Source organism: Lissotriton helveticus, chromosome 9, assembly GCF_964261635.1.
Source record: "Lissotriton helveticus chromosome 9, aLisHel1.1, whole genome shotgun sequence".
In the NCBI taxonomy this organism is placed as follows: Eukaryota; Metazoa; Chordata; class Amphibia; order Caudata; family Salamandridae; genus Lissotriton; species Lissotriton helveticus.
Genome location: NC_136070.1, coordinates 1,155,615,273 through 1,155,687,361, shown reverse-complemented (window position 1 = coordinate 1,155,687,361; position 72,089 = coordinate 1,155,615,273). Strand labels below are relative to the sequence as shown.

Genomic DNA, 72,089 nt, shown 5'->3' with positions numbered 1-72,089 from the left:
CTGCAGTAGTTAAGATGAGGATCCTTCCACAGATCTTTTATGTATTCCAAACAAATGCCCTTCCAGTTCCTCCTTAAATTCACAAGGAACTCCAGAGGTTGATTAACTTCGACAGATAGCAGGGTAAAGCCTCACGCATCCCTCGACAGCGCAATGAAGACTAGCGATCCCCATATGGCATCTTACTTCCAGGGTGCTCCAATTAGATTTATAGTAGAGAAAGAAACGGCTAAGCATTGGTGTTTTATAAACCGTATTAGAGCTGATGTACTGGTAGCTACCCTGGGTGGAGAAAAAGCAAAGGAGCTGGCTATACTCTTTGCCAGTGACCATAGTCACAATGGCAGTATGCAACTTTTGGCTGAGACTTGGCTTTATCCTTTCCCTCCCTGTTCACTGGCAATTACATGGGGCATCCCAGTAATCCTTCTCTGACCCCCCAATGCCAACTCAGATTAACAGTGGCTGAGATTAATTCAAGTAGTCCATCTACATTTTTTGTTGTATTCCTCAGTGTGATGCCCTAAGCACAACAGGAATGCCCAGACATGGGTCCCATGGTCACCTTGCCACTGTAAACAAGCTGCACCCTACAGGAGAGCCCTATTAGAGCAAAACTACTCTTGGGTTGAATGTGCTTCAATTAGAGAGGACCTAGCTTGACAGTTTGCGCTGGACTGGTCTTACTGGAGCAGGACCAAGCTTGATTTGCATATAGGTAGGTCTAATTGGAGGCAGCATTGTGGGTAAAAGAACGATGGACTGAGATGTGGTGCAGAGTAATTGCCATTGACTGATATTAATTCAAGTATCCCACCCATCACTTTAATGTTTACTTCATCACATCTCTCCTGGCCTGGTCTGTGTGCAGCCCAGCAGTAGATCTGGGATCTGGGAGTGTTAGGTCCTACCCACATACATCACAATGCCATGGAAAGGACCCTTTCTCTACCACTGTGCAAGTTAATATTGTGCATAGCCCCAGACCATGAAGAGTCAGGGACACGCCAGCATGGGAATGTAGTACTCAATATGTAAGGACACAGCCTTCATACAAGGGGCTCCTGTTATTATGTGGACCCAGATCATTATAAATTGAAAGTTACTCGCACTTGAAGAGGACAACCCTTTTTTGAAGTTGGGGGCTAAATAGGATGAAATGTTTCTGTGCACCAAAAAGAAAGTTAATGACATATTAGTCTCCATACAGCCCTTAATAAGGGTAGGATTTCTAACATCATAGTACGTCACTGGTAATCCTGCAGATCATTAAACAAAACACTACGGGCATATTCTCAAGGAGCTATTGCCGAGTTAACAGCACTTTATCACAGCCAAAGTTGCAATAAAATAATCACCCCATTCACAAGCAGGTGCTAACAGTCGACATCACCAGTTTACCTGCGATAGCAGGCGCAAAAAACATCGCTAAAGACAACCCCGGCAACTATCGCTAATGAGATGCAGAGTAGGTGTTCCAGTGCCCAAAGCGGCGACAACACCACTCCGCACCATTCTCAATGACCAGCCATATCGGCGATAAGAACACAAAATATGCGATAATGCACGTTAGCAGCTGTAAACTAACACCTGCTCTGACCTGGTGCAAAGTCGGACCACAGCCTGAACCACAAAAGGGAGCCCAACACAGAGCCACACCTGAAGAACAATAGATGCCATGGAGCCACCGATCATGCAGGCCAGACAGCCAAGAGGGCCACAACACTCACTGCCACAACCCCCAGGACCACACCACCTCCCCCAGGCCCCACCCTGGGCACACCCCACCACCCCCAGACCAAGACCCTGCACATCAATGGCCCGAAAACATGGAAAAAAGCACCTGACAGATGTCGCACCATTGCAGCAATCAACACACATGTCAGTACAGAAATCCTGAGTCATCCATGCACCAGTGAAAGACTAAACAAAATCTCACATACTAATTCATCTCCAAACAAATATTGTGAAGAGTCATGTCGGGGCATACAGCGAAAATCTGTGAGTCACAGCCTGCAAGACAATATCCAAGATAAGAAGGTGTGTCAGGCACTCATCAAAGGACAGGGAGAGAGAGAGAGAGAGAACGAAAGAGTGAGAAAGAGGGAGACTGAACAAAGAGTGCAATGCCAATCATGCCCTTGGCACATGCAAACATGCCAACAGCTGCGTGTGTCTTGAAATTTATGCACCCCAAATCACAGGCCTGGTATCAAAGTCAGCACGAAGGCCACATCACATCTCAGAAATGCAAGCAGTAGTTAGACTAAAATTAGGAATGAAAGCTCCTTTGTCTCTACACACAAGGCGGAAGGCCAACCGACCCTCCGACCTTGGTCTTGAATGCGGCTGACACACCCTGTGTGAAATACCAAACCAGCCTCTGATGACTACCACACCACGAACAGCGCAAATGAAAAACCAACATGCCCTCACCCCACACACACTTTTCCCTGCACGACCTACACCTGCAAGGGATACCCTTGACACATTGGTCAAAAACTACCCATACGTCCAAACCTTGCAAACACATACAACTCATTGCCCGTAGCTGCGGCATATCGTCCACCGAACAGCCACCGGTCGGAGGAGTTCCTGTGCTACGAGCCCAACAAACACAATGGCAGGCATTCCGGGACACATGCACAACCTCTGTCATGTGGAACTGTACCATGCACGAATGCTGCATCTGGTGGGATCTGTGCCAATGGCTGAGTTGAGAATCAGTTACCGTCTGGTTTCCGTCTTGCCTACATCACCTGCATCCAGCCCTGGTTCCACTGTTGATCATGCACATTCGAGTGCCCAATGGAGGTCTGCCTATCCAACGCAACGTTAGCTGAATTGGATTAGGACCTGACAGTGCGCCCCCAGTCGGCCCACAAACAGGAGTTTCACAGGGATACCTGTGCATGGGATGCACCGATCTTTGGCGTATGTGCTGGCAGTTGTGCATGGGATATTGCACAACTCCTCGTGTGCAGTGACCACATAGAAATGCTACCCTACTAGGCTGTGTTGAGGATTGGGGAAACGTCATGGACTGAGCACATCTGCCCGGACCAGTTAATGGATTGGGTCATCCTGGTGTTCCTTGAACTCGACATTGATGCACTATTGGAACACATTGCCCATGAAACTGCGCTGGCATTCATGAACGAGTAACTACATTCCTGCAGCCACATCGGATTGTCGCCCACAGCACAGGTCCCAACACCTTGTTGCATCACAGGGAATGCTCACATATCCCACCACAACAGTTGACATATCTGCCTTTGAATGCAAGTGCGTGGAACTACGCGTGTGTACACACACCTGTGCAAGGTGAGGAACTTCCATGGTCGGAGCAGCACAGCGTTGTTTAGCAACGTTCCCAAATCGGACATACTGCTGGGGGAGGAGTACACACATGGCAATGTAGCACAACATGTGACCTTGTCGGACCCATCCACCTGATCACAGTCAGCAGAGCAGACAGTTGGAGCAGTTCAGTGGCACAGCACTATGCAGACCCCATGGGCTGTGAGTCGTGTCCCCTCACACGGGGCAATGGGCACATGCAAAACATCCCGTCCAGCAAGGCAAGGTGGGCTGAGACCGTTGCCATCCGTAATGATTTGTGTACATTTTTGCACCGCCATGTCTTGCACCTCGACACGATCCCATGCTGCGTGCAAGTGTCTCAAGCATTTCCCTGCATGTTGTGGCATTTGCCTTGTCCGTACTGGCACATGCCAATAAAGTCTCCGCAACTTCACTACTGTCCAACTGTGATGAGTGTTGCTTGGATGTACGAATCGTGTGCCACAATCAGCATCGTCCCTACACAGGGAGGGACTGAGTGATGCATGTGCAATGGAGGTGGGTCTCTTTTGACTGCTCCACCTCTGTGGTCGAAACACTGTGTTTGGGATAGATGCTGGCAGGCCTGTGCATGTACGTGTCTACAGCAATGTGAGTATGGTATCCAACCTTTGACCATGTGGAGCAATGCTATGAATCAAAACAGAGTGTGTACACACAGATGTGTGTGAGTAGGTATGCGAAGTGAACTACTGGTGTCACGTGATGTAGGACACCACTTCTGGCCTGCTACCAATTTGGTCATTCCTACACACAGCCCTATTCAGTACATGGACTTGTGCCTACATTGGGTGGTTGCGAGATAGTCGTTAATGTGCAACGAGGCCACAGCTAGTACTCACCTTCACAGACATCCAACTGGCTATATGGCTCAGGGTACAACATGCGCATTGATGTCATTTACAAGGGTGTACCTTCTTGTGCCGTTATTGTCCATACATACATCCATTCTTTCACACTTGAGTGAACATAGTCATGACACATCTGTGTGATTTCAAATGTTTTATTCACATTCTGGTAAATTCCGGAGCTGGAGCTGTACATGGCCATGCCAAGCCCACATTACATGGAAGCCCAATGGTGGGCCAACCAGAGTCCTTTGGGGATTGAAAAGTGATTTGGGAGAGGGAGAATGCAGTCCGCAGCAGGATTGCTGTGTTATTGTCAACCTGTGAAGATATGCCAGGCCATGTCGGGGTCCAGGTGTATGTCGCAGAGTGTTCTGTGGGTCAGTGGAAGGTGTTGTCCCAGGGCATGATGCATAGGGCAGAACCAGGCAGGGACAGGTCATATTGTGGTGATGGATTCTACTACCTCCTTCCTCACATAGTGATTACCATCCACATATCAGTCCTCTGATACTTCCTCAGTGTCCGGCGTGTGTGGCTGGGTAATGGTTGCATCACTGGGTGCCACTGACACATTAGGGTGCGATGGTGGTAGGGCTGCATCACTGTGTGCCACTGACACATCAGGGGTCAGGGAGGTGTGTGTCGCAGTTCCCACTGCAGTTATCTGGGACAGGCTCAGTGGCAGCAATGGCAAGATGAGGAACTGCAAGGCATGGAAGATCCCAGTTGCATCTCGCTGGTGTTCAGCCTTGACAGCCTTACTTCCAGCCTGCATCTGCTCATCTCAACTCTGTGCTGTCCTCGCTGGTGCCTGTCTGACTAGGCAGTTCTTGTATCAGAGAGATGGCCCCAGTGATGTCAGCCAAGGATTGTTGTGGAGCATGGTGCGGAGAGTGTGTGTCTGTTAGGGATTGTAAGTGGTCCCTGACGGGACTCAGACACTCACGTATGGCATCAAGTTTGGCTGCCACGAGCTCGAAACCCACCCGCAGCTGATCTGCCAACTCCACCTGGCAACCCAACACACAGCGTTGGAATTCCATGTGTTGTTCGTGGGGGTCCTGGGAGACAGCTGTGGTGGTGTGTGTTTCTTGCTGTGTGGTCTGTGCAGGTGGGGGTGTCACCTCGAGGCAGCTGGGTTGCCCTGCTCCTGGAGGTGGGGTGTGGAGGCTGTTCATTATCCATTGGAATGTGTCTGAACAGATGTGCAGGTTGTCCTCTTCATCATCACTGATGGGATTTGTGGTCTGCTCTGCAGTAAGTGTTGTTTGTCCCCCTAAAATGTTTAGGGGAGATGCATGTTAACAGAGGTTCTAATGTATGTTGCTGCTTTGCAGATGTTTACATGCAGAGTGCATGACAACGCACATTATGACTGTTTTGGTGGAGCTGGCTATTTGATGGCAGACAGTGGGTCTTCCGAGTACATGACAGATGTCTGGTAGTACCCATTCTTTGTCATCACACAGTGTCAGGCAATGCCAGATGTGAGTGGCCAGTTACTATGCACAAGGGGAACCTGTTCTGTCCTCTGTCCTGTGGTGTTGCACTTTGTCCCACATTGCCCTCATTGGTGATGTTCTATGGTTGCTATGTGCGTGTGTGCTGCATTGTGGGGAGTCAACCCTGCACCTCTGATTTTGTGGATTCTTGTCCCTTTGAGGTGGTGTGCCTTTGAATTGTGTGCTTTTCGGGGGCTGGGATGTTTCCGACTTGGGTCATTTGTGCTCTTGGACAGATTTTGAGGCCTTGTGCTTCATTTGTCTGCTGCTTGTATTGGACGGCATGGGTTGTAGGTGCACGTGGATGTGTCAGAGTGTGACCTGCTCCTTTACGGATGTGATCCACACTGGGCCACCTCCATGTTGATGCGTGAACCATGTCATGTATTTAGGCTGCTGCCATGCTATCGGTCATACAGTGTCAGTTGCTTAGTCAGTGTGGCTCACACAGCCGCTGCTTTTCTGGATTTATCACATGTGCATGGATTGGTAGTGTCGTTGGTTATTCGGAGGGGGCCCAAATGTGCACATGGTGGTCGGGGGCCTACTTGATGTTTGTATGTGTGCTGCAGTGTGGCAAGGGTATCAGGCACATGTTCCACTGTCATTGTGCGTTTGCGGTGTACTACACATGATTGTGCATGTGTGCCATTGTGCCCATCTCCCCCCCGTCCCCCAGTCCCTGGTCGTCACTCACCCTGATGCTGTTGTGTCAGGGCATATCGTGCTGTGTCCAGGCCCCCGACTCCTGCCACCGTCTCCACACTGGTGACTGTGGCCACCATTTCCTCCAGCTCACTCAGCTCCTCCTGTGGCGCAGGACTCCCACCTCCAGTCGCCGTTGCTGCCTTCCTGTTGGCAGCGAGTTTCTGTTTGCTCTGCCTTTGCACATCATGCCAGCGCCTCTTGACCTCCTCCATTGACCTCCTCACCACTCCGACAGCATTGACGTTGGTGACGATGGTCCGCCATATTTCCGTTTATGTTGCCAGTGCAGCAGTGGAGGTGACAAACAGTTGTTGGTAGTGTCCTATCACCTCCGCGACGATGATCCGGTCTTCCTGCAGACTGAACCCGGTCTTCCTCTTCCTCTTCTCCTTGCCCTTCCCCGAACATGGGGGTTCCATGCTGCTTAACCTCTGCCCTGGGTCTGGTTGCATGCATGGTGCTATGCAGTTTGAATTGGTTTTGGCGTGGTTTTTTGTTTTGGCTTTTATAGTGCATTTTCCCGCATGACGTTTTGCTTTTGCAGGGCTGTCGCTGGTTTTGGTATCGCGCTTTGCGGCATCACAACTTTTTGGGCGTTCGTGTTTTGTATTTTTGGTTAGTCGTGTTGAATTTTGCACAGTCATTTGGCGAGTTACCATGCTGCTATCACATGGTGCCGTCGGGTTGGGAATTGGACGTTAAGACAGTGTTATTTTCTCGTGATAGACTGCAATATGCACAGTTGCATTAAGCTAAATTTGCGATGGTTATCACACGTTCTTGAGAATATGCCTCCTACATCTTCCCCTCATCACCGCAGCGCAGGCCCTAAGCAAAATCATATGTACCACACAAGAACCATTAGATTATGAAGTGCATTTATTATTTTCAGGTATGTAAACATTGAGATTTGAGTGAGCCCTTATATTATTCAATAAGGAAAAGTGGCACCTGTAACCTTCCTGGGAACCCAATACACAAACGCAGACCTCTCTGTGTTTACCTTTGTGCACTCTGCAGAGTGAGCATTATCTTAAGTGCACGGTGTTTGCCATTATTCAGTTCCTCCCAAGGTCACTTCCAAGACGTAGCTTTGAATTGACTTCATCCTAAATGAAGCTTACATAAATATTTGGGAATCAAATTTAGAACAATGTGAAGAATGTCTGGGAGAACGACTGTTTAAGAACTGAACCCTTAATTTGACACATGCGGCTGTCAGTGACATCTGACAAGACAATGCATCCTTTCCCATGCGGGACAATTCTTTTCTGAGGGAGACAAATTTGGCTGTTTAAGAAATCCAAATCTGGATCTAGACTGGTAAAAAGCCAAGAGTACATGTTTTAAATCGTTCATTGATTCATAAGAAAGCATCTGTGGATGGATAGCTTAAAAAATCAAGGATGTGGTTACACAAAATATATCTGTCTATCTCAGAGAGAAGTTAACCTTTTTTCATTTAATACGCTACAAAATCTGCCTTGTAAAATATAAAAACAAACTTGAGGGTCGTACTACCCGGTTCTAAAAAACGCGAAATTGAGAAATCTCATGTGCAGATGCTAGTGGCTAATAGGATTATTTGATACACTTAGAAGCTGATCTTTTTGTAGGTGTGCTGAATTGCTTCAAACTGTGCAGTTTTTTTCTCCTTTAAATTACAGGTTTACGTTGTGAGTGAGTAACATATTTCATCTTGGCGAGCTGTGTGTTGGAGGGAAATGCCTATGCTTATCCAGGGCATACACAACTATAATAATTATTAAAAGTATGAATATAACTGGCACAAAATGGCATACACGCTCACAGGGACTAACCAACTAGGTAAGAAGGGTGGTCCCCATTGGGCAGTTCCTTCGGCGGCGGCCATTTTGTGAAGCTCACACTGCTAAAACCACCAGACCGGTAAGAGGGCTCTGCTCACCTTCTCAATGTGCAGAGTATGATGTCCATGAAACTCATTGAAAACCAGTCACACAATCTGCACATAAGCACTTCATCTGCATGTAATTTCATAAAGAATGGTTCCTGCCTAGAAGCATAAGTTGATGTTACTCAGCACTTTTCCATTTGGGAGCCCTTGGTTCCCCGACCAAAATGGAAGCTGCACTAGAGAAATAGTGAGTTGCAATTACAGAGTGGGCCAGAGTGCAATTGAGGTCTTTGGTGGATCTGCCTAGAGAGTTATCCAACTTAAAAACATTGACATCTAAGTGGCGGACTGCACCCTGTATAACTGGGGTAGAGCTAAAGTCACTGCAAGGTTTGACAGAGATTGGTAGTACTTCAGTGAGAGGCAAACTACATAGAACTAAAGAGGGAATGTAGCACAGCCAATAACCGTTGATCAAACATATCAGGTACTGTGAGGGTGTGCTTGCAAGGTACCAGGGCAGAAGATGGAAACCCATGCTCTGCGAGAAATGTGAATCTGCCAGATGTTCACCAACACACAAATGCTGAAGATTAAAGAGTCTGGAAGGCATCTGACAAGCTGAGGTGAAACTCTAGTACTCAACAAGTCCTTAGCTCCCAGCATTGGTGAATCAGAACCCCTGGTCCAGTGCCTTGCACAAGTGCCTGCATCCCAACTTGATATCATCTTGTAGGGGTGCTAAGTCTACTTCCTTGAATAGATAGATTGAAAAGGAATAGCATTGCCTGCCCTCGGGATGTCTCATTCAGTGATTGAAGAACAGCTATGAGACAATAAGGCCTATTCTTAAGTAATGGTGCTCTGCTCCACAGCTGTAAAATTGTGACTTCTGCCTTGATATCCCATTTCTCATGTGGTTTTACTCACCTGGAGAAAAAAAACAAGAAGCAAAGGTAGATGCCAATTCCATTCTCAAGGCTTAAATTCCTCCATGGATGAGATTGTGCAGTAGGAAGGTCCTTGCCTAGTACCTTTGTAACTTGAAATAGAAGCTGAAGGCAGAAATTAAAGAAATTCTCTCAGAGGGCTAGTTTTCGTGGGCAGGATTTGACAATATGGTGTGGATCCTGAATACCAACTAGAGATTATTGTGGGACACTAAAATCTTAGACGGATATCGAGGGACAAAATATGGGAAGGTAGTATACATTTTCTATACCTAAGTCCACATCTATGTACCTTGATGATATAGATATAGCTAGGATAGTACATCTATAGTTCCCTATTTGCACTTGATATTTTGTCCCTCACAGTTTTGTCCTCAATATTCCTGTGCTCGATATTGTAGAGTACAATCCTGGCACCATAGTTAGCAGATAAAAGCACACCCACTAAGGTTGAGAAACAAATAGTGACAGGGTTAAAAAGGCAAATATTGAAGGCCTTGAGAAGCAGAACATTTTTACAATCCTTTTACCTCCAAAGTCTGGATGAAGAAGCAATGGGCGACAACACTGAATCCTATGTTCTTGATGTGTTATTGTCTGTAATTGGTAAGGATATGCTGTTGATAAAACTGGAATAGGGTGCGTCTAAGTGGCACAGATGCAATAGTATAAGAGTCTCCTGGCTCAGCAATTTGCATGTAAAATTTCGCAACTGTAAGATCAAAGAAGGTGCTCAAAGTGACCCAAAAGCATATAACTTCTTCTTATAAGGCTCTCACTTGCACATTTTCTTACTACATTTCAGCTGCACCTGTTTAGCACAGACAACAAATTGGCTACTCAAAATGTTCCTGGAGATGATATACGGTTGTGTTTGTCTTTCCACTTGATCTTTTTCAACCAAACACAATATGCATTGGTATCAAAGAGGATGCAGCAACAATATTGAGGCTGAAAATACCAGAAAAGGATGCATACATGCCCGGTTACTTAACAGGGTGGGGAGGTGAAGAAACACAAGGATTGTCCTTGAAGCAAATGTAACAAAACCTGAAACCAGCATGTGAGTTGAAAGTGGAAGAGCACAACAACACAACAGAAAACACCAGATTCTATTGAGAGTGGAAGATGTGGCCCTGCTGTTAGATCTCTCTTGACCTGCAGTTTTGTGGGAATAGCCTGTGAGCCTGCAGAGCAAGGTGAACAGACAGAGATCTCACATGCCCACCTGTGGATCTTGCATAGGATGAGACAGTGTGGAAACCACACAGACCTGTCAGAGGCTCCGATACAGTTATTTCAGGTGGGCTCTCCCTGGTTCTAAGAAGCCAAAGAGCTGCTGCTGTGGACTAAGCATGGGCGAATTTTGCAAATTCGCAATCCGCGAATTTGCGGATTTGCGAACTCGCGATCTGCAAAATTCGCGAATTTGTGCGAATTTGCGGATTTTTGGGGTTTTGCGTGTTTGCGGGGCTCTTGGCGTGTTCGCGGGGTGCTTTGCGTGTTCGCGGGGTTTTTTTTGTGCGAGACCGCGATGCGCCCTCTGGTTCATCACTGCCACCCTCTCATTTTTTTGTGCCCTTCTGCCCTCTGCCCCACTTGTTTTTGTGCCCTTCTGCCCTCTGCCCCACTCGTTGTTGTGCCCTTGTGCCCCTTGCCCCACTCGTTTTTGTGCCATTCTGCCCTTTGCCCCACTCGTTGTTGTGCCCTTGTGCCCCTTGCCCCACTCGTTTTTGTGCCATTCTGCCCTCTGCCCCACTCTTTGTTGTGCCCTTGTGCCCCTTGCCCCACTCGTTTTTGTGCCATTCTGCCCTCTGCCCCACTCGTTGTTGTGCCCTTGTGCCCCTTGCCCCACTCGTTTTTGTGCCATTCTGCCCTCTGCCCCACTCGTTGTTGTGCCCTTGTGCCCCGTGCCCCAATCGTTTTTGTGCTATTCTGCCCTTTGCCCCACTCGTTGTTGTGCCCTTGTGCCCCTTGCCCCACTCGTTTTTGTGCCATTCTGCCCTCTGCCCCACTCGTTGTTGTGTCCTTGTGCCCCTTGCCCCACTCGTTTTTGTGCCATTCTGCCCTTTGCCTCACTCGTTGTTGTGCCCTTGTGCCCCTTGCCCCACTCGTTTTAGTGCCATTCTGCCCTCTGCCCCACTCGTTGTTGTGCCCTTGCGCCCCTTGCCCCACTCGTTTTTGTGCCAATCTGCCCTCTGCCCCACTCGTTGTTGTGCCCTTGTGCCCCTTACCCCACTAATTTTTGTGCCATTCTGCCCTCTGCCCCACTCGTTGCTGTGCCCTTCTGCCCTCTGCCCCACTCTGTGACCTTCTGCCCTCTGCCCCACTACTGTTTTATTTTAGAATGGCGCCGACAAGCCGCCAGCGCCATTCTAAAATAGTTACTAAGTTAGCTTCATCAAGAAGCACTAATAGATAAAATAAAGCAGGTGCTCGAGCACCTGCATTTTATCTATTAGTGCTCCCTGTTGAAGCTAACTTAGTAACTATTTTATTTTAATTACTTTCGTGCGAATTTGCTGATTGCTCTTTTTTCTTGCATGTTTTTTGCTTCTTCGCGGGCCGCTTGCAGTGCACCGACTCCGAGGTTGCCCATGAGGTCATGTACGGGCGCGGCCATCTTGTTTGCGTGACGTGTTTCCGTTTCCGGCCGCTCGTTGCAAGTTCGCGTCGTATGCGGCGCGCGATTACGTATTCGTGGGCTTTTTTGCGTGCTCGCAGGGGAAATATCGCGCGAACTCACCCACGCGGTCCTCTATGGGCGCAGCCATCTTGTTTTTCATTCACTGCTATGGTTTTGGGCATGCTACCTTTCTATCCACCTTACATCTTTGCAATCCTATGTTTTTCTGAACTTTTTTTTCTTTTTTTTTGCTTATTATCTCTCTCTTCAATTTCCTACATCTATATTTTGTGGGTTTTTAAAACTTTTTGTTACTTTATTACCTACTTTATTTCTTTTGCTCTCTCTCTTATTTTTTTTCACACCTATTCTTCTTTCCTTCTTCTTGTGCCCAGGACCATGGCTAAGGGAGGCAACAAGGGCAAGGGGAAGGGCCAGATCAGATGCAATTGATGTTAATTTGTTTCCCCGACATAATTTTAGATTGAGTACAAAGAAATCAAATATTTCCCAAAAAACAATCATCCATCTTGTGTTTCTTTATTTCATGATCACCAGAAGCAACTCCCAGGGGCAAGGCGACGGCGGCAACAGAGACTCCGGTGGCAGAAGTTGGACACGAGCAGTCCCTTCCAGGCTCTTCTGCTGGCCCCAGTAAGTTGTCTTATTGTTATCTTAATACTTATACTTCCCTAACTTTAACAGCCCCTATTTATTATAAACTGGTTCCTAATAATTCTATGTTTTACAAAATAGTCTTGGATCTTCTTCTAATGTAGACTACTTTCTACATTCTTATCCTGCCTCTACCATCACTCTCTGTGCTACTACTATTTACAATTATGAGTCGGTCTGTGTAGGTAGCTAAGCTTACCCATTCGGCAAACGATGTGAAACAAAACTCTGATACATCAATAGCTCTAGGCACTGAGTGTAGTCCTCTGGGTTGCCCTTGCTGTCTATTCCAGTCTTCTTAATGTAAGTGCTTTGACAATTTGCAACAACAAAATGTAACTGTTTACACCAAGTAAAAGGTAGCAGTGTCCTTTTTGATTTGAGAGGAGCGCATCCCATACCGCTAGTGTTTCAGGGACTTTTCTGCACACAAAGAAGTATGGACAAGATGATAGGTGCAGTTCGTCTTTCGACATACCTCAATCCGAACAGAAGTTGAACCCCCAATCCCCTGACCGACTATCTAGAATGTCTGACCAATGATTTTAACGACCCAGAAGAACAGAAGAAGACTACCTCCGAGTCCCGGCCTATCTGAGTCACTGAAACATGACTGCCAAGTGCAGTAGTTCAAACCTTTCCGCTCACTCACTCGTAAACAAAAACCACACAGTGTTTGTTAGTTTTAAAGTTTTATTTTCAATTAAGAAATGAAAACACAGTACTGCTGGTGATGACTTACTAGTAGTTGGAGAATTGTCTGGCAGAAGGACAATGGAATCTTCTTTCTGTAATGAGAAAAATGGTGCCCGTTAAGCAAGCATTCATCAGTTGTCATAAGAACATGTGTAGCATTTAATGGAATAAGCATATAAAAGGTTAACACCCTCCCCAAAACCGTTACTTTTTTTCAATCCCAGTGAGACGAATCAGCTAGAACCTCGACAGCACCCGGTAGCCGGGTCGGAATTAGAACCGGCTGAGAGCACCTAGCCATTGTGGCAATAGCTTTGGAACCGCTGCCCGCGGGAGCCCTGATGAAGTCGCGGGCTACTAGCCCTGATGAAACACGTGTTGGCTGGGCGTGGTGGATAAAATCTGAATTGAAGAAAAACTTCTATCAAGACTACTTCCACATTGTTTGTCTGGTTGTGTTGTTTGATTACCAACAGCATTTACTCTGTAAAAGGCGACGTGTGCACACATACCTGCTGTATCAATTATGTTTGGATCTTGGTCCTAATTGGAGGTTTAGGTTCTTCCTCCTATCTGGGGCACCCTCATAATAGTGGTTAGAAATTATAAATAACATCACATACGGGAGGCGCCAGTTGTGGATCGACAATCAAAACAAACCTGGTCCGTTATCTTAAAAATGTTATACTGTGTTTGCTACTTGCTGGTGTTACTTATGCTGGTGTTACTGAGTGTCAACTTTCTGTTGAATTATTTTGCTTTATGTTAAAGACTATTGGCTACAGTATTTTTCTTTCTTTTTCATAGATCCTACTCCCAAAAAGCTCACCCGTAAGGAGATGGCTGTCCGGGCCAGGGCCCGTAAGCTGGAGGCTATTTGTGTCGAGTATCGACGGTTGTGGGCTCGGGAGCATGAGGAGGAAACTACAACAACCCCCACATCCTCCTCCACTGCCCCCGGGTCCACCAGCCACAAGCCTCCAGCCAAATGGAGCCGTGGCCCGACAGCCTCCCGCCGCCGCCGCACAGCAGCAAAAACAACAGCTGCCCCCCCAGAGCCTGGATGGAATGCCAGCGCCGCCTCTGAAAGCGAGTGGACTACCTGGAGCGCCAGGTCCGGGACCTCCGCAAAGAGCTGCGGAACGTGCAGCACCAGCTCTCTAAACGCCACCGGAGGAAGTGACTGCCCCCTATCCCTTTTTTAAAGACTGTTGGGGGGGTGTGAATTGGGTTTCTGGGAAAGGGTACTTTTTGATTTTTGGACATTGGTTTGGTTAGAGAGGGGGGTGAGTTGGGGTAATTCTATTTTTGTGACGACAACAACATCCATAATTTATATTTCTCAATAATTATATTTTTCATTCAAAAACACAGTATACGCGCTCATATTATTTTGTGTGGGGGTTGGCGGTGGTTACTGGACGTTTGGTTTTTCAAACTTACCAGCATGAATGAAACATCTTGTCCTAAATGTACCAAAATGCAAGTAAGCGAGTTAGTCAATTCAGTAGCCCTACTACTGTACTTTACTAGTAGTACTGTTAGTCTCTGCTCTCCTCCAAATGTAGTCCTAGCCCATTATTCTACTAACTCCCCAATATGCTTATCTTACCTGTGATTTGCGAATCACGGTTGGTGAATAAGGTTGGTTGTTGACTTGAATCCTCGACGGATGCAATATCATTGTTGTGCTGGTAGCAGTAGTGGTACACACTGGCAGTATCACCATATGAAAAAAAGAGGACATTAAACATTGAGTGGCCTGAGCGTAGCATTAGAAACAGTACAATAGATAGTACGGTACAGAACAGTGCCCTAAATTGTAGCCTAAGCAGTGCCAACGTAAGGTAAGCATTAAGCATTAGATTGTTCACGTCGTGTAGGAGGAGGATGTTCTTATTATCAATCCAGGATGGCGCACATGAACTTCTGGTTGCTTTGACCTTATCCTCCCCAGCAAGTGTGTGGAATTTATTGTTGTTGCCAGTCACACATCAATTAAATACCACACAGCCCGGGGGAAGAGGGTTAGGGTTTGAAAATTGGATGGGAATGGTTTTTTTTGGGGGGGAAAGTTTGGTAGAGAGGAAAAAAAACACAACATGGTCAGTAAAACAACAAATGAATAGAAACAAATCTTTGGATTTGAAGATATCGATAAACCTTTAAAGGGACATAAAGAAAGTGCACTACTGCATGCGAGAAGTTGTTTGGTAAATGGATGGTTAGCTTACTGAAAAGTAGTACTACTACTTACTGCAACTTACTAGTAACTACGAAGGAACAAGTTGGCAAACTTGGCAGTACAGAGCTGCAGTCATTACGCAATTTCACTTGCCTCTCTGCCCTCAGACAATAAACACTTAGAACATTAAAATTAGTGTTAAACATAGCAAAGACGTATCAAATAGCTGGAGGGATGAATTTGAAGCAGAGATCAAACAAACGCACAGAGTCACACTCGTAGAAGTAAGTTAAAGTTCACAAGAATATCATTGAAAAGATAAGGAGAATTTTGGATACTGTTACTGTTTTTTGTAGTGGTCCCGTTGAATTTGTGAAGTCGATGCATCCAGCCATTCCTCTTACTCGCGGTACTCCTTCATTCCATCGGATGCTCCGTCGATCAATCTTGGTGACCAGACACACTGTCCACTGCCTGCCTGATGCGGATTTGCGGATCGCTAATTGTACGCCTGAGTAGTACATCGATGGCACAGGGTAAAAGCCTGCCTGTAATTGATGATGGAAAAATACAACAGTAAGTGTTAAAGACACCTCGGAGAAAAAAATATGTAAGGCACGTCGTGTAGTGCAAAAATTATACTGTCACTTTCAGAGATGACAATCCCCAAAATCTAGAACACCCCCCATTACCCTCCCAAAAACGTGCAGAATACTGCTGCTACCTCACAGAGGCCTAATTTCAAATCGTGTCAAAACGCACTCAGAAAGTATGGCCAAAACCCCCCTTTCCCACCATGGATTATGTTCAAACGACTTGCAATCAAAATTAGACATTACAACAAGTTTTCCAAGACCCCACCCAGTCTTAAAAATCTATAACTCCCGCCCAAAGACATGCAATACAATACTGCTAACCCTAACGAGCCCTAAGTTAAGAATAGTGGCAAACGCTTTCTTTCACTAGGCAAAATCCACCCTTTCCCACCATGGATTTTCTTCAAACCACTAGTTGCAACCAAGATTACACATTCCCACGAGTGCTGTAAGACCCCAGAACCCAGTTGCAAAAATCTAGAACACCCCAAACACATGGAATACTGCTGCTAGTGCTAACCCTAACAAACCCTAAGTTACAAAAAATGCCACCATGGATTTTCTTCAAACAACTTGCAACCAAGATTACACATTCCCACGAGTGCTGTAAGACCCCAGAACCCAGTTGCAAAAATATAGAACACCCCAAAACACATGGAATACTGCTGCTAGTGCTAACCCTAACGAACCCTAAGTTACAAAAAATGCCAAAAGGCTTTTCAGCATGGATTTTGTCCAAAACTACTTTTATCCGGTATTAGACCTTACCAGCAATGCCCCAAGACCCGCCAACCCACCCGCAAAAAAAGCACAACACCCCCAAACAGGCAAAAAGCAAAAAAGGAAAATCTCATACTTACAATATTTTTCGGCCTTCTTTCAATTCTGTCCAAACGCGCTGTGCAGCTAGGCCATAACTCCGGTTTTCCACCATGGATTTCCTGAAAAACAAATGCAATCAAAATTAGACTGTGCCAGCAGTGCTCCCAGACCCCAAAACCCACACACAAACACCCGGAACCCCCCAAAGAGCACCTCAAAGACAAGCAAGTCAGCAAAAACGCAAAAAGGTTTTCGCCTCCGATTTGGTCCAAACCAGTTTTAACCGGTATTAGACCTTCCCAGCAATGGCCCCAGAGCCGTCAACCCAGGCGAAAACAAGTAGAAGACCCCCAAACAGCCAAAAAGCAAAAGTACAAAAATGGGCACTTTGTCATTTTCTGGGCAATTTCCAAAATCACTCCGCGTGCGCTCTGCAGCTAGACCCTAACTCCCCTCTGCCACCATGGATTTTCTTCAAACCTCTTGCTATCAAAACTATCTATACCCAGCAGTGCTCCCAGACCCCGAAACCCACCCACAAACACCAGGAAGCCCCCCAAACAGGCCCCCAAAAACGCTAAATTGACCGAAATGTCAGAAAAAGCTAAAACTTTTTCCCCATGGATTTGGTCCAAACCAGTTTTATCCGGTATTAGAGCTTCCCAGTAATGGCCCCAGAGCCGTCAACCCAGGCAAAAACAAGTAGAAGACCCCCAAACAGCCAAAAAGCAAAAGTACAAAAATGGGCACTTTGTCATTTTCTGGGCAATTTCCAAAATCACTCCGCGCACGCTCTGCAGCTAGGCCCTAACTCCTCTCTGCCACCATGGATTTTCTTCAAACCTCTTGCTATCAAAACTATCCATACCCAGCAGTGCTCCCAGACCCCGAAACCCACCCACAAACACCAGGAAGCCCCCCAAACAGGCCCCCGAAAACGCTAAATTGACCGAAATGTCAGAAAAAGCAAAAACGTTTTCCTCATGGATTTGGTCCAAACCAGTTTTATCCGGTATTAGAGCTTCCCAGCAATGGCCCCAGAGCTGTCAAACCAGGCAAAAACAAGTAGAAGACCCCCAAACAGCCAAAAAGCAAAAGTACAAAAATGGGCACTTTGTCATTTTCTGGGCAATTTCCAAAATCACTCCGTGCGCGCTCTGCAGCTAGACCCTAACTCCCCTCTGCCACCATGGATTTTCTTCAAACCTCTTGCTATCAAAACTATCTATACCCAGCAGTGCTCCCAGACCCCGAAACCCACCCACAAACACCAGGTAGCCCCCCAAACAGGCCCCCGAAAACGCTAAATTGACCGAAATGTCAGAAAAAGCAAAAACTTTTTCCTCATGGATTTGGTCCAAACCAGTTTTATCCGGTATTAGAGCTTCCCAGCAATGGCCCCAGAGCTGTCAAACCAGGCGAAAACAAGTAGAAGATCCCCAAACAGCCAAAAAGCAAAAGTACAAAAATGGGCACTTTGTCATTTTCTGGGCAATTTCCAAAATCACTCCGCGCGCGCTCTGCAGCTAGGCCCTAACTCCCCTCTGCCACCATGGATTTTCTTCAATCCTCTTGCTATCAAAACTATCTATACCCAGCAGTGCTCCCAGACCCCGAAACCCACCCACAAACACCAGGAAGCCCCCCAAACAGGACCCCGAAAATGCTAAATTGACCGAAATGTCAGAAAAAGCAAAACCTTTTTCCTCATGGATTTGGTCCAAACCAGTTTTATCGGGTATTAGAGCTTCCCAGCAATGGCCCCAGAGCCGTCAACCCAGGCGAAAACAAGTAGAAGACCCCCAAACAGCCAAAAAGCAAAAGTACAAAAATGGGCACTTTGTTATTTTCTGGGCAATTTCCAAAATCACTCCGCGCGTGCTCTGCAGCTAGGCCCTAACTCCCCTCTGCCACCATGGATTTTCTTCAAACCTCTTGCTATCAAAACTATCCATACCCAGCAGTGCTCCCAGACCCCAAAACCCACCCACAAACACCAGGAAGCCACCCAAACAGGCCCCTAAAAACGCTAAATTGACCGAAATGTCAGAAAAAGCAAAAACTTTTTCCTCATGGATTTGGTCCAAACCAGTTTTATCCGGTATTAGAGCTCCCCAGCAATGGCCCCAGAGCTGTCAAACCAGGCGAAAACAAGTAGAAGACCCCCAAACAGCCAAAAAGCAAAAGTACAAAAATGGGCACTTTGTCATTTTCTGGGCAATTTCCAAAATCACTCCGCGCACGCTCTGCAGCTAGACCCTAACTCCCCTCTGCCACCATGGATTTTCTTCAAACCTCTTGCTATCAAAACTATCCATACCCAGCAGTGCTCCCAGACCCCGAAACCCACCCACAAACACCAGGAAGCCCCCCAAACAGGCCCCCGAAAACGCTAAATTGACCAAAATGTCAGAAAAAGCTAAAACTTTTTCCTCATGGATTTGGTCCAAACCAGTTTTATCCGGTATTAGAGCTTCCCAGTAATGGCCCCAGAGCCGTCAACCCAGGCGAAAACAAGTAGAAGACCCCCAAACAGCCAAAAAGCAAAATTACAAAAATGGGCACTTTGTCATTTTCTGGGCAATTTCCAAAATCACTCCGCGCGCGCTCTGCAGCTAGGCCCTATCTCCCCTCTGCCACCATGGATTTTCTTCAAACCTCTTGCTATCAAAACTATCCATACCCAGCAGTGCTCCCAGACCCCGAAACCCACCCACAAACACCAGGAATTCCCCCAAACAGGCCCCCGAAAACGCTAAATTGACCGAAATGTCAGAAAAAGCAAAAACTTTTTCCTCATGGATTTGGTCCAAACCAGTTTTATCCGGTATTAGAGCTTCCCAGCAATGGCCCCAGAGCCGTCAAACCAGGCGAAAACAAGTAGAAGACCCCCAAACAGCCAAAAAGCAAAAGTACACAAATCGTCAGTTTGTCATTTTCTGGGCAATTTCCAAAATCACTCCGTGCGCGCTCTGCAGCTAGGCCCTAACTCCCCTCTGCCACCATGGATTTTCTTCAAACCTCTTGCTATCAAAACTATCTATACCCAGCAGTGCTCCCAGACCCCGAAACCCACCCACAAACACCAGGAAGCCCCCCAAACAGGCCCCCGAAAACGCTAAATTGACCGAAATGTCAGAAAAAGCAAAAACTTTTTCCTCATGGATTTGGTCCAAACCAGTTTTATCCGGTATTAGAGCTTCCCAGTAATGGCCCCAGAGCCGTCAACCCAGGCGAAAACAAGTAGAAGTCCCCCAAACAGCCAAAAAGCAAAAGTACAAAAATGGGCACTTTGTCATTTTTTGGGCAATTTCCAAAATCACTCCGCGCGCGCTCTGCAGCTAGGCCCTAACTCCCCTCTGCCACCATGGATTTTCTTCAAACCTCTTGCTATCAAAACTATCCATACCCAGCAGTGCTCCCAGACCCCGAAACCCACCCACAAACACCAGGAAGCCCCCCAAACAGGCCCCCGAAAATGCTAAATTGACCGAAATGTCAGAAAAAGCAAAAACTTTTTCCTCATGGATTTGGTCCAAACCAGTTTTATCCGGTATTAGAGCTTCCCAGCAATGGCCCCAGAGCCGTCAAACCAGGCGAAAACAAGTAGAAGACCCCCAAACAGCCAAAAAGCAAAAGTACACAAATCGTCAGTTTGTCATTGTCTGGGCAATTTCCAAAATCACTCCGTGCGCGCTCTGCAGCTAGGCCCTAACTCCCCTCTGCCACCATGGATTTTCTTCAAACCTCTTGCTATCAAAACTATCCATACCCAGCAGTACTCCCAGACCCCGAAACCCACCAACAAACACCAGGAAGCCCCCCAAACAGGCCCCCGAAAACGCTAAATTGACCGAAATGTCAGAAAAAGCAAAAACTTTTTCCTCATGGATTTGGTCCAAACAAGTTTTATCCGGTATTAGAGCTTCCCAGCAATGGCCCCAGAGCCGTCAACCCAGGCGAAAACAAGTAGAAGACCCCCAAACAGCCAAAAAGCAAAAGTACAAAATTGGGCACTTTGTCATTTTCTAGGCAATTTCCAAAATCACTCTGCGCGCGCTCTGCAGCTAGGCCCTAACTCCCCTCTGGCACCATGGATTTTCTTCAAACCTCTTGCTATCAAAACTATCCATACCCAGCAGTGCTCCCAGACCCCGAAACCCACCCACAAACACCAGGAAGCCCCCCAAACAGGCCCCCGAAAACGCTAAATTGACCGAAATGTCAGAAAAAGCAAAAACTTTTTCCTCATGGATTTGGTCCAAACCAGTTTTATACGGTATTAGAGCTTCCCAGCAATGCCCCAAGACCCGCCAACCCACCCGCAAAAAAGCACAACACCGCCAAACAGGCAAAAAGCACAAATGGAAAATCTCATACTTACAATACTTTTCGGCCTCCTGTCCAAACGCGCTGTGCAGCTAGGTCATACTCCCATTTTCCACCATGGATTTCCTGAAAAACAAATGCAATCAAAATTAGACTGTGCCAGCAGTGCTCCCAGACCACAAAACCCACCCACAAACACCCGGAACCCCCCCCAAACAGCACCTCAAAGACAAGCAAGTCAGCAAAAACGCAAAGAAAAATTCACCTCCGATTTTGTCCAAACCAATTTTTTTCCGGTATTAGACCTTCCCAGCAATGGCCTCAGAGCCGTCAACTCACCCGCAAAGAAGTAGAACACCCCCACAAGTGCAGAGTCTTTCTTTATTGGGCGTAATCCAGCCCTCTGCTTTGAGGGAAATAGGAGTCTGGAGGAGGAGGATAGAGGAGCATGTTCTTGTGAACTTGTGAACCTGAGGAATGCAGACTGCGGCACCTTGAAATCAATAAGCAAATAAGTGAAGACAGTTCTGCTGATGGATTTGTTTTTGTGATTGGGTGATTAATTGTTTTATTTATATTGACTTTGCAAAACAAAGAAAGACATACACACAAGAATAAAAGTGAATAAGGACGAAAAAGAAAGTTATTGATTCATTGGCTCATTTTCAGGGCTCGGTGTCAGGGAAGCAGAGTTCGTCCTCATACTCTGCGAATTCAGGTGGGAGTAGGTCACCTAACAGAGAAGAAATTCCCTCATCTAAGTTGGTGTCCTCCTCGTCTTCTTCCGGCGTGTATTCTCGTACTTTGTAATCTGGTGGTATGAGGTGCTGATTCATCTTTATCATTGTTAACCTCTCCACATTTTTTGGCGAGAGGCGGGTCCTTTTGCAAGTTACAATGCCACCAGCAGCACTGAAAACACGTTCAGAAGACACACTTGCGAGTGGGCAAGACAAGTAATTATAGCCAGGTTGGTGATCTCTGGCCACAATTCTCTTTTCCCATGCCAATATGCCAATGGATCATCATGAATATAGACCTCTGTTGGGTCATTCAGATAGTCCTGCACCATCGACTCAAGGTTCTGCAGGGTTCCTCCACTTTGCTTACTTTTTGCTGGGACCTTTTCAGAAGCAAACCCAAGCTCAGTTAGCCAATCGTCTTCTTCACACAATGTTGCTGTTGTGTCTGGTGCAGATGATCCGGTTGCTGGTGTCTTTAACGGCAGAGAGGTCACTCCTGCCACAGCCACAGGTGCAGAAGTGGATTCTTTGGACTCCGGATGGCCTGCTGATGCTGATGTACTGCCTTTTCCTTCAATTTCCTTCCGTTCTCTTTCAAACCTCATGGCTGACAGAGCTAGCCAACATTTGTACTTTGAAACTTCTGCGTCACCAAAAGCAAACAATGCTCTGCCTGCCAGTGCCTTTTTGTAGTGTGGATACAGAATAGTAGCACAAATGTAATGCTGTTCTGTGTGGATCTTTTGAAGACGTTCATGGCAAAGTAGGCGCTGTAATAATTTCTCCGCCAAATCTGCTTTTCTTCATCTTTTTGAAACTTAGAAGACACCGCCTTCAGTTGGTGCTCTAGCATGCGCAACAATGGGATAGCTTTTCCCAAACTACAGTCCTCCCTGCTGACTGCACGCGTGAAGACCTCAAAAGGACGAAGCATGTCTGTCAGGCTTTTAACTAGCTCCCATTGCTCCGCATGTAACCTCAGGTCCTTCACAGCTGTACCCAGTGTAAGGAAATACTGATCGAGTACCGTAAACTGCTCATACAGACGCTCAAGCATGTAGAAGGTTGAGTTCCAACGTGTTGCCACCTCCTGGATGAGTGATTTCACTGGCAGTCGACGTTCATGTAGCAGGCCCCTCAGATGCTTCCGGGCCTTAAAAGAATGGCTGAAATGTGTGCACATTCTTCGGCAGGTGGTCAGTAACTCGCACGCTGTACTTTCTTCACTCAAGAATTTTTTAACAACCAGGTTTATACAGTGCGCCAAACACGGCACTCTGAAATAGTTACCCTTATCCATGGCCTTAACTACATTGGCGCCATTATCCGTGGAAACATAACCAATCATGCGTTCTTTGGGGGACAGCCTTCGAAAGACCTTTGTGTTAAACTCCTGCAAAATGTTTTCTGCTGTATGACTTGACTCCATGCCAAACATGGCTAGTGTTGCATGTTTCCGAGCAGCTTTAAAAATGTTGTCCGTGTCAACACCTGCCCTTAGCTTTGCTGTAACTCTTGAAAAAGAGACCCAGTGGCCAGTGATGCACATGTAATCAGTGCCTGCGCCACTGGTCCACATGTCTGTTGGCAGATGTATAGTGTGAACAGCACTCTTCTTCAAAGCTGCCCCAATCGCCTCCAGCACATCTGCATGTAGTGCTGGAACCGCAACTCTGGCAAAATAGAACCGGCTAGGAACCTTCCATTTAGGGCAGAGCGTTGCCACTAATTCAAGAAAACCAACCCCTTCCACAAAAGAAAAAGGGAGAAGGTCCAGCGCTAGCATTTTAGCCAGCTTAGTGTTATACAGACGCACCATTGGGTGGTTGCGTTCAAATGGCGCATCTGAAAACAACATGCTTCTAATGGTGGGCTGGACCATTTTTTTACGGGAAGATGATGACTTCTTCGACCCAGTTACGCTCGGTGATGATGAACTTTTTCGCATTGGTGTCTCACTCTCTCCCACACTCTTAGTGTGGCGCACAGGGGGTGTGCTGCTGACAGGGGTACTGGGTGTAGGTGAAGAAATGTTTGACGCTTCTTCCTCCTCGTCATCATCAGATGAAACATCAACGGATACAGTTTGTTGACTTCCAATTCGAGCTTCCTTGATCTCCTTTAGGTGCGCAAGCCATTGGACAGTGTGCTGTCTCTTAAGATGACCTCTCTGGCCTCCGGTACCATAGTTGGTACCAAGCTTACCACGACTAACTGCAAGCTTACAAATGCTACAAATGGCTATGTTTTCCCTTTTTGGGCAAACACTAAAGAAGTCACAAACTGCGGACTTCAAATGTCTGTGGGGGGCGGAGGAGGCGATACTGCTGGTCATGCTGCTAATGGCAGATGAAGTGGAGGATGTGTGTTGCCGAACTTTACTACGTTGTGCACTTGCATCACCACTAATTGAGGTGGAGGTGGATGGAGGTCCCTTCTGGTGGGAAAATATGGAAGCGGTAGGTGGTGGTGTACTAGTTAACTGCATTTGTGGTGGTCCCGTTGTCACGTCGCCATCATCACACTCAGCAGCATTTCGGGATAGGGTAAAAATGTCTGTTTGCTGCATGCCCGCTGAGGCTGGAGTGACGCCTATGATGACTGCGTCGTCGTCAGGAGAGTCTTCATCAGCAGGAGTATACGCCACTTCTTCTTCAGCGTCATCATCACACTCCATAACTCTGAGACTTTCGGGGACCTTCCTTTTACGCTTAGCTACCTTTGTCAGATCATGGTGTGCCTCACTCTCAGACGGCAGTGGTGGTTCCCAATTTGGATCCATATCATCAGAAGGAAGGGGGCTTGAAGAAGATGTAGACACCATCCTTGATCTTTTCCTTGCTAGGGATGTGGAAGACAATGAATGATCAGGAGGAGTGGCTTCCTCAAATGATACCTCGGCTTGAATGACGATTTCCTGATGTGCCCCTACTTCGGGAGGAACAACTATTGTGGGCACTTGTGCCGCTCCATGCACCTCTGCTTGCGCATCTGCTTGCGCTGCCTCTCCTTCCACATGTACTTGGGCTTGTACTACTTGCACAGGTGGTTGTTGTTGTGGCTGTGTTTGTTGAACACTCGTCAGATGAGTTACAACAACCTGTGTTGATTGAGGGACATTGCTGCTACTTTCTTGCGATGAGCCAACATCACTGGTCGATGGTGATTGAACAACTATACTGGCAGCCTCTAAAGCACTCAAGGGCTTGGACCTAAGTTGGCGTGGTGGTGGTGGCACTGAGCCCAATGGAGCAGGGGTGCTGCTCCCGGCAGCTTGGTCCCCAGCAGACCCCGCTGCTGCTGCAGGCGTACTTATTTTTTCCCAAAAAATGTGGCGGTCGTCACACCAGTCTCCTTGGTAAGTGGCGCCACTTGCTTCTTCTGCTCCTTACTGGCAACTTTCTTGCTAGAGGAGCTACGGGGAACTTTTTTTGGGGCCATCTTCTTCAGAGGTCAGAACAGCAGGCCGCAGTTGCACAAGTTGCAGAGTTGTCTTGTTTGTGGCCACACGTGACGTCGTGTGACGTTATGCTGCACACACACCGCTGCAGGACTTCTTCCTGGCACTGGTGGTTCTCTTGTGCACCTAAAAGCAATGGAAGACAGAGGAACATCAGTTATACACCCCAAAAAGTCGAAAAAGATACAAAAATCAGCACAATCCCATGCCATCCATGCCCTCAATTATATTTAAATTCAAGAAGACACCCCACAGAAAGACTAGGCCCATGCACCACTCACTACCCCTGGGCATAATGGATGGAAGCTAGGCAAAATGGGTGCAGGCCTGACAACACTGCCTGCATTCAAAATGGCCCCTTGCACCCCAAGCACATGGCCAGGGCCTGCCTGTACCAGCACTCAAAATGGCCCCAACCCACATGGCCAGTCCCCATCAACAGTACACCCCAAAAAAATGAAAAACACACAAAAATCACCACAATCCAATGCCACCCATGCCCTCCATGATGTTTACATTAAAGAGACCCCAGAGACAGACTCAGTCCATGCACCACTCACTACCCCTGGGGAAAAGGCCTCAACAGCACACAAAAATCAGCACAATCCCATGCCATCCATGCCCTTAATGATGTTTAAATTCAACAAAACTGTTGTGTCATGCACCCATAACTAACCCTGGTCCTACAGGATACTGTGGCTACCCACAATATATTTTATTTAATGTTCTGAAAAAGTTCCAAAATTGTAGGTGCAGCAACTGTAATGCCCCAAACAAACTTACTTGTGAAAGTTGATTTCTAATCCAAAAGTGATCCAAAGAAAGTCAAAAAGGCCTCAAATCCAAATATCCAGCAGCATCCACAAAAAGTAATCCTTCCAGGTCAAGATCCAAATGAAAGTGACCAGCACATGAAGAAAGCACTGGGAGGAGCCTGCTGGACAGGAACAGGAAGTTGGAGATTGTGGGGCACTTCCTTCCTCCCACCCCCCCCGCCCCCCCAAAATGGACTCCTTGCAAAAAAAAATGCAGGCAAATGTCAACCTTAGGAGTTATTCTGATAAAAAATCATCATTTTCAGAAGGTTTATGCAGCTTGCTGGTGGATTTCTTGTGCAGAATCGCGAGATTGTTGCTGCTCGCCGCATCTACGTGTTCGCAATTGTTTACTCCCGCGATGCGTGATCACGAGCCTTTATGACGTACTCGCGTTGACAAACTCTCGCTGTGCAAGGTAGCGGGTGCGATGACGTAATCGCGGTCGACAAACTCCCGCGGGATCACGCAGCAAGATCCAAAATGGCGCAGCACACGCAAACATGGAGAAAAACAACTCTTCAAATGCTGAATGACGGTAAGTGAACGCTGCGTGCCGCAATATTGTATTTGTCAAGCGCGACCAAGCAAAAAAATCCGCTGCGTGCGAATTTGCACATTTTCGGTAAATTTGCGCGAATTTGCGGATCGCGAATTTGCCAAAAATCCGCAAATTCCGCGAGCGGAACGGATTTTATGCCCATGCTTACTGTGAACAAAGACCTCTCGGAGCCCCAGGAGATTTAAATTCCTTCGGGCTTTTGTTTTGATTAATTAGAACAATTTGCCCTCTAGGGGTGGAATGTTCTAATAACCTTAGAGCCCTCCTAGCATGGTCTGCCGGCTATTAAAGGTCATCTCCCTTGTTAATTTTGGAGCAGGCCTTAAATGGCTGGTAGAGCCCACTAGGTCGGGCTCTAAGGATATATTAGCACAGGCAAATTATAAACACAGCACAAAGAAATGTGTAACATCTTATAAAAACAATCCAACAGAATCATGTATTTGTGCCATTTACAACCTGAATATGTCCAGTCCTTTGAATCGTTGTATGGATAACATTTCTTGATATTGGAGTAACCGACCAACTTCTGTTAAGTTATGACTCCATAATGTTTTAATAACTATGTGCTCTAGTGTTGTAGGTATTGAGGGGTTATTCAGTAGTCGAGTTTCAGACAAACAGAACTCAGGGTGTCTGAACAGTTTGCCTAAGATCCTCCTTGCTCTGTTTGTGGAAGCTACTGAACTGAGGCCATCTTTGTGTAAGGCATGTCAGTCACAAAATAGGGCCGGAGGGGTAGATATTACCAATATAATGCATATCCTGATCAAGCTGCCAGATAATAGTATTCAAAGTCTGGAATGGAGAATGCACGTTTGAACTAAGGCAGTGTCAATATGCTCTATTTTTTTCACTCTTTCTTGCCTGCCCATATAAAAACATGTTTCAATAGTCGCAAATATTAAATGTGGTATCATAGTGGGGTTATCCATTAGCTAGCTATGAAAATGTAGTCAATATCACCTTTTTATTAGTGCTATTGGACCCACTAACAACAGTGTGAGATGGATCATTTAATCAACTTCATAGTACACTAATCAATTTCACTTCATCGTTGTTTCTAGTGGTTATTTCTTTGGATCTGTAAATTTGAATCCCCAGATAGCATGTGGATCTCTCTATTGCTCAATTGAAGAAGGTATTTCATTTCAATAGAAGTAGCACTTGTGGGTTATTGAGAGGATTGCATGTGTGAACCTTGATCTTTAATCAAGCAGTAGGTTATTTTTATCAGATGTTCTCTGCTTCAACCTGAAGTGTTTTACACTCTTGAGTTAGCTTCTTTATTTCTGTGTCATCCGGTACAGCCACATTGTACCTGTTAATAATGCATTTTGTTAGCTTCCTATTTGTCATGGGAGTGGAGTTCAACAACCATTTCAAACACACATCTTATCTTGGATTCCATCATTTTATCATGCTCTGCTTTATTGTTCACATTGTCCAAATCTGTATAATGTGATAGAACAAATAATGTGTTTACTTTTCTAGTGAAAGTCAAATCCCAGTGATTGTAACATTTCTGAAAATAGTCAAGTTCGCGCTCTATAAAACATTAAAATAAATAATAAATAATTACATTTGCACCACGTTCTAGTATTCCACTGTTTGGATGGACACAATCTCTGCGATTTGCTGAGGTTTTAATTTTGAAGTGCGAGGGCTCTATATACAAAGGTAAATTTACAAGCAAATTTACTCTTACACTTTTGAGTAACTTTACTACTTTTGGACATTCCCGCTTTACAAGTGTAAAGTTACTCAAAAGTGTAGACTTAAAGGAATTAAGGGAGTAAAGCCTAACTTATGAGTGTAAAGTTACTACTTGTAACTTTTCACCCAGAGGCAGAGGTCTCCCCATCTGGGGTGGAGATCTAGCTGTGGTAAAAAGTTTAAAAGTTTATTACAATTTTTAATTTAAATAATAATGAACATTTGTTTAAAATACCTATTCTAAATGTGAAAAAATAGAACATGCTACAGCATTATTAGCTTAATTTTGAGGTAAACCTTTAATTAGTTTGAATATATTACATTAATTAAAATAGTTTTTTTTAAGATTTAAATAAAAAAATCCCACCTAAAGTATAAAAGTTATATCTATTTTTTATGCAGTTAAAACTATTAAACGTCATGTATAGAATTAATTTAAGTTATTTATTAAGAAAAATTAAGTTACATTGTTTCTAATGTTTACAAAGGTTAGTTTTATAAAAGGTAATAATTATATTTTAATAATATATATTTTTTAACCCTAAATGAAATGTATTTATAGTTTTTAACATTTATAAACAAGCTAATTTAATAATTTTCTATGGAAGGATGTTGCAGTACCAGTGGTTGGCCATGTGTGCGGTTGGACTAACCCCTACTCTGAGCTAGAGTACATTCACTAATGTTTTGGGTCCTTTTTGGTTGTTGTCACTATAAAAGTGTAGTTTGTGAAAAGCAATAGGCTTACCTTTTTGAGAGTGTGCGTGTCTCCCTACATCCCTTTCTAGCCCTCCCTTAATCCTGCCTTACTTATCCTCAAACACCTCCCATATAGTGGTAAGTATGGCCAATTTTCCAGCCACTCCCGCCTGTTCCTCACAGATTTATTATCAAAACATAAACGTACGTGTGCAGAGATCACTTCACTTTGGGCGGAGATCTCCACACATAGGGCTTGATTCACAAAGGTAAACTTACACTTTTGTATTAACTTATGATTGTCTGCTTTTCACAAAGGTATTTACGAATAGTATCTAGAAGAGTGTGGAGTGTTCACACATAAAAACATGAGTCTTTTTATGCGTGGAGATGAGGCACTCGTAAATATATTACTTATAAATCCTTTTGTGGATAGCAAACAATCGTAAATTTACACACGAGTGTAAGTTTACCTTTGTGAATCAGGCCCATAAAAAATTGGCGAGGTGGAAACATAGACCTCCACATGTAGGTTAGTTGATAGCATTTTGAGGTATGTTAGTAGTACTGTTTTTATATTACTAAATGTACTACAAAATTCAGTTTGTGGATTCACTGTGTAAGATTGGTAATGACTGCATCTCAGAACAGACACGTGAGTTTAGGTCGATAGGAGTCCACTAACTGGATCTGGTTGGGTTTCCCCCTATTGCAGTGGGGGTCCCAGTGGAGAGTGAGGTGTATTTGTATAGTAATAATAATAATATCAATAATCATAATATTAACAGTAATGATAATAAGAATGAGACAGAACCCTCTACATTTTAGTGGACATGCAAACTTCACACCCAGTCGTTCGTTGGAGATGCTGCACTTAGTAAATATGCAAAGTTGCTGTTCACATCCACAGACAAACCTTCTTACACAGATAACCAACTTAGAAAATATTGTGTGCTGCTTCAACAAATCTCAAGCCATAACCATCTGAGCAGGAGCTCCTCCAGGCCTTTCATGCATAACACTGTGAGAGGACAAGCATCAGGCTTAGCCCTGATAAAAGTGTATAAATGCAAACAGAGGAATTGTGCTGGATCCATTCTGTGCCTGCACGTGTGTCCAGAAAAGGCAGACCGGGCCCTACTGCGTGCAACTCACATGAGATCAGAGAGTATTTCTGTCTAGGATTTATCTCAAGTAACAGCTCTCAGAAGGACAGTGTTGGGTAGCACCTTTGACAGTTCCCACGACTCAACTTCAGTAAATGTAAAAACAGCACTTTGATGGGAAGTGAGAGCTTCTTTTGGCAAATATTTCCCCACACTTCATTATAATCTCTGGAATTGAGTAATTTAAAACATCACAGACTTCTACTTCTCAGTGGGGTCTCAAAAGATATTTCCAATTTTATAACACTATGGGCTTATTTTTACTCAGCAGTGTTTTAATAAACAGACTTGGATCTTTTGGCCAAACATTTGGCAGATGAAACATTAACTGACAATGGAAAGTGTTACAAAATAACCCCAATAAATAAGTCCCAGGTCAATGCGTGCTGCCATGTAACCAAACCTGTCTGCCATTTCTGCTGTATTGAGAAGCCATGTCACTGTATAGGAAAAGCTCAGCGTACATGAAGTGCTGTCCTTAAATCACATCAATAGCTAAAGAAAGAATATATCAAATTACCATCTAAACATAAAAAGCAGTTCCTTCTTACTATAAAATTTGAACATAGTTCATAGGAAAAAACATTCATAAGAGGAGAGTGAACGGCAAAATACCTAATAATACATTGCAGATTATTTCGTTATGAATGTCTATTAATAACATATTCTTTTATATACTTTGCGTAAAATAAAAGCATATTCATGGATATTCATGACAAAATATTTTGCAATGAGTCTGTCACTGTTCTCTCTCTTTTTTCTGATCACATATTGGGCTACATAGTCTATGTAGTCTTGGCACGATGTGTCCACCTTTGGAACTAAGCACTTTCTCTGTTTGAGTGTAATTGCTCCTGTATTGTGTATACTCAAGTAAAAGCCAGGCCATAAAAATGGCAAAGAGCTGGTGGAAATATTATTGCTGATGATCAGTTCAACTCTGCACTCGGTAGCACTATAGTGCTTAATTTGTGAAAAAAATAAAAAGCTTGTGGCTTGTGACTGAATGTAGGCGGAGTTGGTTGAATTCCAAGGCTTCACTGTCTTGATACCACCTCAGACTTCTTTCATTAACCACCAGGTGCTCCCTCACCCTTTATCCCTTTATTCAGGTTCTACGTTACAACGCATACATTTACATCGTGGTTTTTACAACGCAAGGAGGGGAATGGAATTAGGAGTAGTATAATTTACTATTCCAACTCCAGTCTATGTACAGTAGGGAAGGTGTTGGATAGTAAATTATACTATTCCTTGTCCTAGAGCGCCATCTAGCGCAAGTCGTTGTAACGACTTGTGTTGTGAAAACCGCGATGTGATAGCATCGCGATGTAATCCCCACGTTATAAGCGATGTTTCCCCTTTCCCTTCCTCCTTCTTCCTTCTTTTGTGTTTTTCTCTCTCTTGTTCTGGGTCAAATTCTTATTGGGTAAAATAACTGCTAGTCCCCAAAAATGAGTGCTGATGAGCCCCACCTGCAACCACCAGCTCAAACTAAGCACTGACTGTAAATCATTACCATGAGTTGTGCTGTAATAACTTTACTCCTCCTTGCTGGGGCTTTTTAGGCAATGTTCAGCTTGTTGGGCTGTGATAGAAAGTGGTTGAGCTTACCGTAGGACTTGGATGACTTACCAGGGGACTTTGATGTTATTCCCTAGGATAGTGCCAAGCCGTCAAAACATTTTAGAGCACACAGGGTGCTAGGGTTTGACACTATAAATGATTTAATGACAGTTTTGCAGGAACTTTTTAGAAGTCCACGCAATGAAATTCTTTAGCCCAGAAGCATAGTTCGAAATTATATTATATTAGCACAACTTTTTAGGGCTGGTTAGAGGTTCTCTCAAAAGCAATGTTCATGGACCTCTGTCACAAAATAAGGCATTTTAAAGCATACTAATTAAGAAACACTAGTCTTGAGTGGATAGGATTTTAAAATTCACTATGGAAATTTGAGGTTCTCCCCAAAGGAAACGTTTTAAAAAAAAGGTGAGCAAAAGATTGCATTTTGAAGTACTTAGGGTCATGGTGTATGAAAAAGAACTGGATGAGAAATAAAGGCAGCTTTACATAAAGGTTTCTGAGTTTTCAACTAAGGGCAATTTAGGAACGGTTATGACCAATGGTGCTTAGATTCCTTTAAACAGGAACACCTGTTTAGGTATTACTTGTGTATTTTAAGGCTATTAGTCCAGCTGGATAGGTTATTAGAGCACAGGAAGAAAAGACAAATTAGGAAGGGCTTCGTGGATTCTCTTCCAAGAAAGGAAATGGTACATTTAATGGACATTGTACCCATATTATTACTTAAAACTCTATGGTATTTGAAAGTAGCTCTGTGGCTTGAGAAAAAAGCATTGGCACAGCCAATAGGTCTCCCATTGGGACCTTATAAGTATTTAGTTATGCAGCACAATATCCTTGGTCCCAAAGGTGAGACCTATTGGCTATGCCAATGCTTGTTACCCATTCTTAGAGCCCCTGCATCTCCACTCTGCCTATTGCTGAAAGAATTAGCGCCCCACCCCGCTGAAATTTGTCTCTAGTTGCGCCTCTGGCCCAAGACATGACATTGCCGCCACCAACCACAATAGGCATTTAACAGAGGTGGAGAGGCCAAGGACTCAAGTGACGATCTGAGCCAGGGTTCCGGCTTGGCTCTAAGGGCCCAAGAACGAGCCGAGTCTATAAAAATAATATGTGTCTGCATGCGAAACAGTTGGAACTTTACTGGTGTCAGCGCTCGTGACAGACACCGCAAGGGTCTAATGAAATGCTTTTCTGTATTGTGCGAATTGTTGACATTATTATATTTATGAGCCACTTTTATAGACTACAGTTTGAATTCTGGAAGAGTTACAAAGCCTTCAACCTTCATGGGTCGATAAATAATTAAGTTCCCTTAAAGTTATCAATTTTTTCAGCGATGAGACATGGTGTAAATTGTGGACTGTAGAGTTTTATAAAAATAAGCTTACATTACTAAGAGACTAGTCAGTTTGACTCCTACTACAATGTAGTGTCTCTGATCGACCACAACGCTCTGCCCTCAAATGCCTGAACTGTAATCAGTATCCGTTGTTGTGCATCTCTACCGCTGAGTTCAATTTTAGTAAAAATGAGGTTCATTGACAAAATATTATGTGAAGTACACACCTACTGGGGCTGGAGCCGTCTCAATGAATCACGGGGCACCTCGAGTCGCATTATCTTTGCACTATGCTGGATTATGGCTCCCTTATTTTCCAATGTGCAAACACCAGCCTACACAGGTACTTGTGGGGAGTGTGTGTTTAGTTGCAGAAAAAAAACAGGCCTTACTTAAAGTACTTTGACAGTGCAAATTTGAGCATGTACAAATACACACACACAGAAGACACACCACACATACACACAAACACACTGCACACAGACACACACTGCAGACAGGCACTGCATACACACACTGCATACACAGACACCGCAGATAGGCACCGCACACACACCGCAAACAGGCACCACATAAAGACACACATACAAATAATGGCCATTTTACCGTCGTCCTGCCGAGGGCGCTTGGGGTATGGCGGCATGCAGAGAGCGGGGAAGTATGGAAGAAGAGATCCTGTGACTGCTCACACACAGAAGACACACCACGCGTGCACACACAAACACACCACAGCCAGGCACTGTATACACACACAGCATACACCGACACCGCAGATAGGCACTGCACACACACCGCAAACAGGCACCGCATGGAGATACACATACAAATAATGGGCGTTTTACCGTTGTCCTGCCGAGGGCGCTTGGGGTTTGACGGCATACGGAGAGCGGGGAAGTATGGAAGCAGAGATCCTGTGACTGCTCACACACAGAAGACACACCACGCGTGCACACACAAACACACCACAGACAGGCACTGCATACACAGACACCGCAGATAGGCACCGCACACATACTGCAAACAGGCACAGCATAGAGACACACACACTGCAGACGGGGAACGTCCTTTACAACGCAACTGTTACAACAAAGTACCTTTACGAGGCAACCATTACAACGCAACTTTTACAACGACTTGCGCTGCGGGGTGTTCTAGGATAGGGAATAGTTTCCAACACCTTCCCTACTATCCACGGGGATTGGAGTTGAAATAGTAAATTAAACTATTCACTATCCAGCGCCCCCCAACGCAAGTCGTTGTAACGACTTGCGTTGTAAAACTTGCGTCGTAAAGGCATGTGTTGTAATAGCATGTGTTGTAACTTCATACATCCCCGCAGACAGACACCGCACACACATACAAATGATGGGTCTTATACCGTCGTCCTGCCGTGGGCACTTGGGGTATGACGGCATGCGGAGAGCGGGGAAGTATGGAAGCAGAGATCCAGTGACTGCTCACACACAGAAGACACACGATGCGTGCACACACAAACACACCACAGGGAGGCACTGCATACACACACTGCATACACAGACACCGCAGATAGGCACAGCACACACACCGCAAACAGGCACCGCATAGAGACACACATACAAATAAGGGGTGTTTTACGGTCGTCCTGCCGAGGGCGCTTGGGGTATGGCGGCATGCGGAGAGCGGGGAAGTATTGAAGCAGAGATCCTCTGACTGCTCACACACAGAAGACACACCACACATGCACACACAAATACACTACAGACAGGCACTGCATACACAAACACCGCAGATAGGCACTGCACACACCCCGCAAACAGGCACCGCATGGAGACACATATACAAATAATGGGCGTTTTACCGTCATCCTGCTGAGGGCGCTTGGGGTATGACGGCATATGGAGAGCGGGGAAGTATGGAAGCAGAGATCCTGTGACTAATCACACACAGAAGACACACCAAGCGTGCACACACAAACACACCACAGACAGGCACTGCATTCACACACTGCATACACAGACACCACAGATAGGCACCGCATAGAGACACACTTACAAATAATGGGCATTTTACCATCATCCTGCTGAGGGCGCTTGGGGTATGGCGGCATGCGGAGAGCGGGGAAGTATGGAAGCAGAGAGCCTGTGACTGCTCACACACAGAAGACACACCACGCGTGCACACACAAACACACCACAGACAGGCACTGCATACACACACTGCATACACAGACACTGCAGATAGGCACCGCACACACATCGCAAACAGGCACCGCATAGAGACACAAATACAAATAATGGGGCATTTTACCGTTGTCCTGCCGAGGGTGTTTGGGGTATGCCATGCGGAGACTGGGGAAGTATGGAAGCAGAGATTCTGCAAATGTGAGCACCAAAAAAGTCAAGCAGCGGGGAAACATGAGGTGGAACTTGCATGCCGGCAGCAAAAAAAATGCACTTTTGCTCTTCGTAGTGTTGATAAATGCGGGCGCCCGTGTTGTTAAATGGCACCAGTGTTTTTTTGAAAGCGGGGAGGAAGGAGGGGCAAGGGAGTGCTGCATGCCATGGCCACTATCAAATACAAAAATGCACTATTGAGCTTCGTATTGTTTATGAAAGCAAGCACCCGTGTTGTTTATACAGGCGCCCGTGTTGTTTATTGGCACCAGTGTTTTTTTGAAAGCAGGGAGGAAGGAGGGGAGAGGGAGTGCTGCATGCCGTGGCCACTATCAAATAAAACAAGGGATGTGAGCGCAGCAGCGCGCTTGCTTGTTGCGCGTTCTAGCAAACTGGTCGCCGCTTTGGGAGCACTTCCAAAAGCCGCTACTAAATGTCTCTCCGGCAGCGCATGCGCGCTGACTCAGCGAGACCTAAAATCTAGGAGTTCTTATCATGATGATCCTGTTCTATGTATTGCATTGACCAATATTACACCTGAGCATTTCCTTTTCCAATCTGAAGCATATACTTTGACTTGTACCATTTTTTAAGTTAGTGCACGTGCTGAATACAATACAGCTTCCAAACATAGGGCAATAAATGCATCTTCATATTTCACTCAGAGAGTTTTAGAGGTAATGTATGACAACAAAGTCTTTTCAAAACCTACTAGTGAAATAACATTGGTCAAAAATGTTCACATTTGAAACTAAAATAATAATAACTAGAAAGATTTCCTAAACAGCTACTTGGTCAGATACAGGTGCTGTGTGTATTTTGTAAGTGAGGTTTAAAAACAGATGTACACATTTAGTTCCTGAAAGACAATTAAACACAAATCATTGTTCTTTTCTGTAAAACTGGGGAGATAGCAGTGTATGTAAAAATAAGACCATAGCTCAAATCCCTGCTTCTCCACTTGAACAAATTTATGATCCTAGACAAATCAAAGTGCTTCACTGCACCTCACTCAATAATTTGGTCCAATGTGTTATATATATAGTACAAAACACTTGAATATGTTTTAGCAAACAGTAATGTTGCTCCAAATACAAAAGAAATATTTACCATGCATATAATGAATATGACAAACTAAATTTCTTGTGTTGTATGGACCTCATGTATGAAAAGTGACGCATCGCTGTGAGAAAACAGCGATGCGCCGCTTTTCATTGCGCCCTCCTTGCGACACCAATGATGCATCATATATGACCTGACCTGGTCAGAGCCGGTCGCTCCACCCGCCGCGCGGCCCATCCTCGGTGTGCCCGATCACCGCTTGCTGCCGCCGCCGCTGCCCGTTGTGCCTCTGTTGTGCCCCTGACCCTGACCCCTGTGATCTCGCCTGACCATATTGTATCTGGTTCTGCCCGTTTTGCATGTTGTGCCTATAATTTTGTAATTTTGTATTTCTGACCGTATTTGTATCTGCCCCTGTTGTGCCATTGTATTTTGTTGTGTTCTCTACCCACGGTTGTGCCCCTCCACCCCGCTCCCTGCCGCTGCTCCCCCGCGGCCCCACCCCGTTCCCTCCTGCATCACCGCTCTGCTCCCCTCCCCACTCGCCACCCCGCTCCCGCCTCCCAGCTGCTCCTCCCTCCCACTGGAAACATAGGGTTGTGTCCGCGAGGTGGGGAGCTGTGACCTGACCTGACCTGGTCAGAGCCGGTCGCTCCACCCGCCGCGTGGCCCATCCTTAGTGTGCCCGGTCTCCGCTTGCTGCTGCCGCCGCTGCCCGTTGTGCCTCTGTTGTGCCCCTGACCCTGACCCCTGTGATCTCGCCTGACCGTATTGTATCTGGTTCTGCCCGTTTTGCATGTTTTGCCTATAATTTTGTAATTTTGTATTTCTGACTGTATCTGTATCTGCCTCTGTTGTGCCATTGTATTTTGTTGTGTTCTCTACCCACAATTGTGCCCCTCCACCCCGCTCCCTGCCGCTGCTCCCCCGCGGCCCCACCCCCGTTCCCTCCTGCATCACCGCTCTGCTCTCCTCCCCACTCGCCACCCTGCTCCCGCCTCCCAGCTGCTCCTCCCTCCCACTGGAAACATAGGGTTGTGTCCGCGAGGCGGGGAGCTGTGACCTGATCTGACCTGGTCAGAGTCGGTCGCTCCACCCGCCGCGTGGCCTATCCTTGGTGTGCCCGGTCTCCGCTTGCTGCCGCCGCCGCTGCCCGTTGTGCCTCTGTTGTGCCCCTGACCCTGACCCCTGTGATCTCACCTGACCGTATTGTATCTGGTTCTGCTCGTTTTGCATGTTGTGCCTATAATTTTGTAAATTTGTATTTCTGACCGTATTTGTTTCTGCCCCTGTTGTGCCATTGTATTTTGTTGTGTTCTCTACCCACGGTTGTGCCACTCCACCCCGCTCCCTGCCGCTGGTCCCCCGCGGCCCCACCCTCGTTGACTACGGAAACACCCTCTACACCGGAACCACAGCCAAACTGCAGAAAAGACTCCAACGCATCCAGAACGCCTCCGCACGACTTATCCTGGACATCCCCTAACACTGCCACATCTCCGGACACCTGAGAGACCTGCACTGGCTCCCCGTCAGCAAGAGAATCACGTTCCGTCTTCTCACCCACACACACAAGGCCCTCCACGACTCAGGCCCCAAGTACCTCAACAAACGCCTGACCTTCTACACTCCCACCCACCAGCTACGATCGAACAGCCACGCCCTCGCCGTCGTTCCACGCATTCGAAGAGCCACCATGGGAGGAAGACCCTTCTCCTACCTGGCTGCCAAGACTTGGAACTCCCTCCCCATCCACCTCCGTCTCACCCAGGACCACCTCTCCTTCAGGAAGCAACTCAAGACCTGGCTGTTCGAGCAGTAGCAGACCCCTCTCCCCCAGCGCCTTGAGACCCTCCGGGTGAGTAGCGCGCTATACAAATTTCCTGATTGATTGATTGATTGATTGATATACCGTATGACGTATCATGGTGCAAGGAGTTACAGATACATGTAGGCGCAAAAATGATGCATTGCTGGAGTGTGTCACAAAAGTGACGCAACTCCAGCAATGGGTAATTACATAAGTCCCATGTGAAATGTGCCTGCGTCAGTCTTATTGACGCATTTGCGTCCTGGAAGTGGCGCAGTGAAATCCTATAGATTTCACGGAGTCACTTCTATGACCCTTTCCTGCATCTGAACGCCTGCCTGCATACAGTGGGACAGATTTACAAGCCCCATGCGTCATTTTTGTGCCACAGTTGCGTCACTTTTTATGACGCAGCAGCAGCGTAAAAATGTGTCCCATTTATAACGTGACGCATCTAAGGAGATGAGTTGCATATTAAAGCCCTGCATCGCATTATACTTGCATCAGGTATAATGCATGCAGGGAGGGCATTCCAACGCAAAAAGCCTTGTTGAAGTGATGCTGTGAAATCTACAAGATTTCACTGCGCCACTTCTAGGATACTACTGCGTCAAATTCTTACGCCTGCTTGAAGCAGGCGTAAGGAGTGACGCAGCACAATGGGGCAGATTTATAAGCCCCCGCGCCACCTGTACGTCACTTTTCGTGATGTACTAGTGGTGCAGGGGGCTCCTCCATATTTACAAGGAGAGGAAAAGCCACCCTGCGTGACTTTTCCTCTCCTTGTAAATACGACCCCTTCACACGCAACACTTTGCGTTGAAGGGGCGTTCCATGGTTGTTGCTGTGGGTGTTCCCACGCAACACCCATGGAACAAGACACATCTCCAGATTTACGAGAAACTGTGAATCTGGAGATGCGTCTGGGCGCTACGCCACCCTAGAGGTGGTGTAGCGAGGCGCAACAAGGAGAAATGTTTTAATTTCTCCTCGTTTTTTTCATCTTTCAATGCGAACTGCATTCTACAGCACGCATTGAAAGAGGAAAATGCCTGTAGTGGTTGTTTTTGTGCAGGAAGGTGCCCTTTCCTGCACAAAAACAATCTCCCCACGACGCAGGCATCCTTGCACCATGGTACAAGGGTGCCTGCGCCAGCGCATGGCTGCAGTTTGTGCACCAGCGTAGGGGGAAGCACAGAGATGTACCATATTCTTGTAAATATGTTGCATCCCAGTGCTTCAGAAGTTTCGCAACACGGCGCAGCCAAAGAGCTTGCAGTGCCATGCTGCGGCACTTCCTTGTAGATCTGCTCCTATGTGGCTAGGTATCCCCCTGCATTGTTGGAGTTGTGTCGTGCTTGCGACATGACTCGAGCAATGCGTGACTTTTGCATCAACAGATGCGTCAGAATTTCTGACGCATCTGTCAATTCTTGTGCCATGGTGCGCCGTATTGTAAATTGGGTTTCTAAAAGTGGCGCAGGGAAAGTGACGCATCTTCACAGATAAGTCACTTTCTTGTAAATCTGCCCCATTATACCTGGCGCAGGTATAATGTGGCGCAGGGGTTTACAAAGTGACGCATCTACCTAGATGCGTCACTTTGTAAATATGGTGCAACTAGGCACATTTTTTAAGCCGCTGGTGCGTCACAAAAAGTGACGTACCGGCGGCGTAAAAGTGACGCAAGGGCTCATAAGCCCCTAAATTTCTAGTGGTGTCAACAGTGAATGACGAGTTTTAGCAGAATACTGTTTACTTTTTATACATTTTAATACAAGTCACTCAGTACAATTAAACAACTTAATGTACAAAAGGAATAAGTTCAAACGGTAAGGAAATACACTTTTCAATTTTAAAGACTAATCATATGTTTGTATGACATCTCCTTTTCTGTTGCGTGAGGTAGATAGTACATCTTTCAATGGCTTTGTCTCTCGTGGCCGGTTCCTACCGCTCATGAATTTGTTGACTTGTTCTCCTCTATCTCTGGTTGTAAAGTCTACGGGCCCGATTCACAGAATGAACTTAAGACTAAATCCTAAACTTACTACTATTTGGTATTCACAGAATGCACTTACTACTTTTGGGATTCACAGAGTGAACTTACTACTTTCGGGATTCACAGAATAAACTTACTACTTTCGGTATTCACAGAATAGATTTAAGACTACTAACTCTAAGTCCGAAATCGGGGAGTAAATTCCGGCCTGGAGGCGGAGCTTCCGGCTTGGGGGCGGAGCTTGTGGCCCGGAGGCGGAGCTTCCGGCCCGGAGTCGGAGCTTGCGGCCCCGAGTTGGAGATTTCAGCATGGCAAAAATCCCCACCTCCGAGCCGGAAGCTCCGCCCCCAAGCCGCAAGTTCCGCCTCCGGGCCGTAATCTCCGCCCCCCAAGTCTTACGTTCATTCTGTGAATCGGGCCCTACATTAGCTTCGCTCACTTGTGAAAGTAGGCAAGCTTTTACAGCACGTGTAAGAGAACTCCGTGGGTGGCTAGTTCATAACTATGCGCATTGCCTACTGGTGAATCACTCCCATATTTCCACTTCTTGCCAGCAGCTTTGCTCAGACAATTCCTGACTTGGTCTAATACTCACATGTTTAAATTCCATAAGGCAGATTTAGCCTTCCCTCTTTCCGAGCTCTGTAAGTTGAGTACTGTCAACATAGGTAATAATAACATCCTTTAGTGAAAGCTCTTGGAAACAGCATATGTGGGGGCAGATTTACAAGCCCGTGCGCCACTTTTGCGCAGCCGTTGCATGACTTCTGTGACACAGCAGCGGTGTAAAGATAGTGCCATGCTGTGGGGGATTTACAAAGTGACGCATCTAGGGAGATGCTGATCCAGCGGCCTATAGAAAATATATCATAAACAACGCTACCCAACTTCATAACCTATAAACTAAATTCTATACTAAATTATGGACCCATTTATAAACCTGACATATTTTGGGCCTACTGAATTAGGTGGTCAGATTAAATCTATATACACGTTATCTACAAACTATATACAATTTTATACATCTGCGGAAAGAATATTGTCATTAGAATAAATCCTAACCATTTAAACGACCACCATTGGCGACGTGATCTGGCTAATAGTAACCTGCACTTCCGAATAACCAAGACCAGCTTGTTTGTCAAAAGTAAGATTTTATTTACTAAATTATGGTATTTTAATTGATAGTTTTATAAAGGTAATTTATTAGCATTAAAGCAAGCATGATTGTAAAGAAACGTGAGAAAAATACAATTTAAGCAAGAGAATCAAAATCAAAGTGAATATTTAAAGTTTAGCATTTCAAAAAACCTAAGTCCCTAACTGAGCTAAATAGATAGAAATTAAAGAAAAGTTCTTTGAGGATTCTTACGTGCTCCACGCAATGTCCGACAGCACTTCACCCTCATCGGAAAGTCAGAAAGCAGCAGCCAGCCCATCCCTAGGGGCATGACTTTTTATACCTTTCTACGCTAACTAAACTACGCAAAGGAAAGTTTTCAGAAATCTTCGACGTCCCATTGGCTGAGAGTGACAAGTGACATGTCACCCACATTTCAAAAGTTCCATTAGGTCACTTTTCTTAAGGACCATTGTCTTTTCCGAATGCAACCAGGAGCTTCCTAGGTTTTCAACAAATGTATATTAATGTTCTCATAGCTTCCAATTGACTTCCGCGGATGCCAAGTTAAGGGCTGACAAAATGTTCTTTTTCGACCTTGGCCATGTCCGACAGAATGATGATAGCACGTCAGTTTTTGCTTTGTGAACGCAGCTTTTGACGAACATTTTATTTCAGAATGGGCGTCTCGTGACTTTTGCAGAAGTAAAATTCATCTTTTTGTAGCTCGAGCAAACTAGGCCCAAAAGCAGGCAACTTATGCTTTCTAGTATAAAACAAACACAAGAAAAGTATTAATGTAAGAAATAATGTAGATTCTGTATCCACCCCAGGATTTACTAATTAATTAACCCACCCGATTAATCAAATGTTACCTAGCCAATGCAAACAAATAAAGCAGCGTTTATATCTACCAGTCTTCGTTAATCCATAAGACTTATGTGCACCTAGAATAGTAGAAATGACATCACACAGACAAGGAAAAGCAAAACAAGCACATGCTTCTTTTAAGTTTGCAGCAGTTAGTAGTGACAAAAACGAAAACAATAAATTATTTTATTATTTTGCACGAACAAAAAGATGCAACAATTATGCACGTTTATGAGCACACATGTTAGTCCCCCCACGTGTAAAGTTTAATCTAAGTTGTATTAGCAAGACATATCACAAATCATTAATATTATTATTCATGTTATGGAAATGTGACTTCACGAGTTTAAACAAAATTTTGTTTTCTATTTCGCTCCATCAACTCCCTCATCTGGTGATTAACAAATCACCACACCAGCACCCAAAATTTTGGTAATTTAAACTCCCTAGAAATTGATTCAAATTCATTTGTATCAGTAATCCTAAAAGTCTGTTTCTGCATAATCTTTGGAATTAGCATAACGCTCTCTATGTAACTCCTGTAATTTGATTTCCCTTTCTTCTTCTTTTCTAAGTTTATAGATTCTTTTCTTTTCTTTCAATTGCTTCTTTCTTTTATGTAACAAACAACCTATTTTGGTCAATATAAAAATGAATACTATTATAATCAAAGGTGCCAAAATCTTGCCAAGAATTGAACTTCCGATATCATGAAACCAGTTTTTAATTGCTTGAAACCTTTTTGAAAGTTTCCCTGTAAAATCTTCTTCTTCTAAAGGAATTATCTCTGAATGCATTTGTGTAATATTCTTGATATACATTTCAATATTCTTACTTTCGTCAGGTATATATGTGCAACAATGTTGTACATGTAAAATGCCACAGACTCCTCCCTCTTTTGCTAGGAGTATGTCTAAAGCAAGGCGATCTTGAATTACCATGGATCTAATTGCAATAACTTCAACATTCACTAATTGAAACCCATCAGCTGTGTCAGTTGATAATCTATCAACTATAGTGGACAATTTTCTAATTCTCCCTGCATTTAAGGTTATACCAACAAAAGGTATTACTGCTTGAAAAATATCTCCCAGAACTTCAGTAAAAGTTTCTCTTTTAACTCTATTTACATAATTATGAATTTTAAACAATCCTTCTGAATCTCTGTCAACATGAAACACTTTAGGAAAAACAATTCCCACATAACAAGTTCCATACCAGTGGTCTGGAAGGTTGTAGTAGGCTTTGTCACCACAAACAAAATAAATCCCAGGAAAGACTGGATCCTTTCCACCTTTGAATCCCCAACCTCCCAAAATCTGATAAGTATCTTCACAGTTACTTGCACCTACAAAGTAATTATCAAAAAGTGTGTTATCTCTTCTAATGCAAAGCTTTCCGCTAACTGGTTTGTCTATGTGAATTGCAATATTTTCAAGCATTTTGCCATTTAACTTCTCATCCTCTTTTTGCCAGAAATTAGACTTAGTCTGCTTGACTAATTCATTCCTCTTATAAATTGCTCTTCTCTCTTCAACCATATTCAAAAATTTCTTTCCTTCAGCACTTAATTTGCAAGTTAGATTATTTTTATAAGCATACTCATAAGTAAGTTCGTTAGTAACAAGGAAAAATTCTCTCATTTGCTTTGCTTTCTTGTGCTTATTTAAAGCATTTTCAATCTTAATATTTGCAAAAATTTCATCATAATTTGAATAGTAATATTCTAAACGTCCAGTTTGATAAAATAAACTAGTTAACACACTACATGTTACAGCATAAGTGAGAGGAAGCATATTATATGTTACTCCCTCAGAAACAGAAGCAGGTAACTTAACGCAGACGTAGCAGTCTTTTGCATCCATTACCTTAACATATTCACTCAATAGCTTTGTGAATGTATTACTTGAAAAATCACTAATTGATTTATCTTGATGAATGTTAGGCTGATGATCAATAACTTTTGCAGACGCACTATGTTTAGTTTGGCTAACCAGAGCTTTGCTTGTTGTGTTAACTTTGTGTAATTCTCTATTCATCTCTAAAGGGATAATCACAGCTAAAACCAACCAGAGCAGAATTAAAATGAGCAGACACACCAGAGTCATCTTACAGCATCTCTTAAAAACAGAACACTTTGAAGTGCTCTCCTTAACATAAGGCATTTTTTGTTAGTTTAGCCTTAAAATAAAACAAATTAAAACAAAATTTTAAAATCTAAATTTATATTTACACCCCCCTTTTAAAATATTATTTTTTTTTTTTTTTTTTTTTTAAAACCCTAAACAAGATTTCTTCGACCTTATGTCATACATAAGTTTTCTTCAACTAAACAGTTTTTCTTCGACCTTGTGTCAACTAACAAATTTTTTTTTTCAGCCTTTTGCCAATTTAATATTTCTGTACTTCAATCATTGTCACTAATTTCTTGGATTTCGTTTTCTTCTTCACTACTATCATATATGTCAATAACAGGTGGAATTACTAAGTAAGTCCACTCAGGAGACTTGTATTTTTGGTTTGGTCTTACTATTCTTTTTCCTTTTCTCGATATCACTTCAATTTTCCTTCCAACTCCAATTTCTTTTCCAGGACTCTTTTGACTACTGATTTCTTCAACTTGTTCTTTTGGTTTCTTGATCAATCTGACTCTCAATCTTCCACCAGGCCAGTAGTCTGCTTTTCTCACGTATTTCTTTTTTGGTTCAGAATTATTTGATTCTGACTTCCAAGTCCTTTTCTTTCTGTTTTCATTTTCACCATCCACGTCACTTTCTTCAGTTTCGTAGTCTGAAATTTCAATTGACTCAGGAACTTCTCTATTCAGCAATTTCACTCCTTCAGGAACTTCACTTTGTTTTCCATCACTGGTACTCGGTAATTCGTCTTCCTCCTCTTCTTCAATTACCCCCAACTTCCCAGATTTCGGATTTCTGTTCCTTACTTCAGAGTTTGTTCTCTGCCTTTCGATACTCTCCTGGTCTGAAACTTCTTTTTGTTCTGCTTCTTTGTCTTCAATAGAGACAACCGAATCCTCAGTTATCTTTCCCTTTAACAGATTCTCTTCACCTTCAGAATCTATTTCAATGATTTCTAAGTCTTTTCTTGTCAAATTTCCATTCACTGGCACAGTTTCCAGATGTCGACTTTCTTGTCGATCTTCAGAATCTGGATTTATTTCACCTTCTGTTTCGCCTTCTGCTTCAGAATCAGAATCATCTGTGGTATCACTTTCAACATCAGAACTCTCAGGAGTTGGTACTGGAATAGTATGACTAGGATGAATCCAGCGTTTCAATCCTCTGCACTTTACAGCATTAGTAGTGATCAAAATTATCTGCCTAGGCTTCTGCCATCTAGGAGCTAGACAATTCCTTCTCCGATGTACTTTCGTTCTGACCCAATCGCCAGGTCTCAGATCATGTGTCAAAACCTTTTCATCTGATTGTGCTTCAGTTCCCACCTGATTAGACACAGAAGTTACCATATCAGATAACCTTTTACAGTAATCCAAAATAGCACTGTCATTTATGCTCAACAGTTTACCTACAGGTACAAAAGCTTGCCTCATAACTCTTCCCATTAAAATTTCATGAGGACTCAAACCTGTCTTTTTATCTGGTGTACTTCTTAATGACATCAAAACAAGTGGAAGAGCATCAGTCCACTTTACACCTGTTTCAAGACACATTTTTCCAATTCTGTTTTTAATTGTTCCATTAATTTGTTCAACCACTCCTGATGCCTCTGGTCTGTATGCACAGTGTATTTTCTGCTCAATGCTCAAAGCTTCGCAAATTAACTTCATCAGTTTGTTATCAAAATGGCTTCCTCCATCACTCTCAATAGTGACTGGAAAACCGTACCTTGGGATGATTTCTCTGAGCATTAGTTTTGCTACTGTAATTGAATCACAATGTCGTGTAGGGAAAGCCTCTACCCATCTTGAAAATAAGCAAACAATTACAAGCACATATTTCAAACAATTGTGTAAGGGCATTTCAATGAAATCCATTTGTAATCTGGTAAAGGGACCACCCTCTCGACCAATTATTCCTGTCCCCACCACTGATTTTCTGTTTGGATTCATTTGTTGGCATGACAAACACCTTTGACAAAAAGATTCTGCAATAGTTCTAAACTTAGTATTGAACCATGTTTCTCTAAAAAGTCTAACCATAGAATCTCTTCCTAGATGTGCTGGACCATGATATAATCTGGCCATGTCAGCAATCAAGCAATTTGGTAAGACTACTCTGCCATCTTTGTAAACCCACACTCCATCTTCTTCACGTGGTCTACAATCTGATCTTAACCACAAGTCCTTTTCTTCATCTTCTGCTTCATTTTGTAAATCTCTAATCTCATGCCATGTTTCTACAACTGTTGTTAGCATTAATGAATTTGAATCAGTTTCTTTACTCCTCTCCCGATTGTAAGAATAATTTTTCCTTGCGCAGTATTTAGCTGTTTCATCTGCGAAGGCATTGCCCTTGGAAATATAATCAATTCCTCTAGTGTGCGCTGCACACTTAACAATGGCGATTTCTTTCGGCAATTGTATTGCTTCAATTAATCTCCTAATGAAAACTGCATTTTTAATTGGTGATCCTGCTGATGTCATATATCCTCTCTGTGACCAGAGTTGTCCATAATCATGCACAACTCCATATCCATACTGACTATCAGTAATGATGGTAACTCTTATATCTTTTGATATTTCACATGCACGAATTAAAGCAATTAATTCAGCCACTTGTGCTGAACGAACTCCTTCAAGACATGATGCTTCTTCGACATCTTTGACTGTACAAACTGAATATGAAGCTTTTAAGACACCTCCTTCGGATCTTAAGCATGAGCCATCTACAAAGTAGACAAAATCCGATTCAGACAAAGGTCTGTCTTTGATGTCTTTTCTTGGTTTAGTGCAGAATTCCATGACATCTAAACATTCATGTTCTGTTTCAATGTCATCAACAATTTCAGAATCAGGCAGTAATGTAGAAGGATTCAGATTCAAACATCTTGAAATCGAAACATTATCTGCTCCTAGTATGATTTTCTCATACTTTGTCAATCTGCTACTTGTTAAATGCTGAGTCTTACCTCTTGTCAGTAATATTTCTACTGAATGAGGTACAAAAACTTTCACAGGAAATCCCATAATGATCCCCTCACTTTGTTCGAGACTAATACTTGTAGCTGCAACTGCTTTTAAACAACCTGGTAATGCTTTTGCAATTGGATCAAGAACTGCAGAGAAGTATGCAATAGGTTTCTTTAAATTTCCATGTCTCTGAATTAACACAGATAATGCACATCCTTCTCTCTCACTGCAATACAGTTCAAAATCTTTCTCATAATTTGGCATACCTAAAGCAGGAGCTTGGCATAAGCTCTTTTTCAGGTTCTCAAAAGAATCCATCTCAGCATCATTGAGAATAATTGGATCTTTTACATCTGACTTTGTCAGTCTTTGTAGTGGTTTTGCAATTACTGAAAATCCACTTATCCATTGTCGACAGTAACCAACCATTCCCAAGAACATTCTGACCTGTCTTTGTGTTCTTGGTGGTAACATTGCTTGAATCATTTTTATTCTCTCTATTGTTACTTGCCTTTTTCCCTTTGCAATTCTGTGACCAAGATATTTTACTTCTTGTTTGCAAAACTGTAGTTTTGCTGGGGACACTTTATGTCCTTCTTCTGCAAGGCGATTTAACAGAATTATTGTGTCTGTCACACAATTTTCTCTTGTCTTTGCAGCTATTAACAAATCATCAATATACTGCACTAGCGTAGACCTACCAGGTAAGTCTAGGTCTTCTAATGATCTTTTTAACAGTTCATTAAAGATTGAAGGACTTTCTGTATAGCCCTGTGGGATTCTCGACCATCCGAGGGTCTTACCTTGGAATCTGAAAGCAAAGATTTCATAACTGTCTGGATGTAAGGGAACAGTAAAGAATGCATTGCAAAGGTCAATGACTGTATACCATTCAGCATCATGTGGAATCTGGAATAGAATTACTGCTGGATTTGGAACCACAGGACAACATGGAACGACAATTTGATTAACCTTTCTCAAATCTTGTACTATTCTAAATGTTCCATTTGACTTTTTAACTCCCATAATTGGTGAATTACAAGAACTACTCTCCATTTCTTTTAATACACCTTGCTTGATTAATTTTTCAATTATTGGTGTAATACCTTCAATTGTTTCTGTTTTCATTTTATATTGTGGAATGTTTGGAAATTCTATTCCCTGTTTCAATGTAATTTTTACTGGATCTACGTTTTTCATCAGACCCATCTCATTTCCAGTAAAATCCCATATTTCAGATTTCACTGTTTCCTTTAGCTCTTCAGGTAAATCCTTTTCTTCAAATGCAGGAAACAATTTTGTTTCTTCTGCTTCCATCATCATCATTGTCATTCTGTATAAACCATCTTCTTCCATTGTTTGTAACTCAACTCCATCAGGAGAACAATATATTCTACAATTCATTTTACATAGGATGTCTCTGCCCAATAGATTCACTGGACTACTATTACAAACCACAAATCTGTGTTTGTCTCTGTAATTTCCAATTTCAACTGGAACTGGATCAGTTAAGTCAGTTTTAATTTGCTGATTACTTACTCCGACAACTTGGATGGTATCCCCAGAGAGAGGTAGGTTTTCAATTTCCACTGATCTAACAGTAGAACGGGTAGCACCAGTGTCCACTAGAAAAGTGATGTCTACATCATTAACTTTCCCGTTTACAAAAGGACCTGACTGGTCAACCTCAAGAGTGGCCCCAACAACACACTCTTCCTCCTCTCTCGGGCACCGTCAACAATAATCATCAGAATCGCTGTCTTGACTTTCTGCTAATAAAAACTGTTGTGAAGCATTTTGCATTTGAACTCTTTGCTGCTTTTGCTGTTTTTGTGGTTTTATTACCTGTTCACTTCCCTGAAATCCCACGTTTGGATTATATTTTTGAACTCCCCCACAATTCGGAAAAGGTGGTTGTGGCAATTGGTCTTGACGATTATTCACCTGTTGCTGTTGCTGTTGCTGCAACTGTCGCTGAATATTTAATTCGTTTAACCCCTGTTGCATCTGTAGCTGTCGCTGCAGGTCAACACCATTCTGCATCTGTGGATTCAATAAGGGATTCTTTAAGTTTTTAGGAGGATGAGGACACTCGTCTCTCCAATGTCCAATTTCGCCACAATTAAAACAAGGTAATCTTTGTTTCAACTCCTCAATCTTTGGGCTAAATTTCTTTGGGAAATTATTACTTTTAAACTTTCCTTGTATCTGGTTTGTATTTCCAGTTTGAACAAAATTAGTGTTCTTATTACCCATGCTGGCAATCTGTTGCTCAGCCACTTTTACCTGAGCCCACATGGCTTTCTCCTTGAGCTTCTTCTGTTTTACTTCTATTTCATCACTGCAATACTTAGCCTTTCTTAGAATATCATCTACAGATAGTGATTGCCATCCGACAATACTATTTCTGATCATTTCTCCAATTTCAGGTTTTAGTCCATAAACGAATCTATAGACAAAATGGCTCATGTCTTTTTCATCTAGTTTTTCATAACCACTGTATTGTTTAAAGATTAACAGTAGTCTTTCATAAAAAGAATGAACTGATTCTTTTGTTTCCTGTTCTGTCCTTTCTATTTTAACCCAATCGACTTCTTTGGGTGGAATTTTGTTTTTCATCCAAACAATTACCTTTTCATAAAAATCCATTACAAGTGGATTTGGAGCACCTGTTTCTTTGATTCGCTCAGGTTCTGTTTTTGGCCAACTAATCGATATCTTGCATTCTGTCCAAAGATCTGATGGAACGACAATGTCAAAAAATCCATCTAAATCAATCCACAGAACTTTTGACACTTTGATAAATCTATCTACTTGTCTGTACCACTCAACTGGTTTTTCCCTCAATTTCGGAAAGTCATTTGTAAATAACAGAATGTCCTGTCTCGACCAAGGGACATGAACATATCCTCCACCTGCAATTTCTCTCATTGGAAATTGTTTTGACAATTTTTCCAATCTTTCATCTTCCTTCTTTTTCGTCCATTATACTCTCCATTTATTCAGTTCTCCTAGCTTTTTGATATAAACAATCAAATCTTTTATATGTACTATTCTTCCCATTGAGTTCAAACTCTCAATGTCACTTTCTGAAAAGTCTAATCTGTAATGTTTCGCAAAATTCTTTTGTTTGCTCACATCGATTTCAAGTTCTGCTGCTAGATCCTCTAGTTGATCATATTTATTTTTTGTTTTCCACTGAATGCTTTTACAAATGAACAGTAGTTCATCATCTCGATAGTAATTTAAACTATCTGGACCGATTGTTCCGATTATTAATTCTTCGATATTCGCTTTTAATTTAGCCACATCAAGTTTTGGTGTGGTTACCCTGACTTCAGGACTCCCTATATCTGATATAGCACCCATTGGTGTTTTTGGAGATAAATCCTCATTAAAGGTTAAATCAGGCATTCTCGATTTAGAAGAGTTTATTTCAGATAAGTCTGAATAAAATTTTTTAGCAACCTTTTGAATTTCAGCATTTAAAGGAATAGTTAATCCTGTCTTGTTTGTTTCTTTTTGGTCAAATACAGGCTGAACAGGACCAATCGTTACTGGAACTGTCACAGCTTCCATGCCTTTTGTCATTCTTTTTATTAATTCTTCTTTAGATCTTAAATATTCATTATAATCAACATCTTCAACATTTCTTGCCTCTCTTGTATAATCTTTTGGAGCTTCTCTTGCCCTTGGAGCCATTGTAAAATGTCTACCTTCATTTCGAGCATTATCAAATTCAGGTCTTCTAGGAGTTTCAATGATTTCACAATTATTTGGATAAAGTTTAGGAGCTTCATTAATTGGAGGTACACTCGGTGAAGTTTCAGTAGAAACCACCGGAGTAGACCATGATCTAGGAGGTCTCAAAGGCTGATTCTTTCTAGCTGTTGTATATATTTCTTCCATAACTGCATCTTCAGATTCACTTTCCATAGATTTCCCTGTAGGAGTACCCATTACCATTTCCTGAATTAAATACAATCCTTCACTCATGTTTCCCTGTCTCCACATTCGCAATCTATCTTCATGAGTTTCTCTTCTCCAAGGTGGATTTTTAGAAGGTCTTTTAATTCCACTAGCTTCTCTTTGTAACTGATACATCTCGTCTTCCCACTCAACTAAAGCTTCAAATTGAGTTGGTCTCGGTTTTGGAACAAGAGCATTCATTTTCTCTCATAAATTTCTCAAGACTTTTACATTAAATGAACCATCATCAGGCCAAGTTAAAACACCGTCGTTCTTAGTATAGCGTTTCCAACTATCGAACCATAAGACAGTATGATATCCATATTCACCTTCCATATACGCTGCAGGTGTTTTATACTTATGAAGTAATTTACCACCTCGCGTTTCGATTTTCTTGTCAGGCGAAAATAAATTCTTAAATTTCTGAAATAATGTTGGCTTTTTCTCAACATGTTTAAAATGATAACTCATTTTTATGAGTTAAATCTAATTCACAAAATCGTTCGTAAAATATTTCCGGGTTGTTCCGCAAAACAACCAATCCGTGCGCGAAACACACCAACAAGCCAATGACAGTTGAGCTACGTCACTTTTCTGCTCAACCTATAAAATTGGAGTTTTTCTGAAGGACCAATCAGCTTACAGGTCGTCAGAGACTCAAGACCCAATCAGAATATAGCTTGTGACGTAGGTCACCCAATCCCAGCGCGGCTCTGTGACGTACACAGCAGCTGCGGTTTCTCGTTTCTCACTCCTGGCACTTACCCCTCCTTCACAAAATCTTTTCACAGCGCCATTTTAAGAACACTTTTCAGTGTAAATTAATTCTTAACAATGACTATAAGGACATCATCTGTTCGTTTCACTATTTAGGATAGTTTACATACATTCAAGTATCCACACTTCGGAATAGACGGCGCTATTCACACTAAGGATAATATCCAATTGTCAGTAGAGTAACCCTTACCCCACCCTTCTAACACGTATAATTATGAACTCGCTTTGCTCTGAACGCACCGCGAAGTGACATTTCTAAGAGTTCCACTTGAACATAAAATACAAATCAAACTCGCACTTTCACACTGAAAATTCCCTAATTTCAAACACACATGAAATCCGTACAGGACTCTCACCTGTTTATAGAGATCATGCACCGTTAGCAAAATAACGACGTTATCCGTACAGGGCTCTCACCTGTTTATAGATATGAAACATGTACCCGTACAGGACTCTAACCTGTTTATAGATAATCATGCACCGACGCTAATTTACCCTTCACTCAAGCTCGGATATAACTAATACTCTTATCACAGTGAGTTTTATGGAAGGCGCTTTGTCCCTATTCTCATGCTGCTCTAATTTCTTAGAAAACCCTCACTATACAAGATTCACACCTAGCCCTAAAACTGTGCTGCTCGGCGACAACACTATGGTACACGGCGATACCTCTTGTGATACTCGGCGATATCACTACAAACAGAACAGATGGCTTGCGTGACTAATTTCTCGCCACACAATCTATACCGGTATAGCTTACAGATAGCACGAAAAACGAACTCAACATGTGTTAAAACATCGATCCTATTTCCATACCATAACACTTTAGTAACCCTTAGCAACCAACATATTACCTTGGTTACCCTTAGCAACCATCAATTTCTGCTACCAGAGAATTGATCCAGCGGCCTATAGAAAATATATCATAAACAACGCTACCCAACTTCATAACCTATAAACTAAATTCTATACTAAATTATGGACCCATTTATAAACCTGACATATTTTGGGCCTACTGAATTAGGTGGTCAGATTAAATCTATATACACGTTATCTACAAACTATATACAATTTTATACATCTGCGGAAAGAATATTGTCATTAGAATAAATCCTAACCATTTAAACGACCACCATTGGCGACGTGATCTAGCTAATAGTAACCTGCACTTCCGAATAACCAAGACCAGCTTGTTTGTCAAAAGTAAGATTTTATTTACTAAATTATGGTATTTTAATTGATAGTTTTATAAAGGTATTTTATTAGCATTAAAGCAAGCATGATTGTAAAGAAACGTGAGAAAAATACAATTTAAGCAAGAGAATCAAAATCAAAGTGAATATTTAAAGTTTAGCATTTCAAAAAACCTAAGTCCCTAACTGAGCTAAATAGATAGAAATTAAAGAAAAGTTCTTTGAGGATTCTTACGTGCTCCACGCAATGTCCGACAGCACTTCACCCTCATCGGAAAGTCAGAAAGCAGCAGCCAGCCCATCCCTAGGGGCATGACTTTTTATACCTTTCTACGCTAACTAAACTACGCAAAGGAAAGTTTTCAGAAATCTTCGACGTCCCATTGGCTGAGAGTGACAAGTGACATGTCACCCACATTTCAAAAGTTCCATTAGGTCACTTTTCTTAAGGACCATTGTCTTTTCCGAATGCAACCAGGAGCTTCCTAGGTTTCCAACAAATGTATATTAATGTTCTCATAGCTTCCAATTGACTTCCGCGGATGCCAAGTTAAGGGCTGACAAAATGTTCTTTTTCGACCTTGGCCATGTCCGACAGAATGATGATAGCACGTCAGTTTTTGCTTTGTGAACGCAGCTTTTGACGAACATTTTATTTCAGAATGGGCGTCTCGTGACTTTTGCAGAAGTAAAATTCATCTTTTTGTAGCTCGAGCAAACTATGCCCAAAAGCAGGCAACTTATGCTTTCTAGTATAAAACAAACACAAGAAAAGTATTAATGTAAGAAATAATGTAGATTCTGTATCCACCCCAGGATTTACTAATTAATTAACCCACCCGATTAATCAAATGTTACCTAGCCAATGCAAACAAATAAAGCAGCGTTTATATCTACCAGTCTTCGTTAATCCATAAGACTTATGTGCACCTAGAATAGTAGAAATGACATCACACAGACAAGGAAAAGCAAAACAAGCACATGCTTCTTTTAAGTTTGCAGCAGTTAGTAGTGACAAAAACGAAAACAATAAATTATTTTATTATTTTGCACGAACAAAAAGATGCAACAATTATGCACGTTTATGAGCACACATGTTAGTCCCCCCACGTGTAAAGTTTAATCTAAGTTGTATTAGCAAGACATATCACAAATCATTAATATTATTATTCATGTTATGGAAATGTGACTTCACGAGTTTAAACAAAATTTTGTTTTCTATCTCGCTCCATCAATGCGTGACGTTGTAAAGCCCTGCGTCCCATGAAACCTGCGTCAGGTTTCTTGGGGCGCATTCCGGCGAGGGGGGGGGGCGTTCCAGTGCAGGAATGCCAAGGAAAAGGGCCTGAGTAAAATCTACAAGATTTCACTCAGTCACTTTTCTGACCCCGCTGCGTCAAAACCTTGCGTCTGCTTGAAGCAGGCATAAGGTGTGACGCACCATGTGCAAGATAGGCCAGGTTGGCGCAGTGCTGCAGTTGTATCGCGCAGCACTGCACCAACGGTACGACAGCAGATGCGACACGCATCAGCATTTCCTTGCGCTATGATGCACCACATTGTAAATGCGGCGCATCCGTGGTGACGTATGTAATGTGATACGTGTCGCAAGTTTCCTGGCGCATCCCTGCTGATATGCAGGGATACACCAGGAATTGTAAATCTGCCCCTTGGTGAAGAAAGCACTAATTGAAGAACACGCATTATTATTACAATTATTTGTAGCAGCAGTAGTAGTAGTACTGCTTTGTTGACTTACTTTTTTTATGTGGTGCTAAAAAAGGAGACACCTAATGTAACTACATGGGCCATGGGCATGTCTGTGAGAATCCAATGTCATGTTGACTTCATTCACTCTTTCTATTTGCTGTGCTCTCATTTTTTGGAGGCGAGCTTTACAGTATTATTCAGCTATTCGAACATCTGTGCAAAGCTATGGTGGTAGCTCTTATTTAAGGTCAACACCCATAAGAGCTTAATTTTATTGTACTTCAAATACTCATGGAGGATATTTGATTGATTATATTCTTGTGGGTCTCTGTTTAATTTTATCAATCACAATCTGTAGATTTGATCATAACAATTGTATCTATAAGTGATTCAGTATTGAAATATTGAGCATGCTACTCGCCCAAAAAGTTTCAACGCCTTGTCTGGGGTATAAGCGCTATATATATAATATTATTATTACAATTACAAATTAGAATACTTTCTATTCAGGAGGCAGTATCCTGGAAGAGTGTGGCTCTTTCAAAGATTTCAGGGATTTGACAAAAATAACATGAGAAGTTCATTTCACAAATGATTTATCAGATTTTTTTATGAGGCAGTCATTTAGTACTCGGAAATCGTCGTGAGGAATACCAGTTTTATTGAAACAACATTTAGCATAATTATGACTATTGTTAGGAGGTGCTCAGAACGTTTCCATGAATAGTTAAGAACTTTAGTTGTTGGAGATGGCAGAAAATATATGTCACTCAAATAGCACACATGGGAGGGGAGCAGAGGATACAGACTTGGAGGGGCAGATAGCACACTGAATCCTGGACCTGGTTGTGCAGCACTAGAGGGCTCAGACACTTTCTAGCACAGTGTAACAGGTGGTAAAAAGTATTGCAGTTGATGCTGCAGACAGACAGCGTAGGCCTGTCACTCTATTCATCTGCCTGCTGCCAGTTGCTGGTTGTTCTACAAATTGCATGACTGGCCATGCTCATGGACACTTAGGTACATCCATGTCTTGCTTCAATTTTAGTAGATGATTTAACAGTGTAACTGTTAAGAGTGGAAAATGGTCAGTAACTGAATTACCAATTATGTTTAGTACTCTGCACCAATGCCAGTAGTTTTGTAATACCTCTTTGCTAGTCTTCAGGTGTTCAAAAGAAAATGTGACTACTGTCTATGCTAGACTGCTCTCTTCATGCCAGTTGGGAGTTTTCATTATGTAGAACAACCCCTGCCGTAGCCACATCACCGGTAACCTGAGAGCCCTCCACTGGCTCCCGATCAACAAAAGAATTACCTTGAAGCTCCTCATGTGTACCTACAAAGCCCTCTACAACACCTGACCTGCATGCCTCACCCACCGCCTCTCCTTCTACGCATCCACTAGACATCTCCACTCCACCCAACTGATCCCGGGCCACCAACCCATGAATCCGCAAGACCTCGGCTGGAGGAAGATCCTCTCCTAACTTGCTATAAAGACTTGGAACTCCCTACCGCTACATCTCAGGCAATCACTGTCACTACCTCAATTCAGAAAGGACTTCAAGTCCTGGATCTCTGATTGAACCGACGATAACCCCCCTCCCCCCACACACAGTGCCTTTGGACCCCAACAGGCGAGTAGTCCCTCTTTACAAGAAACCTGAGTGATTGATTGATTGATTGGTTGAGACCCACTAAAGCTGAGTGGCCTGGCAATAGAGTTCATTATCAGGTGCTCAAAAACCCACTTCTGTGATCAACTATTTACATTTCTGCAATGCTACTCTTTGCCGTTTGTCTTTCCACATAAGGTCTACTAATATCTCAACTATTCCTTTGAACAACCAGGACATTAGTGTTACTGATAGACTTGCAAAAAAGTTAAATAATCTCAAGAAAACCAACATTTTCGCTAATGCAATACAACCTACCAACGACAGAGGTAAGATTGATCATAATTGTATGCAACTTCTCAGTGCTATCATTGTTGCTCTTGTTGTGCTACCTATTATGTTTTCGCCAAGGGTCTTATAAATAGCAATTCCTTAAACAGTCACCCAAAGCTCTAACAGTCCTGACCACTGGGGAATTGAGCACAAGAGCATGGGATCTGTTGAACTTCATTTCTGCTAAACAACTGAAGACACGCCATGCTTAATCTGTAAAAGAACAAGAGCCGGTGTCCCACAGGCACCATTGTCCTTTTAATGTCATGGCACACTTAACTGACTAAAGATAATAACTAAAACTCCCAGGTCAACTCCCCACCTAGGGGATTTTCCCGCAAAGGCTTCCTTCTCAACCTAACCATCAACTTCACTCATCGGGACTCTCAATCTTGATAAGTTGAAATGAAGTTTTGAGGGGTTGGATTTTTTTTCGGATTTATCCTCACCATAATGCAGCATACAAAGAAACAGCAAAAACTAGGAGAAATTAATAATTCGTCCTCGTTTTGCCAGGTTAAGACCAGGTTATCCCTGGTCCTATGTTTGGCGCTGCCCCATATTTACGCCAGCTTTGTGAATATGGGGCAACTTCAGAAGCAATGGGTGTTGCTGCAGAATGCCTATCGCAACACCCATTGCAATCCCCTTTCACGCCATATGCTGCGTGTCAAGGGGCCACGCAAAAAGGCTTATCGCCGCCTTGTAAATAATGCGAAGGGCTTATCGCCACCAGAACGTCATAAAATGTGACATTCTGGTGGGAATAAGCCCTTGCAAATATGTCCCTTTGTCTTAACCTGGCAAAACAAGGAGACATTATTAATTCCTCCTCGTTTGTGCTGCTTCTATGCCTGCTGCATTATGCAGCAAAACATACATAGAGCAAATCGCCACTAGTGATTGTTCATGTGCAGGAAAGTTTCCCTTCCTTCACATGAACAATCATTAATTAATGCCGAGTTGCAACTTCTACATGTGCTTCACAAAGCAGCACGCATAGAAGTTACAAATCACCAATAGTGATTGTTTATGTGCAGGAAGGGACACCTTCCTGCACATGAACAATCATTCCCACAATGCAGGCATCATTGCAGTATGGTGCAAGGATGCCTGCATTGGCGCTAGGCAGCTAGATGTAGCACCAGCGCTAAGGGAAACACAGGGGTGCGCCACATGCTTGTGAATATGGCACATCCCAGAATTTTTAAACTGACGGAGCGCGGTGATAGCAATTTTGAAGCTACACCGTGCTCCCCCAGGTTATTGTAAATATGTTCCTTGGTGTCAAAGCTTGTCTCCAAGAAATGCCAGTTAGTGGCTAACTCCGATCCTGGTATCTCCAAAAACATCTCTTCCATCTTTTGGGGGTATTGTCTATAATCACCCCTCATAGTGGCAGGAATTCATTTTCAAAATGGCTTGCATCTGCTCTACCGTAGTCCTCAAGCTCTCCCTGATTTGGAACTTTTTCTCTCACAAATCGCAGTTCTCTGGGCTGGTTGTTATTTTATGGAATTGCCTTAAATGATTGGGTGACATTGTATCCTGCCCAAAGTTCAGTCTCTACAGGCCCTTCATTTTGCCTTAGAAGTAAAAGCTATAAAGTGCTTCATGCACTTGTTTTGTAACTGTTTTTAATGTACGATCATTTTTAAACTTTCATGTCTGATTACGGCTACGTGCTCTATTTTTATGTACTTTTATGGCCTATTGTGGCGAGACCGAATAAAGTTATATTAAATTAAAAAAAAATTATATTTAACTGGGATTGCCATTTACTATAACATTTCAACAAAATGCATAAGGCCAAAATATTTACTTTGTGAAAATGAAAGTATCAAAATCAAATGAACAAACATAGAGCAAATCACGGTGTTCTCTCTATAAGAAGCCTAACAAATGTAATATGACTTCTGCCATCCTCTCCAAAAGCAATATTCTTGCTTACATTTGTGTGTCCTTCATTGTCTAATGGCCCTATATTTGAAGAGAGGCCATTTACGCTTTTCCTCTACAAGTTGGGTTAGTGACTTCAATATAGGGACACATGGAAAGTTAAGCCCACACTTACCTGTTTGCCAGACTTGAAAATATAATTGGGTGCCAGGGTGGCTGACACAGCAAGGCAGGACCAAATAGTGAGAGGTGAAGGCTGGTCCTGAGAGGAGACAAACAGGTGCATAATTGACATAAGTTGCTTTTGAGAATAGCCAGCATTGCTGTCAAGTATTACCAGCAATTGTGTTGAAATTGCAGTGGCAGATTAGATGTCAAAGTTTCTCAGTGGTCTCGAGACTGATTTTATGTTAGAATATCATGTAAAGAAACATCGTCTGACATAACTTCCGTTACTTAAATACTGTTTATGCAACTATCACCCTGTTGAGTGGATTTGTTTCTATTTTTAACTCCAAAGGGGTGATGTTTTGTGGATGATTTAGAACACAATATTTATGTCAAACTGTAGTCAAACAAAGATATTCCTGTACCATCGAGTGGTGTAAGACCTTTAGCAAACGAATTCAGACACAGTAGTCTTGTGATAAATTCTGAAACGTTTGCTTAGTTCGTGGCTTAGTCAGCATTTTATGCCTTTGCGCAGCGCTATCATATGTGTTGGTGTGCTGTTGCTTTGGTCGTTTGTTATTCTGTTGGTATTGTGCACATTTGTTTTTTTGTACTATAGTGTTTGTGATTTTGAATTTCTGTGTTTTGGTACTGTTAATTTTCACAGTTGGTTTGAGGTTCTTTTGTATTATGTTGAAGTTTCGTATTGTGTTTTGATGCAGCTGAGCTGTATAGCAGCGTCGTTATTGCCTTACTGTGTTATATTCTATTGCTGTTGTATTGCTGTGATGTGGTTTTGTGAAGTGGTGTTGTTGTGGTTTATCTTTCCAGTGACGGCTGCCTGCAGGGTGGGGTTGTACAACAGTGTTGTTTGTGGTTATATAATATTGTTTTAGGGGTGGTAAAGCAGTGGTGGGGTGGTTTGGTGCTATGACTGGGTAATGCAGTGGGGAGGGATAATTGTGTTTGGAGGTAATAATATGGTATGCTAGTGGTTTATAGTGCAGTCATGGGCAGTGCTAGGATAAAGCTAGGTTTTGCAGTATGGTAATGGCTGGTGAGAGAATGATTGGTGGTAATATAGTAGTGGGGTCACAGTGTAGTGGTAAGCTATGGTACCATGGTGGTGATAGATGTACTCAGGAGCGGGGAGACTGTTTGATGCTGGTGGGAGATGGCAATTGCATGATGATATGGTTGGTTGAGTGCTGCTATGAGTTAGTTGCATGGTGCAGTAGGGGGAGGACCAGTGCCTGTGAATGTGGCTTTGTTGAGATGCTGATGGTGATGGAGGTTATAGTGGCACCATAGCTTTGATAACACATTTGTATGTAGTGGTAGTTCAGTGTTATGAGGTGTTAGTGCAGTGTTGTTATGGTACAGTGATGTTAAAGGGGATATGTTGTTCTGTGAAGTGGCAGTGTATTTGCTGAGGGAGTGGTGGTTCGATCTGGTGGGTGGTAGTGAGATTGTTCAGGATGGAGGGCAGAAGAGGTGTACATCAGAGTTAGAGTGCTGAGTGGCAGTCTGCTCCTAAGATGTATTTTTGCAGTGATGGGATATCATAGTTCAGTTGTTGGATTGTTGCATGCTGTTGGGGTTGGAAAAAACAGACATAGGTTATCAGATAATTAGTGTTGAAGTGGTAGTATGATGATGGAGTGGTACTGTGGCAGTAAGGGGTGGGATATTGTTAATGTTGAGGGGTTGTGCAGTGCTACGATAGCAATGCCTTACTGGGATTCATTAATATGTGGTCTTTAGTGGTAGTACAGCTGTATGGGGTAGGATTGTAGCTTTCCGGAGGATAGCATGATGCTGTTGTGGAGGTTTGCTGGTAAGTCGGTACTCTATTTGTGGCAGTGGATTATCAGTGTTGTGAATGTGGTAGTGTAGAGTTAGATTGTTTTCATGCTGTTGGACTGTGGTAGTGGGTTACTTGCAGTGTTTGATCATTTTTGTGGTATTTTGCTGCACTTGTGAGGTGCCATGTGGCAGTCCACAGTGGTAATGCAATGGCCAACGTAGATGGGGCTGTGATGCGTGGATGCCGAAGGGTTATGATAAGACACTAGTGAGAACTGCTAGTATAATGGTGGTTTATGCAAGTTTGGTAGGAATGAATGGTAGTGTTGGGCTTTCAGGTGGCATTGCGGTGATGGCAGCAGTAGAGTGCTTTGTGGAGGAGGGTATTGTGGTCACATGGGTTGCATTAATGTAATTTTTCTGCTGCTTGGTTTAGTAATACATTTATGTGGTGATTGCATAGTTCTGTGATTGCATGGTATTGTGGTGGATGTGAGGAGCTGGGTGTAACAGTTCATTACTTTGGGTGGTATTGTGGTGTTGAAATGTTCTAATGTGATGGAATCGGAGGTTGTAGAGCAGCAGTGCAGGTAACAGTCTGGTGGTAATGTTGTAATGCAAGGGTACAATGGAGCTTGTGTATGTTATGGTGGTACCATGAAGAGAGTGTGGTGTTGGTGGATAGTATAGAGGTGATGGTTGTTGGTAGGTCGTAGTTTTGCTTCTATGAAGAGGTATTGTGGCGAAAGGGGTTACTGGATAGTACTGAGGAGCAGGGATAAATCTGTGGTTTGAAAGTGTGCTATGTCGGAGTAAAAGTGGTCTTACTGGTAACAGAATAGTTCTAAGGGGGTTGTTGTGCTTGGGAACGGTAGCAAGATTGAGAGTCAATGATAGTCTATTAAGCAGTGATGGAAATGTAGTAATTTAAAGCGGTTGTACAATAGTGTCAGGCAGTAATGAATGCTGTGGGGTGTCGACTTGTAGTGTAGGATTTAAGTGTTTTCCTGGTTATCCATGTACAATGATGAATAGTGGTACTGCAGGGATGGTAGTCAATAAGTGGGGTATGAGAGCAAATTTCTGCAGTTGGTAGTTTAGTGATGAAGTGGTAATACAATCATGGGTTTGGCACAGAGATTGCGTGAATTGGTGGTGTGGTGTACTGGAGGTTTGGAGAGATACAGCAACCACGGTGTTATGTGGGGTGGGAGGGAGGCAGTATTCCATTACACTGCAGTGATGTGGTTGGTAGTGCAAAGATCATATTATTAATGCAATTGTGGAGGTGATAGTAAGGTGGTGTGGGTGCTAGCGTAGTGGCAGGGTAGTTGCACATTAGTGTTGAGTGGCAGTGCAGTCCTTGTGGGGCATTGAAGACTGGGCACTGCAGTGCTGTGCTGTGGTAGTAGAGCAGTGTCATGAAATAATAGTCTGGTAGTGTTGAGAGAATGATAGTTCAGCTGTGAAGATGTTGTGAAGGACTGGAGTATGGTACTGTGAGCTGGTAATGTAGTGTCGGGAATAATATTGCAGTAATGGGTGCTGGTAGTTCAGTGGTGAATTTATAACATGTTCTCCTTGCATAGTGTTAGACTTTCTCATGAAATCAATGCATTTCTGTGTCTTGCAGCGTTTACTCTTTTTACAGTGGATTTCATTTTGTATCAGCCAAAATATACTTAAAAACAATAAATAAAAACTACCAGAACCTTATAAAATACTCTGGTGCAGGAGATGGCTATTGGGAAGGCTGGAGGATGGTTGTACTCATTGATCTGGCCATGGAATATATAGGGTCATTCCGTATGGTTGGCCACAAGTTCAGCACAAACCCTCATTCAATCTCGAAGAAATGCAGGCAAAATTTCTTATCTATAGGTCACAGCATTTGATAGCCCTCTAGCTCCCCAGTTTTCACTTGTCTCCACCTTCCCAAGGACTGCACTACCAGAGGGGTAGCTGGGATAATCAGTGTGCCTTTCAACTTCTCTGAGGAAGCCCCCACAATAATCTGAGCCCCCTGATCCACAGAAAAAGGAGCTTCCCCTTGCATTAATGTGCTGATATATTCACCGTGGATCCAAAAGCATGGTGTATCCAATGTGGCGGATGCTACCGTGGGTGGTGTAGCCTCATTCAGCGACATAGCTTTCACAGCAAAGTCTCATGAACCTTGCAATTTTAACCTATGCTTCTATAAAAACAAGAGTGGTTTTATCTTGGAGGAGGACCTGAAGTCTCATTGAAGTCTTCCTACCCTGAGTGTGACTCAAGGTGCTGTAAGGGAAGCAGCAACATTGCAGACATTGATAATAAGTTAGAGAAAACAACGAGGTGTGGTGGAAATACGTTCTTTGAGCCCAACCACTACCTCCAACCTCTGCTGGTGCCATCTTTTTCCTTTATATAGAAGAGCACCACAGGCAAGTTGGGCAAAGCGGGAGACATCTTTCTCCAAAATTGACAGACTACTATCTAGTGTTAGGAGCACACCAATGAGGGTCGCAGCAGTGTCCCTGCTTCATATGAGAGAGTGCTTGGCAATGCATGGGAGCCTTCGCTATAGAGAGCAGGATACAACGAGCACCCAATCAAACAGAAGTGTAACAGTAAAGAGGGCATTTTCCTCTGGGCTGATCTAAAATGTGAATTACACATTCCTCAAGCAATGGCTAAAGGGAGATGACCTAAGTGAACCAGTGACTGAAGGGGCCTGGCCCAAAGATCCTCTGTGTTTTTTCTTCATTAACAAGCCACATCTGAAAAAAAGCTACAAATTGAGAAACCCATCAGAAATACTTTCCAAAGAGGGAAAATAAAATTAAGCTAAATTGTGAATTCTAAATATTTGATTTATGTGCAAATTTAAATTCAAGTAATGCCTGCAAAGGTTGTCATGTTCCTACATATATACTAAAATATATGTGTCTAATCCGAAGTTCCTTTTTTAACAAGCTAGTGTATTCTTGGAGCTCTACTAGTTGTTTGCTTCATTTGAACTAATTCGACTAACATGCTCGATAAGAATTTGTGAAATGAAATGCTAGGACTGGTTGCTTGTTCTACTGTGTACATGGAGAGAGTTCTCAACACTAAGGGGCATATGTACAAGGAAAGTGCGGAGTGAGGCGTTAGCCTTCCTGGCTCAATGCCTCACTTCATCACTTCAGAAATGCAGGGCTGCACCACATTTACAAGAATATGGTGCAGCCCTGAGTTCCCTCCTGCGCTGGTGCTACACTTTACAGCCTAAAGCCAAGGCAGGCACCCTTGCACAAGGGTGTCTGCGTGTCGGGGAAGATTGTTTCTGTGCATGATTGGAGACCTTCCTGCACATAAACAATCTTTGATTGCCACTTTGTAACTTCTACGTGTACTGCTTCTACGTGTACTGCTTAATGCAACACACAGAGAAGTTGCAAAACGGCATTTTGAAAAATTGTTGTTTATGTGCAGGAAGTGGGACCTTCCTGTACGTAAACAATCATTGGCCTTTTCTTAAGTGACGTTGTGATGGCGATAAGGACTTGTAACTATGCCCCTAAATGTAACATGTTTGTAGTCCACGGTGGAAGTTAAATGGAGTAGCAATACTGTTAAGACCTGATTATCACACAGAAAGCAATGATGGAGTTGTAAGCCCGAGCTCACTGTATGTGTTTCTACAGGTGATACTTGTCTTAAGGATACATCAACACTCGACTTCCTTCCCCAACACAGATATGACTTTGTTATCAGGAGGGCTCAATATTAAGTGACTATGAGAGTATAGGTGCAATCCAGCACCGACTAAGCAACAATTTGTCATCCCCTGTTTCTCTGTCTGACCCCTGTCTGTCCATTTATTCCTGCAAATGTTCTGTTGCACTTTATGCGTGTTGTGTGGGTTCATATGTATAGGGGTGTTGTCTGTGTTTGAGCCTGTGTGTGGTATGTTTGCATGGGTACCTACACATATGTTGGTCTGTGTGCTGTGATGCCTCTGTAGCTGGTGTTCATGGGTAACATTATGTTGGTATTCAATGCTATATGTATGTTTGCTGGTGTGTGCTATTGTGGTTGTATGTCTGTTGGCCTATGTAAATTTTTGCATGTAGGTCTGGTGGTGTACAGTGTCGTTTATAGATTAATCAGATCTTGTTTGCCTTGGTGTCCGTTGGTGTGTTGTTCTTTTTGCATATATGCATAACTGTCTGATGTATGCCATTCTCTATGTGGATGTTGTGTTTCTGTATGCATGCACCATACAGAAGCCAAACCTAATTACTTTGGCAGTATTTTATTTTGCTTTTGTCTGAGTATAATGACCTTCTCAACAAGTAGCATAGTGTTTGCAATTCATCTAATCACAAATCAGTGTAATATTTAGTCAAATCAAACAATTTACGAACAATCTGCATTTTTGTAATTGTTGTTGATAGACCCAAAGATTTCCATGGCGCCTGCCTTAAAGTGGTTTACAATCCCATTGACAATCCGGGACAGACACATGTCTAAGAAGCAAGCGCATTTTGTTAGGGGGAAATATATATTGTTCCTTCAATTTCCAAGCATCTTTAACAGAATACCTAACACAAAAGATTTATGGTTCCTTTTTTCACAGCATGGCTGCCTCCAGGAATCTTGAATATATCACACCAGGCAAATAAACAAAGCTCATACAAAGTACGCGAGAGAAGACACAGGCCAGCCAACCATCACTGGATGAGATTTATTTTTCATTTACAAAAGCATTAAATCACAGCTGCCTGCAAAGGCTCACTCATTGCAAAAGCACAATGTACTTCTGCCCACTAAAATGAAAACAATGCACCACTTCAATTTGATTTGAATGAAGAAGCTTTTAAACAAATGTATAGAAGCGATTTAGATTAAGGGCTTTATTTAAAGGTGCATGGAAATGGAACATGTTTTCCTGTTTCTGAAGGAAGGGCTAAATCTGGAGGGGAACATCGTTTACAACGCGGTGAAAACACCGCGATGCCTTTACAACGATGCCATTACAACACAAGTCGTTACTATGACTTGCGCTGGATGGCGCTGTTGTATAAGGAATATTGCAATTTTATATTCCAACACCTTCCCTACTGTTACGTGGACTGGTGTTGGAATATAAAACTATAATATTCCACAATCCACGCCCTACAACGCAAGTCGTTGTAACGACTTGCGTTGTAATGGCAGCGTTGTCATGTACCACGATCTAAAAGATCGCGTTGTGCTGGCATACATCCAATCTGGAGGGGTGTTTACTGCCACAATGTTGTCTGTCATACGTATAAGATGGCAGAGGAAATTCAACTGGTGGTATCTCCTTTAGAATTTGCGCTTCCTTCAGAAATTGGATGGTTTCCACTAAACCCCAACTAAGCAAATATTCAACCCAACCAAGAAAGTCTCCAACATTTACTACAAACGATGCAAACTCAACAACCATAAAGGAAAACCATGCACATCCCACACAGAAGACTTACTTGAGTTCTTCTGATTCAACTTTGTCAGAATCAGTGAGTACATTACCAACACTCTAGCACTACCTGTCTTCCAACTCATTTCCAACACAATTGGGCTCTGGCGATCAAACTGCTGCTACGCGTTGCTACTAATACTGAAGTTTCAGATTTGCCCATTTTACCTTCCTTAATCGCCCGCTTCAGGCAGCTCCTCTCCTCTCTTGTAACAAACACAATCAGGGCCATACAGGCCATTCTCAGCTTGAAAGTTGTGCCAGACTCTCTGAAGCATACCAATGTCAACCTCTTCATAAACCAATCAAACTATGGCCCTTATATCCTGTCAAAGTACCACTTGGTCTCAAACCTCAGACTTTCATTCCAGATCAGGGAAAGGGGGGTAGCAAGGCCCATCCATGAGTAGGATTGAGCAAAATCAGTTTCTTCATGACCTTCAGTCCTTGAAGTCTCTGCTGCCGCCAACGTTGTTTACCACACAATATAGGTGGAAATGCGGGACCAGTGGGCAGGGATAGAACTGGAACTGCACTATCATCAATAATATCTTTTTCCTCCAACCATGGCCAACAAGATAGAATCTGGGCCTTTGAACAATCTACTACTGATTGTATATGAGTGACTCCACTTTAATCAGACTCCAAATTCCATTGGTTCTTGTTTTTCCTTGTAGCTGTTGGCAGTTCTTCTATTACTCTGCGACAACAGAGAGAAGACACATAGCCCCTATATAAATCTGTACTAAAGGGCGTACTTTTCATGAGAGGCAGACCAGTCAATTTTATTTACATCATCTCCTGAGGCACAGATTTTGTGAGGTAACATTAAGCCACTTTTGTTTAGGCCAATACATTACAACCCCAACTCCAAAAGTCGAAAGGGACACTCCATCAGGCACAATTATCAAAAACCTGGAACCCTCCAACCTATACTACCTCCCTTTCTGGAGTGGGAAGTTGCTGAATAGGCTTACAAGTTATCTGTGCAGCATGTGTTGGCAAACGGATTGAACCTTTGTCCAGCAATCACGGGACTTGAAACCTAGGTGCTCTCACTGCCTATCATGCCATTTCCATCCCGGACACCGGCCAGCATTGGGTCAGATGCCTGAGACCCAGGTCAGAAGAGACATACAACGGCATCAGGTCTTCCCTGTCCAATGTCTGCTTTCATTGTGGTTCATCATCAGCTTTGTCCAGCAAATCCCTAATGGGGAGAAGCAGACATTGCAAGGGATTTTCATTTACGTTACATACTTCTTATATCTTCACCTGTCTGTCTATATGATGTCACCTCATCACCTGGCTTAGGGATCCAATAGGGTCCTAGCTTCTATATCAATAATCTTCCCAGTCCTCTTGCTTAACAAAAAGGTCTATGTGATGACAGCCCATGGCTCAAGCTAGTCTTAAATTATGGATTTACTTAGTTGAACAGCCCGATGTCTTCAACTGTACTCTGGTAAATCCAATGGTAGCTCCAAGGAGCTTTTAGTCACCTTTCACAGTGAATCTCTTTCTGGAGAGTGACAGTAAGCATGATGTGTGGTACACCCACCCCATGGTCTAAGGGGCGAAGATCGCTCAGTAAGATTGGCGGGGTGGGTTGGGCTTCAAATATCCCAAAAATTGTGCTGGTTAAAATACATTATATCAGAAGTAGAGCAGGACATGGGCTTAAGGAGCAGTAGAAACGGAGTAAAGTTTGGATTTTGAGAGGTTCTTAAAACTCAATATTTTGTAAAATACCCATTTTTATGACCTTTAAAACAGAGACACGGGTTTGTGTGCATTTTAATCTGCATGTGTATGTAAAAATCTAGAGAGAAGTCTGACAAGTACCTTACCATACCCAATTTAAAGCACCTGTACCTAACTATGTACAACTGTACAACAGAATATATTAAATAGGGGGGTGTAAGACCACAAACATCACACCCCACTCCACCACATGCATGGTCTGTTCAGGGCCCATAGCTGTCACTGGATAGGCGTAGCTCCATTTACCAATGTGATTGGTATACAAAGGAATAGTTTGGCTATAAAACTGAAGCACAAAAGTTTGGAGGCCAAAATCAAGGTGTTAAAAAACATAAAACAAAGGTTTGAAGTTCCCACAAAGGCCAGTTGAATACTTGCACGAGGTAATGCTTCTTTAGTTTAGAAAAAAAGACATCCTGAACTTGTTGCAGGTGATGTACCTCCTCTTTAAATTTACTTGATAACGTTTCCATTTGACATCAGTAACATTTCAGTGCGGAAGGAATTCTCTCAGTCTGAAAGAAGACTGTAGAATACACCTGGAGCAAAGTCAACAGATTCATAGATGCTGCCTGATGATGAAAGATTATTTTTTGAGTGAACCAGTCTGTCTCAAAACTTCTCATCACCATTCGCATTTTTTAGGTAATGGGTGTGGTGGTGCATTTTTTGTGATACAATAAGCTGCATAACTTTGAACCTACTGTCTATTTTCCCAAGGTCAGGAATGAAGTGGCCAGACACCACAAGTAACCAGAGATGCCAGTAGTTTACCAGGCCCTAGCACCAGACTCAAATTCCACATCAAGGTGTACATAATTTAGCATCTGTGATTATATATTGCCTATTCCAACTTTGAAGACATCCGCATGTTCAGGCAAACACAGAGCCTTTTCCCCTTTTCATTTTAAATCCTGACAGAAATCTAATGGCGGGTGGAACTTTATCGAACCTGGTAAGAACCAGGGGGCATATTACCAAGGGCCTTATCGCCGCTTTAGCAGGAATTTTTCCCGCTAAAGCGGCGATAATTTTATCGCCCTATTACCTAGCTGTCGCTAACACCAGTTAGCGACAGCTAGTAGGAGATAGCGATTATCTTGGGGCCCACTTTGCATGTCAGCGATATTTATCGCTAATGACATGCAAAGTGGACGTGCCAAGATGTTAGCGACTGTAAACAGTCGATAACATCGCTATCTCCTATTACCTACAAAGGCGTACTTTTGGAAATATTCGCGCTAAGCGCGAAAATCTCCAAAAGCTAACGCCTGCCCAGAGCAGTTCTGAGCCATTTTATCCAATGGTAGGTGGATAACATGGCTAAGAGCATTAGCTCGGTAATGCATGAATATCGCTGACTTTTCAGCAATATTCATGCATTACGGACGATTTTTATCGCTTTTGAGATAAACCTTGATAATAGCAAGGTTTATCTGCGATAACAATTGGCGGAGCTCGGCGAGAAAATGATTCCCGCTAACCCTGCTTAGCGATAAATATCGCTATTGCTAGGTAATATGCCCCCAGGTTTGATAAACATAACACTGCACCGCTTATAATTGCAATTAATTGCAATCATTGCTTGCAATTTAACGGAGCACTTGTAATCAGGGCCTGAGGAGGGAGCCATGTTTGACCCGCCCTACAACAGTGCATTACTTCGGTTCCAGCATCACCCTCCTAATCCTGTAATAGAAGAATAACACTGGGCCCAGGCAACATTTTTTTTTCACTGAAGCATAATTCCACAATATATCTCTGTCTTTGCGGGGTCGTGGGAGACTTGAACCAATAAATTTGCCCTATTCCTACTGATCATGAGTACGTGCCATTTACTCTCCGGAGCAGGATGGATGTTTGGGATATATATATATATATATATATATTCACAGAAAAAACAATAGGTTTCAGGAGTTATATAGTTAGGAATTAGCTTTTAAAAACCTTTGAAATTGACTAAAAAAACTCTAAGTTTTAGGGGTGTTATAGTTAGCTGGACATTTCACTCATACAAAACCATTGAAATTGCTCCTATAGAGTTAGTTGTACTAACTATATTTCGCGCACCCGTAATCCACTGCTGATGATGTCACAGATTAGATCATTCATGACATGGTCAGTGACATCACTGATGACATCTCAAATGTGACCCCGTGACTTTTTAAAAAAAAGAAAAAAAATTTTTTTTGCCTTGGGGGTCCTTGTGGGACCCCCTGAGCAGGCCTAGGGGGTCAGGGTACTTCTACCCTGCCCCCTTTTTGAGTTCTACACATTTGTTTTTCTGCTTTCCTGTACCTCACTCTACCAAGGCACAAGATGGCTGCCCACAATTTCTGTTTTAGAGTGTTGACAGAGAGTGGCAGCCAATCAGCATGCAGCTCGTGCACGTAGGGGTACGCGCACGTACGCGTATCGTCTGCGTACGTACGCGGACGTACGCGGAGGGTACGCGTACGTGTAAGCTTAGGGGTAAGTTTAGGGTGAGCTGCTATAGATATATATGTGTTTTTGAAGTTAATTTTCTTAAAAACCACTGTAGCAATTTTCACCAAACATAACAAAGGCACATCTGCGTACCAGTCCCTACAATTTTGCCAAGTTTGGCGTAATTCCGTTCAGCGGTTCGGGCTGTAGACTTGTCAGACCGTCCTATGGAAATTAACATGGGGGAAAACACGTTTTGGGACCCCCTTTTTTCTCAGCCCTCACTTCATGAATCCCCCCGAAACTTTCTGGGAAGGAGCGGAGCGCAGCGAGACCATTTTAAGGAAAATTACAGGCAGATCCCTCAACCGGTTATTCCCAATAGAATGTTGTGGATTTCCTATGGAAAACAATCCTAACTATATATACCTACTGGCTATCGCATATATATATACATACATATATATATATATATATATATATATATATATATATATATATATATATAAATATATATATATATATATATTTGTATGTAGTGTTCATATACTCATATACATTTTACACACCATAGGATATTTTGATTGGAAACTCTCACACAGCTACTTACCGATTAAAACGAGTCACTATGTCACTATATCGCTTGACTTTTGTACCTAGATGCGTATTTTTAATATAGTTTTCATGCACATAACTATCCGAAGCATTCTGTAGGTATTCTGGTGACTTTTGTACATTAAGTGTTACCTTGTGTACATTTTTCACCCAGGCAATTACACAAATGTTATTTGCGCTACACGCATATTTTTAACAAAAATTACAGTTATCACGCATTGAAAAGTTGCACAATGTACCCTCTGCTAATTATATCCGCTCTGGTCATATCACGTGACAAGGATCGTCATTGAACTGCCGGTCCATATAACTTAGCTTTCAGCATAACTTAGTGCAGAAGAGTAACAATTCGTAAGTCCCTGGTTTTTCCAACAGCAGCAACAAGCATTCTGGGACTTGTAGTTTTATTTTTATCAGTTTCCCATGAGCCCCAGAAGAGTAACAATTCGTAAGTCCCTGGTTTTTCTATCAGCAGCAACAAGCATTCTGGGACTTGTAGTTTTATTTTTGTCAGTTTCCCATGAGCCCCAGGTTGCCTGCCAGTTCATAGCTATGTAATGGGACCATATGATCAGATGGCCGACCTACCATTCGGGGCTTAAAGTGATGGGGACCATTTGTCAGGGCAAGGATACAGTATTCATTGTGTTAATAAGAAGACAAAAGATTAGGCCTTCTGCGTCTTGTGGGCACATGTGACAGGCATAGGGTGCGTATA

At 43.2% G+C, this 72,089-nt stretch overlaps 1 pseudogene; it reads right to left on the bottom strand.

The window, feature by feature from the left end:
- Nucleotides 1–27,910: 27,910 nt before the first annotated feature.
- LOC144783385 (vesicle-associated membrane protein-associated protein A-like) lies at nt 27,911–66,806 on the bottom strand (annotated as a pseudogene).
- Nucleotides 66,807–72,089: the final 5,283 nt, after the last annotated feature.